Source organism: Erythrolamprus reginae, chromosome 2, assembly GCF_031021105.1.
Source record: "Erythrolamprus reginae isolate rEryReg1 chromosome 2, rEryReg1.hap1, whole genome shotgun sequence".
NCBI lineage: Eukaryota > Metazoa > Chordata > Lepidosauria > Squamata > Dipsadidae > Erythrolamprus > Erythrolamprus reginae.
The window spans coordinates 223688404-223760492 of record NC_091951.1 but is presented as its reverse complement, the minus strand read 5'-3'; the positions used below and the strand labels follow the sequence as shown (position 1 = coordinate 223760492).

Here is a 72089-nt window from a genome sequence, read left to right as displayed (position 1 = left end):
AGAAAGAGAAAAACCCGAAAGTATAAGGCATGGAACTCAGCCACTGTAACTAAATAATATTAACCCAGACATTACCTTTCACAATCTGTAAAGGAAATGGATGGGTAAAAAGCTTTGGAAACATCTGACAGTATTTTTCCATTACCTTATCTTCTGACTATTATATGAACTGTCTTGAAAGAGAGATCAAAAACTAAACTTGATGAAAGGTGACTAAGTAGAATAGTGAGGGAAGCTCTGTTTAAAGTGCTGGTTTTTATTAACTTTTGAAAGCCTAAATGACGTAGAACTAGATTATCTGAAAGGCCGTGTTAATATGAACCTACTTGAAACTGAAGAATGATAGGGCAGATTCTGCTTAATGGTCCAATATTTACACAAATCAAATTGGCAGACACCAGAAATGTGCCTTTTTGATAGTAACACCAGAATGTGAAATTGTTATCTCCTTTGGGAAATTACGCAGGAGCTTATCTTGCCCACATTGATATGTGTAACGATTTTTTAAAAAAAATTCTGGAAGGCATTTGATGATTGAGTTATTGTTATTTGAATTAAATGATTTTTCTGGTGGCATTGCTGAGGCTCTACCTCTTATTTGTATTCTGTTTTAGACTTCTGTTTTAATTTTTAAGCTATTTTGCTTTTTGCAGTTGAATAAAAAGGAATGAAAAAACCCTCCTAAAAGCTGAAAATTATTTAAGCCCATTCATTCTTAAATAAGATAGAATCCACATTAAAAAATGTATGTCTGCCAATATTTAAGCTCATTAAATTCAGTTTAAATACCACACACTACAGCAGTGATGGCGAACCTTTTTTCCCCCCGGGTGCTGAAAGAGTGTGCAACAATGCCATTGCACATGTGCGAGTGCCCCCACCCAAAATTCAATGCCCGGGAAGGGTGAAAACAGCTTCCATTGCCCTCCCGGAGGCCCTCTGGAGGCCAGAAACAGCCTGTTTCCCAACTTCTGGTGGGCCCAGTAGGCTCGTGTTTTGTCCTCCCCAGGCACCAAAGGCTTCCCTGGAGCCGTGGGAGGGTAAAAACACTCTCCCCATCCTCTTCGGAGGCTCCCTGGAAGCCAAGAACACCCTCCCAGAGCCTCTGTGTGAGCCAAAAATCACCTGACCGGCATACACATGCACGTTGGAGCTAAGCTAGGGCAATGGAGGCACCCGTGCCATAGGTTCACCATCACTGCACTATAGTGTCCTTTCCCAACATGGCACTCAACATACATGGTGAACTACAAATCTTGTCAATTCTGCGTAGAACTAGCAAAGCCCATGTAGGCTTGGTGATTGGAATAGTCCAGCACTCATACAAACTATTAAGATGTGACGGAGAAGCCAATCCAAAAATGAAACATCAAGCCAAAAGGCCCAAACTGATGTGAGACTCTGCTTTTGAAATTTAAAAAAGCTATGTAGGGAAAGTTTCTTTGCTCTGGCCTGTTTTTCTCCATTTAAATTAGGGATTGGTCAAGGAGTGCCCAGAGGGACCAATATGTTTCTAAATAACTTATTGATTTTCTTAGACTTCATGTCTCATCTGATTTTTCAAGTTATTTTAATTAAATAAATTAAACAGGACATTGACATATAGTAAAGCAAAGTAAAGAACTAATTTCTAGCATTTGCAGCAATACCTTTAAGAACTACCACCTCTTAGGTGATACACAATGACCCAAGACCAGTTTGACTTCTGATAAATGAATTCTGGCCAGACCAATAAAAGAAATGAGTTTAAAGATAAGCTCCCTGGTAGCCATTGTATGAGCATTTCCTGCTTTCAAAGTTCCAACTATGCATCTCAGCTCAAAACAGTAACTTGCCTCTAATTTAAATGGTTTCTCTTGGATTCTTATTTGACCCTTATTCAGAATAAATAGGCAGTTTGGCAATGATATTCTCAGAAAACGATAGAAGAAAAGTTAAAGACCTTTCTGCCTCTTGTACTGATCTCCCCCTCAATTGTCTCTCTAAATGATTTGCCTTAAGCATGCGTGTGCACATATTCACAAACATCCACACCCCTCTTGCATGGCATTTTGCTACTCAGTTGGTTAGAAGAGTTAATAATGTTAAATGGCAAAAGTTTAATTCATTACATTTCCATAATTACAGATTAGTGGACTAATGCATTTTAGTCATTCTATGATTTTTGCCCATATTGGACAAAAGGTCAGAAGGCTGGAAGATTTATGGAATAATCACCAGAATGCTATCTAAACTTTTACTTTCTATAAGGTTTATAGATATTCTTTGACTTAAAAGAAAATAACGTAAGACACCAATTCGTTCCCAATGGTTCCATCAACATGGCCTTGCAACAGGGGTGGGTTCTACTTACCTTCCCTACCAGTTCGGGGCCGTGCCAGAAGTGCACGTTTTGCTGCTACCAGTTCTATAGAACCAGTCCAAACTGGCAGGAACCCACCTCTGCCTTGATATATGTACTGTATTTTTCAGAGCATAAGATGCACCTTTTTCTTCCCTAAAAGAGGCTAATAATTTGGGTGTGTCTTATATTCTGAATGTAGCTTTTTTCCCAGCCCTAACTAGCTGGTAACGATCTTCGCAGCTCTTACCTTGCAGGCTCTTTCATAGTTTCTCTCAGCAAAAAATGTTTTCCAAGCCCTAAGTCTTTGCAGGTTTTTTTTTCATTGCTCTACTTGATCTGAATAAGTTTCTTTCTAGCTCTAACCAGGTGCTAATGATGCTCCCAGCTTTTAGCAGCTTGCAAGCTCTTTCAGTGTTACTCTCTGCAAAGAATGCTTTCCAAGCCCTAAATCTGTGCAGGTTTCTTTTCATTGCTTTACTTACTCAGAATGGTTTTTTCCAGCCCTAACCAGGTGCTAATGATGTTCCCAGCTCTTAGCAGCTTGCAAGCTCTTTCACTGTTACTCTCTCCGAATAAGGGTTTTTTTAAAAGCTCTAACCAGGGGATAAAATAATGTGCTGAATTTGACCAGACTAAGGATGCTAGCCAGATGAATATTTGGTAGGCAGATTTTTCCCCAATATTTTCCTCCCCAGAAACTAAGGTGCATCTTATAATCCGGTGTAGCTGTCATATAATGTTAGGATAGGATTTGATATCTGGACTTCTGACATAAATGCCTCATACACTCTGACTTCATTAGCCAGAATAGGACCGAACATAACAACCATTTAAAGTAAGTCTGCATTTCTGGTGAACTCTGCTTGAGGAAGTGACTGGCCATAAAGCGATTCATGGCAGCTCCCCTTGAATAACAAGAATGTGTCAGCAGGATGAGAACTGTGTGATAAAAGGGTGCATATTTACATTTCCTGGGATAAACAGGATGAAGGCAGCAATAAAAGACCTTGCCTTGAGGTAAACAAGAGATAGCCATTCTAACAACAAAGGTCCCAGGAAATTGGCCATGAGAGACATTTGTTCAGTAGAAACTAGTTACGTGCCATATGTAGATAGGAAGGACTCAGAAGTTGTGTCATATCTTAGAGTTATGTTATTGGATGTTTGTATACCACTTGACATATACGTATAACCTTACCTAATTTGCATATTCCCCCAATAAAGGGCATGCACAGCTCAATACTGTGTCATTTCACCCAGAGAGAAATGTGTCCAAGTTTTCTTTCTAGGATTCGCGTTCGTGAGTGACTCTATGGATCTGGGTCGCCCTGAGTCCCTCTGAAGTCCCTCAGGGACTTTGCGGCATCACAATCTGGTGTGTCTTATACAGTACTTGTAGTAAATTTCAGGAGCAGGTAAATCTCTGTGCTCTTTGCAGAATCTGCACTAGCAGGGGAAAAAATGACCATTCGCTTTTTATACCTAGATTCCGAGGACCAGAAAGTCCCCCATTCAAAGTTTAACTTTGTGCCCCACTGTTCAACTATGTACAGATAATTCTCGACTTACAACAGTTCATTTAGTAATTCAAAGTTGCAATAGCACTAAAAAGTGACTAATAACCATTTCCCCACACTTACAACCTTTGTAGCATCCCCAAGGTCATGTGATCAAAATCCACACACCTGGCAATTGTCTCATATTTATGATGGCTGCGGTGTCCCAGGGTCATGTGATCACCTTTTGCGATCCTCCGATAAGCAAAGTCAGTGGGAAAGCCAGATTCATTTAACAACCATGTTACTAACTTAAAAACTGCAGCGATTCACTGAACAACTTGGCAAGAAAAGTTGTAAAATGGGAGAAAACTCACTTAACAAACGCCATATTGGCAAATATGTAAACATTAATACAACTGTAAATAAATAATGCAATCAATTGACATGAATATACAAAGATTATTATTATTTATTATTATTATTATTACTTAGATTTGTATGCCGCCCCTCTCCGAAGACTCGGGGCGGCTCACAACATGTAAAAAACAAATCATAAGCAATCAGACAAATTTAAAATATTTAAATATTTAAAAAACCCCATATGCTAACAGTCACACACACAGACATACCATGCATAAATTAAACGTGCCCGGGGGAGATGTTTCAGTTCCCCCATGCCTGCCGACAAAGGTGGGTTTTAAGGAGTTTACGGAAGGCAGGAAGGGTAGGGGCATACTGATGACACAGAAATATAAAATGTAAATATGTTAATGTGTTTTATCTTTGTTTTTGTATTTCTCTTTATTATTTTAAAAATTGAATAAAATTTATATTAAAGGGTCTCAGAAAAAAAACAAAGCAACAGAAATTTTGGGCTCAGTTGTGGTTGTAAATCGAGGACTACTTGATATTTCCTGCCCCTACTCCCATTCTTGACAGAAAAAAAAATGGGATGAGACTATACGAACTAAGTTACATTCTTGTCATCTCTTTTTTTCATTCCATGCTATACTTCTTGAAAGTCTTCTGTTTCCTCTGGAGATTCTTTCACTATGTACTAAATTTCTCTTATACTCCAGCAGCAGATCTACATGAATGTAAAAGTGAAGGTGTTTGTTCTTTTGGTTGAAATATATTTTAAGTGGATGTTCTCCTCTTACAATATTTCAAAAGAAATTATCATGAGCAGCTATAGGATGAAGAAAAGAGAAAGCCTGACACATCATCTCAGAAATCATATATTTGCAGCAAGAACCAACCAATTTCATGCCTTACATTCATAGCTTCCATCATCTTCCCTCACAAAAGAAACTCAATAATACAGAAAGAATTGGGATTGAGCAAATTAAACATTCCTTTGGTAAATAGGAAACTGATCCCGTAGAGTTTCCTACCAGTAACATTGCCCATGTGTAGAAGAGAGATTCAAGAAGTAATTTCCCTCTCTGAAATTAATTAAGTCCAACCATCATGTATCAGCAAATTGCGAGGTTAGCAGCACATCTCATTTATAATGCAAGCTTTTCTGACCTCGACCAAGTTCCAGCCAAGTATATTTTATGGTCAGATCTGAGCAATCAGACTACAGTTTGATGGAGCACAGCTTGACATGTTCCACTTGCAACTCAGGAACCAGCAGGTCCTCAAACATTTGCCAAAGAGCCCCAGAGAGAGAATGGTCTGTTGGAAGAGGAGGCTGTAGATCTGGAGCTATGAGATATATGAGTTCTTCGTTCCTCTTCTCACAACAAAATACCTTACTCCGCCAGACTTGAAATTCTTGGTTTAGACAACTTACAACTCCATCGTGTCCGTTCCGACTTAATTATAGTTCATAAAATCATATACCAAAATGTCCTAACTAAATGTCAACCGCTCCAAACTTGACTGCAAAAAATACAACTTCAGCAACAGAGTAATCAACGCCTGGAATGCACTACCTGACTCTGTGGTTTCTACTCCTAACCCTAAAACCTTTAACCTTAGACTATCTACAATTGACCTCTCCCCCTTTCTGAGAGGTCTGTAAGGGGCGTGCATAAGCGCACCACTGTGCCTACCGTCCCTGTCCGTTGTCTTCTTTTGTTACTTTTTATCATTACTTATCTAATGTTGTATTTGTACAAATTATCACCCTATAATTGTTTGACTAAATAAATAAGCAAATAAATAAATAAACAAACAAACAAACAAATAAATAAATATAATCCCTTGATCTGGAGAGGATCCTCAGCACTTGCTTACTCAGAAAAATCAAGTGAGTAGAACAATCAGTGATGAGGCTTCTTGGAAAAACAACAACAACAACGAAGTTTTGAATCATATAAAAGTATGTCTTGTGGGAATCAAATTTCTTTTGAAAAGCAACTTTCCTATATCGGACCTGACTCCCTAAAATTGTGCTCCTTGTGTTCCGATTCTTGAATCTTGGATTTGTCTCTCCATCTGAAATCCCAAACTGTTGTATTCCTGCACTAGGGCAAGATTTATAGCAGCCATAAAGAATTCTGATCTGTGTTTGATCACTTGCACTTTTAATGGTTGGCATAGGAGAATAATTGTACTGAGAAAAATATAGTCATTTTCAGATCAGCGGATGAATTATGATTTATGAAGAGAGTTGTGATGCTTAGAATATGCTTTTATACTTAGCCTGTACTCCTGAACAGTAGACATATAAACATAGTAAAAGCAAAATCTTTGAGCAGAGCTGAGCTGAGCTTGGACATACAGTATCTGTAGAGTGGCAGGTTTGGAAGCCATTATTTCTGTTTGCTTCAACTGCCACATATTTTAGTCTGGGAAATTGGAAGGATTTTTTTTTGTTGTTGTTGGAGTGGTACAAACTTAGTTATAACAAAATTCCTTACTCAAGGATGAATGGGCCTGCACCTGCATGGAGACAGAATCCAGTTGTTTGTTTGTTTGATTGATTGATTGATTGATTGATTTTTATGCTGCCCAACTCCCTAGGGACGCTGGGTGGCTTACAACCAAAAATATAACATCCATATAATACTAAAAACCTATAAAACAGTTTAAGAACAATTAAAATAAGCATTAGTATTGGGTTTAGTATATTAGGAAACTATAATTTTAAATTAAACTATAATTTTAAATTAAAATATAATTTTAAATTAAAATATAATTTTTAATATCAAAGTTGGAAAATGATTTTATTTTTTCAAATATTTTTTTCTCGGTTAAGTGGAACTGAATTTTTTTCTGCATTTTCTGCATTGAAGCATGTGGCAAGAAATAAATTTGATCTTTTTTTTAATACATTAGCAGAATTCACAGTAAAAAAACAATCCCTGATTTTCAGTTGAGTGTGAAAATTTGATTGGACCATGTGATCAGCTTGCAGATGTAGGGCAGATAGTGGCTAATTACCTACTAATATTACTTTTAAAAAATACCTTTTATTATTTTTATTTATTTATTATTATAGTTGAAAAGGACCTTGCAGGTCATCAAGTCCAAACCCCTGCCCAAGCAGCAAACCCTACACCACCCCAACCAGATGGCGGTCCAATTTCCTTTCAAATGTGTCAAGTGAAGGGGCATTCACAACCTCTGCTCGCAGGCTGTTCCACTGGTTGATCGCTCGCACTGTCAGAAAGTTCTTCCTTATTTCGAAGTTTAATCTCTCCTTGGTAAGTTTCCATCCATTGCTCCTGGGAAAATAGTGTGAACCCCTCCTTGCTGTGGCAACCTCTCAAATATCTGTATACTGCTATCATGTCCCATCTGGCCCTCCTTTTTGCTAGACCATCCATGCCCAGTTCTAGCAATCTCTCTTCATACGTTGTGGTTTCCAACTTTCCAGTCACCTTATCATTCTGGTTTCTCTTTTCTGTACTTTCTCTAGAGTTTCAATGTCCTTTTTGTAGTGGGGTGACCAAAATTGAATGCAATACTCTACATGTGGTCTGACTAGGGCATTATAGAGTGGTATTACTATCTCCTTAGTCTTGGAGTGTTTTCCCTTATTGATGCAGTTTAAGATTGTGTTGGCTTTTGTTTAGCCACAGCTGCACATTTTCTGGCTTATATTTAGTTGGTTATCCATCAAGACTCCAAGATTCTCTCTCTCTCTCTCTCCCAGGCCTCCCGCCCTCCCTCTAATTCAATTCAACAAATATAATACTCCTGCTTTCTCTTTCCCCCACAATAACTGCCCTATGAGATAGGTTAGGCTGAGACAAAATGGTTGGCCCAAAGCTGGCTTTCATGGCTAAGAGAAGCCTATGGTAAAACTGACAGGGTCATGCTATCTAGGCCTTCACCACTGCACCAAAATGGGTACTTTTCTTCCAAACTGGAAAAAGGTTGACATTGCCTTATTCCAAAATACTCTTTTAATGCCCTGCTCTTAGCTGCAACAAAGGGATTTCCTTGTGGTCTCCCATCCTATTATTAACCATTAACACTATATTAACCATCTATGTGTTAATTATTAACATTGCTTATGGTTTTTAAGAGTAGTGATGAACAGCCACCAGCAAGCATGCTCAGCTGCTGCAAGGAAAAATGTCCTTTTATTAAGAGCTTTGACGGTTAGAAACTGTTCCAACCTGGGCCATTGATACTTTATTGCCCAACTATCATTTCTTGCCAGGTTTATGTATTACTTTCTCGCTCATACTTCCAGGTGATATATTTCTTGTCAGGCCGAATGTGATGTTGAGCCTTCCAGACTTGGAAATTCATTGAATTAATATTTTTAAAGGGTAGTATTGAACAGGGTTACATTAACTTGTTGCCTTTAAAATTTTTGTTTGTTCTCTTCTTCTTGCCAGGAGAAACAGGCCAAAATGAGGAGCTGACAGAGGCATTCTTAGACAAGAATTGTGGGCTTCCACGCTCTCAAGGGTACACTTACCTTGCAGTTTTTCTTGCCTCTGCTTAGTTAGGTGTTAGGTGTTAGCTGTTTTTTTATAAGGCATTTGTAAGCTATGGCTGCTCATAAATCTTACCCAAACCTCAAAGGCCCCAGAGTTATTTTGCAGTTCCAGAGAAAGATATCTACAAGCCTGCTGCCATTTTAACAACTATCTCAGTGCCACATCACGGAAGGAGTGTGCAATTATTCTTCATTGTCCTTCTAAAATAACCCGTTTATGAAAAACTTAATAACTGATGTGCATATTCTGCTAACGACGATAAACAACTCTTCCTTCCCTGAGGAAAGAAAAGGCATCCTGCTTTCCATTTGTTGTAGTTAGCTCTGGTCCAGCTCCTGCCCCAAGGACTGTGGATGTGGGGGAGACATCTACATGCCGCAGGCCTGTTTTGCTCCTGGTGGAATCTGCTGATGAAGGCTCTTCTGACCAAGAAGACATGAGTGACAGGGAGGAGGAGAGTGTGGCAGACAGCTCAGAAGGAGATCAATTATCTAGCTTCTCCTTGGATTCAGAAACAAGAGTTAATGATACAGCCACGCATGCGAAGAGCGATGCATAGGCAGCAACAACTGAGAGATTATTATCAAAGAAAATAAGGCCACCTGTGGTTGGGTGGGGCTGTGGTAATTAGTGAGGCTGCTATAAAGAGCAGCCTGTGGGTTTGGCCATTGTGGAGGATTATCTGATCGTTGTGTTTCGTGCCTGCTTTGCTGACTTCGACCTTGGTGTGTTGCTTTTTCCCCGCTTTGAAACTAAACCAGGGCAAAGTGTGTTTCACTTTGTGAAAGAAGAAGGACTGTGAATTGCCTCACAGCTGCAAGCTAAGTATCTCAGAACTGATAAGGGACTTGTACCAATTACCAGTTTGTTTGGAGACGAGTGCTCTTTGCTATACCAAAAGAGGGCTTAGTTTAAGTGAATTTTCGTTATAAAGAACATTGTTTTGAATTTTCAAACGTGTGTGTGTCTGAAATTTGTTTCTGACTTTTTGGGAGAATTCTACCAGAGAGCTCGACAGAACACCATCATGGATAAGTCCAAAGCCAAAAGCAGTCACGAGGTACAAAAGTTAGGCCTCAGCATGTCTACAGTTGAAATAACAAAAAAATGGTCAAGCTAAATTCTTGTATTTGCCTGAATCCTATTTTAAGAGATGTTGAGCAAGAAGCTGCAGAAGGAAATCAGTTCTTCATTAAGAGTTTTGTTCAGCCATCTGTCTGATATTAGATATTCCCAAAGGCATTGCTTTCAGGTATATTTTTCACACCTCGGAAAAAATGTCCATCTGGGTTCAGTTCCAAGTGGGGAGAAACAGTGGTGGGCTGCTGCCGGAATGGCTAATTGTGTGTAGTTTTGCGGCTCTGGAGTATGAGTGTGGGATCGAGTGCTATAGCCCACACTATTCATACTATACATAAACAATATTTGCGATTGCATCACTAGCAATTGCGTTCTCTTTGCAGATGATGTCAAAATATTTAATACCACCGACAATGCTGCTACCCTTCAAAAAGACCTTGACCATGTAGCAGAATGGTCTAAAACCTGGCAACTTCAAATCTCCACCACTAAATGCTCTGTCTTACACATTGGTAAAAAGAATCAGAATACTAAATATAAACTTGGAGGAATTGAACTTATTGATAACCCTCAATCTGTCAAAGGCCTTGGAGTACTCATATCCAATGACCTAAGTCCTAGAGCCCACTGCAACAACATTGCCAAAAAGGCTTTAAGAGTTGTTAACCTAATCCTTCACAGCTTCTTCTCTGGTAATTTTGAACTGCTAACAAGAGCTTACAAAACATTTGTCAGACCAATCCTAGAATACAGCTCGCCTGTATGGAACCCACATTGCATATCTGACATCAACACAATTGAGAGAGTCCAGAAATATTTCACAAGAAGAGTCCTTCACTCCTCTTCTCGCAACAAAATACCTTACTCCGCCAGACTTGAAATTCTTGGTTTACACAACTTACAACTCCGTCATCTCCGTTCTGACTTAATTATAGTTTATAAAATCATATACCAAAATGTCCTACCTGTTAACGACTATTTCACCTTCAACCGCAACAACACACGAGCACGAAATCGATTTACAGTGATCCCCCGATCATTGTGAGGGTTCCGTTCCAGGACCCCTAGCAATGATCGGGTTTTTGCGAAGTAGCGCTGCGGAAGTAAAAACACCATCTGCGCATGCGCAGATGGTGTTTTTACTCCCGCAGCGCTAGCGAGGAGCCGAAGATTGGGGTTCCTGTTTTAAAACGTCGCCGCCGGCATGGGCGGCTTGCCAGCACCCCCCCCCGGGCCCCCAACCCAGGTTTGGGGGGCTGCTAGGAAGCCGCCCATGCCGGCGGCGACGTTTTAAAACAGCCGCGCGGCTTTCCAATGAGTCCCGAAGACAAACGTCAAACTTCCACGTTTGTCTTCGGGACTCATTGGAAAGCCGCGCGGCTGTTTTAAAACGTCGCCGGCGGCATGGGTGGCTTGCCAGCACCCCCCCGAACCCGGGTGGCCGGGCGAGCAGTGAGCGAACGGCGGGTGGCCGGGCGAAGGGCGGGCGAGCAGCGAAGGGCGGGCGAGCGGGTGCTGGGGAGGGCTTCTCGCCCTCCCGCCAGCAAGAGGGGGAGTGAACGGCGTGGGCAGGCTGCGGACAAGCCGTTTGCTCGGGCCGCTTCCCAGCTGAGTACTCAGCTGGGAAGCGGCCCAAGCGAACGGCGTGGGCGGGAGAAGGGCGCGCGAGCCGCGGGCGCGCGGGCAGGCAGACTGCGGACAAGCCGTTCGCTCGGGCCGCTTCCCAGCTGAGTACTCAGCTGGGAAGCGGCCCGAGCGAAGCGGCAGCAGCGAGGAGTTTGCGTGGGCATCCTCGCTGATGCCCGCCAAGAGGGGGAAGACCTAGGGAAGCCGCCCAGCAGCTGATCTGCCCGGCGCCATCTACGCATGCGTGCCCATAGAAAAAAAGGGCCCGCATGCGCAGATGGTGTTTTTACTTCCGGGTTAAAAAATCGCAAATTAGCCGTTTCGCAATCATCGGGAGCGCAATACCCGGGGGATCACTGTAAACTAAATGTCAACCAATCCAAAGTTGACTGCAAAAAATACGACTTCAGCAACAGAGTAATCAACACCTGGAATGCACTACCTGATTCTGTGGTTTCTACTCCTAACCCCAAAACCTTTAATCTTAGACTATCTACAATTGACCTCTCCCCCTTCCTAAGAGGTCTGTAAGGGGCGTGCATAAGCGCACCACTGTGCCTACCATCCCTGACCTATTGTCTTCTTTTGTTACTTTTTATCATTACTTATCAAATGTTTTTTTGTACAAATCATCACCCTATAATTGTTTGACAAAATAAATAAAATAAATTTTGCTTCCCTCACCTATTCAGGTAGAAAAATCTTGCACAGGGACGCATGTGCGGGCACATTTCGGCAAGGTTCTTTGCTTCCCTGCATGCAAAGTGGGGAGAAAGACACTGGAAACATGGAGACTGCTTGAAAAGATGGCTTAACAGTGGACAAGACCACATGGTTTTGAGGTGCTGGGCCAAAAAGAGGGAGAGAGAGATTTATATGCTCTGTTGGGCTTTGAATTTGAGCTTGTATTCTGCTTGGTTGTGTCACACTCCCATGGGGCCATGTAGGTTGTCTTTTGAGTCCCAGGCTTGGTTGACTCTTGCTGGATGAGGATTTAATGAAAGGGCTTTGTGAAATTCCTAGTATAGATCTGCCTGAAGGAGGCAGATCTTTGTTATGTACAATAGACTGAGCCAGGCCATTGACAAAGGTGGAGAGCTAAGTTTCTGCCTCCCATTTAGGGGAATATTCTGCCCTTTTAATATTTCCTTAAATATCTCATTTTTCTAGGAGAGGGGTAGGTGCTAACATCCTACACACAGTTAATGCTCAGAACTGACATGTGTGTGTGAGAGAGAGAGGGAGGAAGGGAGAGAGAAGGAAGAGAGGATTTCTAGGAAGTTAAAATCGTAGTGTAGTAAAATAAAATAAAAATAATAACATTGTACTCAAGATTCCTGAGCTTAGGCAAGCTGTGAGTCAGCATTTCATCTGTGTTTTTACACATTTTCTGTCTCTGGACTCGTCTCTTCCAGGGTTAATAATTTCTCTATGAAAATTTATAATTTCCTCAGGAAGCACTTTTATTTTTCTGTTTTAAAATAATAGAAATCAGTGGTGAGCTTGCATTGATTTTTTGTGTAGTGATATTTTGATTGATATTATAACTCATTTGTTCCTGGAACAACGAACAGAAACAGTGAAGGAAAAGAGAAATCTTGTTCTAGCCCAAAATAATTAGTAACAACAACCAGTTTGCAAAACATCATCAAAACTGGTTTTCTCACAACCAAGATATTTGGAATATAATCAGGGATGGATTATCTTCGCCGCTGGTTCGCATTGCTCCACCCATGCCCGTGCGCACATTCCCTTGTGCAATTCTGCTTCTGTGCCTGCTCAGTAGCTATAATCAGCCCAAAACACAGCTGAGAAGCTTTTAATACTATGTACATAACTATTTAGGTTTGGCAATACAGTGTTCCCTAGATTTTCGCAGGTTCGAACTTCGCGAATAGTCTATACCATGGTTTTTCAAAAAATATTAATTAAAGAATACTTCGTGGTTTTTTTCTATACCCCGTTTTTCCCCACCCGATGATGTCATACGTCATAGCCAAACTAATAATTTTTGCAAATAAATAACAAATAATAATTATTGTTAATAAATAATTATGTTTATAAATATCAGGATCACTAAGTGTCTTATTCAATGGTGAGTACCAGTAATAATGGTGAGTAAATGGTTGTTAAGGGAATGGGAAATGGTAATTTAGGGGTTTAAAGTCTTAAGGGATGGCTTGTAATACTATTCATAGCCAAAAATGGTGTATTTACTTCCGCATCTCTTCTTCGCGGAAATTCGACTTTCTCGGGTGGTCTCGGAACGCATCCCCCACGAAAATCGAGGGAACACTGTATATAATGGCATGGGGGAACTGAGATACTCTTTCCTCCTAGGCCTTTACAATTTATGCATGGTATGTTTGCTTGTAGGTATGATTGGTTTTAAAATAAGAGTTTTTTAGTTGTTGTAGTATTGGATTTACATGCTGTTTTTATTATTGTTGTTAGCCGCCCCGAGTCTATGGAGAAGGGTGGCATACAAATCCAATAAATAAATAAAATAAATAAATAAAATAAACCAACAATGTTACACTATTGCCTTAAGAGCTAGTGATAGGGATACCCATAAGAGGGAGCCAGAAGCGTGGTTCACTCTCTGCTGTTCCTATTATGCGTTATGTGACTATACTGTAGAAAGAACTGTGTGTTTAAATGTTGGTTTATGTATTTGTAAGCTGAACAAGTAATGCTTATAGTATTGCATATGTATTTAGTTTTATCGACTGATTTAACTGTATATGATTAGGATTGTTCTTGACCAGTTCTGGGCAAGGGGCGGCCCGTGGGCCGCATGTGGCCCGCCTGCTGTCTGTGTCCGGCCCACCTGCTATCTGTGACCGGTTTCCTGGAGCAGGAAGCCATGGAGTGGAGGGGAACAAGCATCTCGAATGAACAGGACAAAAATGCACCCACCAACAAGGCTCTCTTAGAGCCCCACCATCGCGGGACAAATCGGGACCACCCTTTTTAGTCCCATTTTGCCGCAGGAAAGCAACAAACCCTCCTTCTTCATGGCTCTCTCCTCTCTGCAGTGCTGAATAGAAGGCAGTGGGTTGGGAGGGGGGGCAGTTGCTGAGGCAAATAAATAAATAAGGAACAGGGGGGAGGTTTGCGCTCTTTGTGTGTGTGTGTGTGTGTGTGTGTGTGTGTGTGTGTTGGGGAGGTAATTTGGGAGAAAGAAAACAAGGAAGAGGGTAGAACTGAGTTAATTATATTAGTCTGGCCCTCTAAAACCATCCCAATTTTTCATGCGACCCCGTGGCAAAATTAATTGCCCACCCCTGTTCTTGACTAAGATATTTGCCAAAGTAAATAATATTTTATACACTTAATGTATCTGAATTGCATTACTGAACTATGACTCATATCTCTGGGCTATCAGCTGGGTATCTGTTAGACCTCCAGGTATCTTTGACCACTCAGCGATCACTCTGTACACTCCTTAACAAAGCTGATCAGTTGTGCTTCGGCCAAAGGAATAAAGGTAAACATAAACCCGTCGGTCTGCGCATGTGCAGTGCCAAAAAATCTGAAAAAAATAATTAGAAAGAGCTAAAAACAAGATGGTGGCACATGCGCAGTGCCGGAAACTCGGCTTCTGCACATGTTCAGAAGAAATTTAAAAAGTTAAAAATTAAAAATATGGCGGGGCCCATGGACTGGCATCGCCTGCATTGGTTCTATGATGACAGTGTGACATCACCAGCAGATTGCTACCGGTTCGGGTGAACCAGTCCAAACTGAGAGGAACCCACCTCTGATTAGGCCTTCTTGCCTTGTTTTTCTTATCATCTCTTCCAGCTCATTATGGCCTGCACTAGGCTGCTGGTGCTTCCCTTTCCAGAATTTCCAATAAAATCATTCAGGCGACTGTGTTTGGATTGAACCTGGGGCCCCTTTTCTATTTAAAAAAATCTATATGTTCTGTCACAGCATTATATATACCTCTGCTTACTATGCTGAAGGTTCTGGAATAACCCATTAAGCTGCTTTGCTTTTAAGACATTGTAGAAATTGCCCTGAGTATAAGGTGACCAGACGTCCCGTTTTTTAAAAATCAAGACATTTATTTTATTTGTTTGTTTGTTTGTTTGTTTGTTTGTTTGTTTGTTTGTTTGTTTGTTTGTTTGTTTGTTTGTTTGTTTGTTTGTTTATTTATTTATTTATTTATTTATTTATTTATTTATTTATTTATTTATTTATTTATTTATTTATTTATTTATTTATTTATTTATTTATTTATTTATTTATTTATTTATTTATTTATTTATTGGATTTGTATGCCGCCCCTCTCCGAAGACTCGGGCGGCTAACATCAATAATAAAACAGCATATAATAATAATCCAATACTAAAAACAATTAAAAACCCATTATAATAAAAACCAAACATACATACAGACATACCATGCATAAAATTGTAACGGCCTAGGGGGAAAGAGTATCTCAGTTCCCCCATGCCTGACGACAGAGGTGGGTTTTAAGTAGCTTACGAAAGGCAAGGAGGGTGGGGGCAATTCTAATCTCTGGGGGGGGAGTTCGTTCCAGAAGGCTGGGGCCACCACAGAGAAGGCTCTTCCCCTGGGTCCCGCCAAGCGGCGTTGTTTAGTTGACGGGACCCGGAGAAGTGGGACCTAACTGGTCGCTGGGATTCGTGCAGAAGGTGGTCCCGGAGGTAATCTGATCCGGTGCCATGAAGGGCTTTATAGGTCATAACCAACACTTTGAATTGAATTTTAAAAAACAACGCCGGATGCAGGACAAATTGCCCAAAAGCAGGACTGTCCTGCCAAAAGCGAGACGTCTGGTCACCTTACCTAAGTACCAAAATCTAAGGGGGGGATGGGTTGGAACCCCTCAAGGAGCATATCCTGCCATCTCCCTGTGAAGGTTCATGAATCCATCGATAGTTTTGAAACTTGGTGATGGTGATGTTCTGGGATAGTTTTAATGGGCTGTGAAAACAATTTTGAAAACAAGAGCTGCCGCCTAGGCAACGGTGTTCTTGTCAGAATATGATTGATTAGCCTTTGACAAGCCTTCAATATCTTTAGAGTGAAGGTGTTTGGTAACAGTCCCCATAATTACATTTCTGAGTTGGCTGCTGCAACAATTAGATATATCCTGCCTTTGAGTGGGGCCATTAGAAGTCATTAAGGAAGCCCTGTGAACTTGCCGGGGATGGGAAAAACAGCTGCGGGTGGGGTATAAATGTACATCTGAGGGGAGGGAGTCATCAGCTCAGAAACATCTGCTTAAAAAAAACATGGCAGGGTGGCTCCTTTATAATTGGAGTGCTTTCCATTTATAAACATCAAAGTCTCAATTAGCATTCTTGAAAGTGCACATTATGGTATCTTTTGTGTTGCATTCTCTAGACCTAGAATGACTTTTTTTCTTTCAAACAGTATCATTTTTCAGCCTATTTTCTACCAAAAAGAAGAAAAAAGCGAGGGGGAGGAAGACATCAGAGTTGATTAGAAACCAGCTCCCAAAAGTTTGGGAATGCTTATCAATATTGATGGGCTGAAGATTTTGTGTCCTGTTGAATCATATGGAAAAATAACATAATAAAATGAGCATCCTTAACTATGTACTCCAGCTCAATCATGGCTCCTCCTCCCCCCCTCCCCCCCGCAGCTATAGAATGTTCTGGCAAATAAGTAATCACCACAGCGAGCATCAGCTCTAATCAGCTTTGGCATGCCAGCTTCAGCCTCTTAGCTGTTTCCTCCACTGCTTGCTAGTCCATTTCAGGCTTGTCAACTCCAGCCTTATTTGCCCCATTATTCAAACATTGCAGACATGTCAGTTTTGTATGTGCCTGTTCCCAGTCAGCCATTTCATTACTGCACGCTTGCTAAGTTCTCCTCTTATCTTGCCGTGCATTCTGAAGCTATGCAGTCTGAGTTGTCAATATAAACAAATTTCAGCTAGGGGACTACCGTAAGAGCAATAGAAATACCCAAAAATGGGGGGGGGGAACCTAGTTTATGGGATGGGGATACATTTGGTCTGATGCTATGGCCAAAAACCCCCAGGCATGAATCAGAAAGGCTCTGGATTAAATCTTAGCGTACTAGGCCAGGCAACACTGAAGGGTTTGGACAAGATGGCTGCCTCTACAGCAGTGTTTCCCAACCTTGGCAACTTGGAGATATTTGGACTTCAACTCCCAGAATACCCCAGCCAGCGAATGCTGGCTGGGGTATTCTGGGAGTTGAAGTCCAAATATCTCCAAGTTGCCAAGGTTGGGAAACACTGCTCTACAGGAATCCAGTCAATCTTTTCCACATTAGACACAGCAGGGTTCATTTAGCAGCAGAGACTCCAAATCTCTAAGGAAAAATAATATATTCGAGATTGCCTTCTACTGCATAGCTTCCAGCAGCCAATAAGGGCCCACAAGGTTGGTCTTCTCCAGGCCCCTTCAGCTAAACAATGCCGGCTGGGGGGCCTGCAGGGAAGGGCCTTCTCTGTGGCTCCTCCGACTCTTTGGAACCAGCTACCTCACGAGATCCGGACTGCCCCACCCTATTGACCTTCCAAAAAGCCATAAAGACTTGGCTCTTCTGGCAGACATAGAGTCGTTGATCAGATGGTATGTGTTGAATCCTATGTAAATAGTTGGTTCCATGAAAAAACGCTGTCTGTGCTAAAACCGGAAGTCGCGCCTGATTGGCTCAGACGCTGACTGCTCTCGTTTGGCGGGAGCCGCAAATGTATAAAAGAGCGGCTGCTCTCCAGGTTAAGCCAGACGTGTTCCCGCTGATTGTCACTTCCCTTTTAAGAGCTGAATAAAGGAACCGTCTTTGCTTAAGCCTTTGTCTCTGGACTCTTCACTGGCAACGACGGACGGAAGAACCACGCGTGCAAGATGAACAACCTTCAAATCGGCCGGGCTCCTGAGTTCTTCGATCCGGAGAAATCCTCCTGGGACGCCTACATGGCCAAGTTCGAGATCTTCCTCGAAGCTGCCGGAATAAGGGACGCCGACGCCGAACGGAAGCGGGCAATTTTCCTGAATTACTGCGGCTCAGAGATATTCGATCTCGCCCAGACTCTCACCGATCCGCTTCCAGCCAAATCCGTCACTTGGGACGTCCTGCAAACCAAGCTCGCGAGCCATTTCAAGCCTACGAAACCAGCCGTCGTTTTCCGGCACCAGTTTTCAAGAATGGCCCAGCTCGAATCCGAATCCATTAACCAGTTCGCTACGCGTCTTCGAACGGTGCTTTCAAAATGTAAGTTTGATAGCCCGGAAGCTCGCCTCACTGATGCCCTAATCTTCGGCATGAGAAATGCCATGGTCCGAAACAAGCTCCTCACCGAAGACGAGCCGTCTCTCCAGGCAGTAATCAAGCTGGCACAAACCGCAGAGGTCGCCGACGCTGCTGCCAAAGAGCTGAAGGAGCATGACAAGCGGGAAGTCATCGCCAAGATCGACTCCACGGTTTCCCGCACAGAGGCCCCAGACGACCTCAGCCCACCAGCCCTCAACGAGGACAGCTGTTTTCTGCTGCAACAGGACCAGCCGAGACAACCCAGATACCCTCGCCCCGTCGCCCCCTGCTCCTGCTGCCCTTTCCGGGACGCCATTTGCCGCCGCTGCAACCGACGCGGCCATATCGCCGAAGCCTGCAGAGCACCCTTGCCTGAGGAATTTTTTTCCACTCCTTGTCCTCCTCGGTTCCAGACCCAAACACCTCAACCGCGCGAAAACCGGTTTCCTCGGTTTTCTGGCCGCAAGAACTACTCAACCGCTAACCGCGACTACTCAAGAGGTAACAATCAATTTTCTGTAAATAGCACGGCAACAAAAAATGGGGGCAAGATTGTAATCTCACTGCTCCTAAACAACAAGCCATGCACTATGGAACTTGACACGGGGTCTAAATACACCATTATGCCATGGGAAAAGCTTATAATGTACATGCCTAGCCTCTCAAAGTCTGACCTTTTACAAACTTCATTGGTAAGTAGAGATTTTCAAGGGGGGATAATACCTGTTCTAGGCCAAGTGAATGTACCTATTATGTTTAAAACTGTTAAATGTACCCTTCCTATGGTTGTTGTTGCAGGGGCTAGACACTCTCTCCTGGGTTTGGCTTGGATGGAACCATTGGGAATTGAAATTTCTGGTATTTGTACTGTTAACTCTGATAGCATTCCAAATTTCTTACAGGAATTCCCAGAGGTGTTTAGCCCCACCTTGGGATCGTATAAAGGGCCCCCTATCTCCTTTTCTATTGACCCCAAGGTTCCTCCTGTCCGGCTCAAACCACGCAGGGTACCCCTCCCGCTCCTTCCCAAGCTTGACCTACAGCTAGATAAGCTCATAAGCCAGGGCATTTTAGTTCCTGTAGAGCAGGGGCCTTGGGAAACACCCATAGTCACGCCTCTTAAACCGGATGGCTCTTTGAGGGTTTGCACTGACTATAAGTCAACGCTCAACAAAGCCCTCCAACATCACCCTTACCCCATTCCAGTGGTACAACAGCTCCTTCACTCCCTGGGGGAAGGGAAAGTGTTCGCAAAAATCGATTTAGCCCAAGCTTACCAGTAACTCCCTGTCGATGAACCGACAGCACTCGCACAAACAATTGTCACCCACAGGGGTGCGTTTAAATGTACCAGATTACAATTTGGAGTAAGCATAGCCCCTGGGATTTTTCAAAGCATAATGGAACGTTTGTTGTCAGGAATTAAAGGGACCATTCCCTATTTTGATGACATTTTAATTTCAGGAGAAAACCAATCTCAACTCAACAAAAGAATAAGAGAAGTATTACATAGACTACAAGATAAAGGGCTAAGGATCAAATCTGACAAATGTGTGTGGGGAACCAGCAGTGTGGAATTCTTAGGATATAGAATCGATGGGGAAGGCATCCACCCCACTACTGAAAAATTAAAAGCCATCAGGGAAGCCCCAGAGCCACAGAATAAAACAGAATTGCAGGCATTCCTAGGCCTTCTAAACTTTTACTCTGTTTTTTTAAAACAGAAGGCAACAGCAGCAGAGCCTCTACACCGGCTGCTTCAGAAAGGAACCCTTTGGACATGGGGGAGAACTGAGCACGAAGCCTTTTTACAAATAAAGCAGTTGTTAACTTCCACAAGTGTAGTAGTCCAGTATAGCACTTTGCTACCCGTCAGGCTTACGTGCGATGCGTCCCCATATGGCGTAGGAGGGGTCTTGGCACATGTCTTGCCGAATAATACAGAGGCCCCAATTGCTTTCTTTTCCAGAACAATGACCAATACTGAGAAATTACAGCCAACTAGATAAGGAGGCTCTAGCGTTAGTGGCTGGGGTGAAGAAGTTTCATAACTATCTTTTTGGCAGGAGTTTTGAATTGGTTACCGACCACAAGCCTTACTAGGCCTCCTAGCCCCTAACAAACCAACTCCCCCATTTATGTCTCCAAGACTAATTAGGTGGGCCTTGTTTCTCTCAGGGTACCAGTACGAGCTCATTCACAAAGGGGGTAAAACCATCAACCACGCAGATGGTCTTAGTAGGTGTCCAATGGCAGAGTTAGTAGAGGACCCTGCCCCATCTGCTGATGTTTTAATGATAGAACTCGAAGATAACCCACTAACAACAGCAAGGGAGGCGGCTGTGCACACGCAGCAAGACCCAATTTTGAAAAAGGTGGTAAACTGTGTACTCAAGGGGTGGCAAAATGACTCTGTAGAAACAAACTTAAGTGATTTTAAAACCAAAAGATTGGAATTGTCATATGTTAAAGGTTGCCGGTTGTGGGGTGATAGAGTAATCATTCCTGAAAGTCTAAAGACCAAAGTACTCACCATGCTACATGTGGGCCACCCTAGTATTGTCAGGATGAAGGGTCTAGCTAGGGGGCACTTATGGTGGCCAGGTCTGGATACTGATATTGAAAAGTGGGTAGCCAAGTGTGATCCATGCCAAGAGTCTTGGCCAAATCCTCCCAAAACAACTCCAGCTGAGTGGGAGCAACCTGCAGGACCTTGGTCCAGGGTCCATATTGATTTTGCAGGGCCAGTGGGGTCACAATATTTCTTAATAGTGGTAGATGCATTTTCCAAGTGGGTTGAAATCATTGCAATGAATAATATAACCACTAGTGCTACAATTAAGGTTCTGCGCCATTTGTTTGCCACCCATGGCTGTCCTAGCATCTTAGTGTCAGACAATGGGCCCCAATTGACAGCCAGACAATTTGAATTGTTTTTAGATAATTTGGGGGTCAGACATGCTCTCATCTCACCTTACTCGCCCTGGGCTAACGGGTTGGCAGAACGGTACGTTCGGGTTGCAAAAGAAGCATTGCGCAGGTCAGGCCCTGGAGATGTACAACAGCATCTGGACCAATTTTTGTTAACACAACATATTACACCAAATTCCCACACACACATAAGCCCTGCTGAAATACTAATGGGAAGGAAACTTAGATACCCACTGGATAGATTACACCCAAGGTATTGTACTCATAATTCTATGTATGTAAATCCTGAAAGACAATTGTACTTGGGTCAAAGTATTTTTGCAAAGAATTTTGATGGGGGTTTGAATTGGATGAAGGGAACAATTGTACAACAAACTGCTCCTAAAACATATATTGTAAAATTGAAAGATGGTCGAATGTGGAAGCGGCACATTGACCATTTACGAAGGCGCATTGAAACCTCCCCTGTACAAACCGCTAATACAGACTCTTCCCCTCTAATAGACTTTAACGCGCAACCCGCTTTAATGGACATTCAAATGGACTTACCGAGCCAGGATAGGTCCTCCAGCGACGCCGAGCCATCTTCGTCCTCAGAGGCTGGTGTTGTGCCTGCCCACTCGACTCAGCGGGCCGGAGCCCAAACTCGGCCCCAGCCGCACTGGGGAAGTACAGGCGAACCGACCTCCACCGTTGGAAGCGAGGACTCAAATGATCTGCGCAGGTCGGAGAGAACCCTGCGTAGACCGAGCAGATTGGAGGATTTCGTCACATGGCTTACTTGATTGATGTACTCTTGACTAAGGAGGGAGGGGTGTTGAATCCTATGTAAATAGTTGGTTCCATGAAAAAACGCTGTCTGTGCTAAAACCGGAAGTCGCGCCTGATTGGCTCAGACGCTGACTGCTCTCGTTTGGCGGGAGCCGCAAATGTATAAAAGAGCTGCTGCTCTCCAGGTTAAGCCAGACGTATTCCCGCTGATTGTCACTTCCCTTTTAAGAGCTGAATAAAGGAACCGTCTTTGCTTAAGCCTTTGTCTCTGGACTCTTCAGTATGCCATCAAGATCTGACGAAGAAAGATATGCATGGGTTTTAAGCTGTTTTGGTTGTTCATTGTGAGTTTTAAATTGTTTTGTACTATTTTTTATGGGATTATATTGTATTTTACTATTTGGCTATTTTTTATTTTATTTTATTTTATTTTATTTTATTGGATTTGTATGCCGCCCCTCTCCGTAGACTCGGGGCGGCTAACAACAGTAGTAAACAGCATATGACAATGCAATATAAATAGTTAAAAACCCCTATTGTAAAACCAAACATACATACAGACATACCATGCATAAAATTGTAAAGGCCTAGGGGGAAAGTGTATCTCAATTCCCCCATGCCTGGCAGCAGAGGTGGGTTTTAAGAAGCTTACGAAAGGCAAGGAGGGTGGGAGCAATTCTAATCTCTGGGGGGAGTTGGTTCCAGAGGGTCGGGGCCGCCACAGAGAAGGCTCTTCCCCTGGGTCCTGCCAAGCGACATTGTTTAGTTGACGGGACCCGGAGAAGACCCACTCTGTGGGAATTAACTGGTCGCTGGGATTCGTGCAGCATAAGGCGGTCCCTGAGATAGTCTTATGTCTAGACAGACAGACAGACAGTTTTGACCTTTTTTAAAGGGCTATCCTGGAATATGGAGTGAAGAAGTAGCATTCAAAGAAACAGAGCTGTGCCTGGTTTCCTCTAGCTGTGTCCAGTACTTTTCTTTCATATCAAAGAGACTGGTTGGTGGAAGAAGGGCTGAGAACAGTTTTGGTATTGAAATTAAATTCCCAGCCTGCCTATGCTACTTATCCATTATCTCCTGGGCCATCCTTTTGTATGTAGACATGATCCTCATTAAAGGAAGATTAAGTATGCTAATTTTGGGCATTCGTCTCTATATTCAGATACTGCTATCAGTCACATTCTAATTAATTATTTCATCAAATGCTATAGAAAGCAGAATCTCTGGCTCCATTTCCACAGCTGTCATTCTGGCTTTTTTCTTTTTCTTTTTTGGCTTTTTAAAAATCCTATAAAGCTATGGTGCCCGCAAGAATTTTTCATAACCAGCAGTCAAAACTGTTCTTGCAGCTCAGCATTGTATATATCAGATAGGAAGGGAAAAGCAAGCATTCTCCTGAAGATTAATTATTTTCATCATTTGTATGTTGTTTCATAATACATATTCCAAGAACATTGTGATGAGTAAAAATAAAAACAATCATATAATATTATAATGTGTGATCCTAGATATTTCCATCAGATAGAAAAACAAATCATTTTTTTTAATGCAAAGAGAAATCGTTCCCAGAATTTGCTTTCTTGCTAGAGGCAAATATACACTGATTAAATTAAACCAGGATTTATCAGAGAAAGAAGAGTAGTCCCTGTTTGATGTTGGTGGGCCTTTAGTTGGACCATAACTCCAACTAAATTTCCAGTCAATGTGCTATGGGTTAAGAATTCCAGGAGTTGTAGTCCTATCACAAGACTGGAGAAATCTATTTTTAAGACCTACAGATCTCAGGTTTCATAGAAGCCAAATATTATTTTAGCAAAGGTAAGTATCACCAGGCATTGCAGCGGATGGTTAAAAAACAAAAAAAAACTGCCTTCACAGGTTTCTAAGCTTGCATCTAATTTATAGGAACTCCATTGACAAAGATTCATTAACTGGATACTTTATCCTGCAGCCCAAATATCCTCAGGTGCAGCTTTTATAAAGCCTCTTAAAACAGGCATGCCTACAAATTGCAAATTGCAAAATCTTGCCCAAAAAGCCAACCACAGTTCTGGGCTGCACCAACAGAGGAATAACATCAAGATTACAAGAAATGATAAGCCGCCCCGAGTCTTCGGAGAGGGGCGGCATACAAATCCAAATAATAAATAAATAAATAAATAATACCATGTGAGAAATGATCATATAGATTGTGAGGCTATGCTGGAAATACAGTTCTGTTCACCACGATATAAAAAAATAGCCTGGACAACCATTTGACCAAAATGGTATAAGGCAGTGATGGGCTACCAAAATTTTTACTACCACACTGTGGGTGTGGCTTATGCATTTTGTTTCAACATCTTTCAGTGCAAATTGGGTGCTCTGGGGGGAGCTCCAAATTTTGCAACCGGAACTGCGTTCCTGACCATTCCCGTAGGAGCCCATCACTAGTATAAGGTCACCTTCCTCAAGCAGTGGGTTGAATTAGAAGACTTCAGAGGCCTTTTCAAACTCTCTGATTCAATGTTCTGTGTTTCCAAGATGGATATAGTCTAAAGTCTAAACCAGTATAATTGAGAGAGCACATTCCATAGATTATAGGAATAAAGCAGAGACCAATATGAAACTGTGGACTGCAAGAATATGCCACTGCTTCTATAAACCAGTTCTTACCATCATTACCATTGACTGAATTATTTCATCCCAAACAACATCATCAGTTGAACTGCAGTAGTGATCAAACATTTCTCCCTAGAAAATATCTGGAATATCTAACTAGGACTTTGGCAAAGCCATAAAAATTGGAGAGGAAAAAGGAGAGATTAGTTAGCAGAGCTTTTACACAGGAGATAATGGGCTTTATAGTGAACTCCCAATCAGGAAGGGCCGTATGTGTCCCGGATTTGTATAACAGTCGCTGATTAGCTAATCAAGCGGCAGGAGAAATAAACTGCTGTGAGTGGCTGGCTTGGGTACAGGCAAGTCCTTAAAAGCGGATTCCCTGTAGCCATCCGGCGGTTCGTATTGCAATCCAGCTAAAAACAATAAAGGTGCTGAACTCTTCCTATGTCTTGTCTCATCATTCCCGCACAATCTAACACAAAGCAATTTTCTCTTTATACTTTAGCTTAGAGTGGGAGTACTTCGCAATTTTATTCCTAGAGCTTTTTTTTTAGTCTTTTTTTTTTTGTAGATAAAAAGCAGCAATAGCTATTGTTGGTCCATAAAACGATGACATTACTGAAATAGTTACATAGATCCAAAATGGCTCAAAAGATTTCAATTTTAACGTGAAATGCTTACATTTCTACACAGAGTCCACAACTGTCATTTTGAGAATGGTGTTAAATTATTTTTCTTTAATTCCTGGTTTGTAACATCTGACCTGATGAACAAGACAAGTCTTGGCAAGCGCCTGAAAGTCTGCACCCTTCTGTGCTATTTTGGAGAATTCTAATAACATTATTTCCACCATTGGTAGAATTCTTTTGACTCTCTTGCTTAATGCACAGCTTATCCGGCTTTTTAATACACATGCATTTTGGTGTATCAACCACTAGCTGAAAAGTAGAACAGTGATTTTCAACCTTTTTTGAGCCGCGGCACAGTTTTTACATTTACAAAATCCGGGGGCCCACCACCAACCAAAATGACACAAAATGACAGTCTAAGACACTCTCCTCTCTTTTTCCATCCCTGTCTCCTCCCCCCCTTGTGTGTGTGTGTGTGTGTATACACACTCTTGAACCATTTCCAAAAACAGGTGAGGGGTGGGTTTTTCTCTCTCTTATTCTTTGGGTGATTTTTATATATGCTTTAAATTAAGTCACTTCTCTCTCTCTTTTGTTTCTCTCGCTTTCCTCTCATTCTCTGTCTCAATCATTTGCTCATTTCTCTTTTTTTCCTCCCCTTTTTGCTCATCTCTCTCTCTCTCTCTTGCTTTATTTCTCTCTTTTTCTTTCTCTCTCTTGCTTTCCCTCTCTCTCTCTTGCTTTCCTTCTTTCGCTCTCTCTTGATTTATTTCTCTCTCTTTTTCTTTCTCTCTCTTGCTTTCTCTCTCTCTCTTGCTTTCCTTCTTTCGCTCTCTCTTGATTTATTTCTCTCACACACTCTCTTTCTCTCTCTCTTTCACCCTCTCTCTCTCTCTTGCTCTCAGCAAAAAGTTGAGAGACCGAAACCTGAGCTTCCTTCTTCGCGGCACACCTGACTATGTCTTGCGGCACACTAGTGTGCCGCAGCACACTGGTTGAAAAACACTGAAGTAGAAAATAGACATCAAAAAGACATTGCTGTCCTTGCAGATAATAGCTGACTTCATCACAAAGACAGGCATCAGAAGCAATCTCTTTCCAAATATCTTAATGAGAATGTCAGTAAGATGGTGTGTCCAGTTGAAAGGTCTCCAAATTTGAGACTTTTCTCATCCCTCCAAAATATAATAGGAAGGCAGGTACTGGATGCCATAGAATAGAATAGAATAGATTTTTTTTAATTGGCCAAGTGTGATTGGACACACAAGGAACTTGTCTTGGTGCATATGTCATATATCTTTATTATTTCATGTTCTCTTTTATGAATTCTTGCATTAAAAATAGATTTGATGATCATGCTCCAGCAGAAACCAAGAAAGGTATATCCCCTTTCATAAATACAAATTTAAGAAGTATTTGAGAGGGTAATTGAACTAATTTTGTCTATAATTTTTTTAACCTTAGCTATACAAACTCCAAGTTTCATTCTTTCCTGATACTATTCATGCTCTTTTTTGGCAGTCCATCCAGCCATTGATTGAGAGTCCCATATTAGGGCAAGTGTAAAAAAGCTGAAGAAGCCATCAGTCCCAGAACAAGAGGTGAATGCAGTTGTTCACAGGAAGAACAGTTTACTCCTGAAGTCAAAATGTGTTATTTCTTTGATTCAGAGAAGTTCTGCTGTTCCCAATAGCAGCATTACAATATTTGGGAATGGAATGGAATAGTACTAGTGCTACCATAGAACCATCATTAGCACTAGCACTAGCACTTAGACTTCATTTATTCATTCATTCGATTTTTATGCCGCCCTTCTCCTTAGACTCAGGGCAGCTTACAACATGTTAGCAATAGCACTTTTTAACAGAGCCAGCATATTGCCCCCACAATCTGGGTCCTCATTTTACCCACCTCGGAAGGATGGAAGACTGAGTCAACCTTGAGCCGGTGATGAGATTTGACCTACAGATCTACAGTCAGCTTCAGTGGCCTACAGTATAGCACTCTATCTGCTGCACCACCCCGGCTATTTAGACTTATATACCACTTTAGAGTGCTTTATGACCCTCTCTATGTAGTTTACAGAGTCAGTATATTACCCCCCAAAAATAGGGTCCCCATTTTACCCATCTCAGAAGGAGGGAAGACCGAGTCAACCTTGAGTCTGATGACATCTGAACTGCCAAATTGAAGGCAGCTGGCAGGTAGCAGAAGTATCCTGCAGCACTCTAACCACTGCACCACTGGGGCTCATAAGAATTGACCTCACCTACAAAAAGATATTGACAAAATTGAACGGGTCCAAAGACGGGCTACAAGAATGGTGGAAGGTCTTAAGCATAAAACTTATCAGGAAAGACTTAATGAACTCAAGCTGTATAGTCTGGAGGACAGAAGGAAAAGGGGGGACATGATCGAAACATTTAAATATATTAAAAGGTTAAATAAGGTCCAGGAGGGAAGTGTTTTTAATAGGAAAGTGAACACAAGAACAAGGGGACACAATCTGAAGTTAGTTGGGGGAAAGATCAAAAGCAACATGAGAAAATATTATTTTACTGAAAGAGTAGTAGATCCTTGGAACAAACTTCCAGCAGACGTGGTAGATAAATCCACAGTAACTGAGTTTAAACATGTCTGGGATAAACATATATCCATCCTAAGATAAAATACAGAAAATAGTATAAGGGCAGACTAGATGGACCATGAGGTCTTTTTCTGCCATCAGACTTCTATGTTTCTATGTTTCTAATAGAATAGATAGAATGGGATGGGATGGAATGGGAATAGGAATAATAGGAATAGAATAGGGAGAAGGATATGGATAAGAATAGGGATGTTTGTTTGACTTCTATGCCACCCAATCCCATAGGGATAGGATAGAATGGGAATGGGAATAATAGGACTAGAATAGGGATAGGAGTTGGGATAGAAGTAAGGTAGGGTAGAGTAGAGTAGACTAGAATGGAGTGGAATGGGAATAGGCATAATAGGAATAGAATAGGAATAGAATAGAATAGGAATAGAATAGGAATAGAATAATAGGGATAAGGATAGAATGGAATGGAAATGGGAATAGCAATAATAGGAATAGGGATAGAATAATAGGAACGGGATAGAGACGGGGGAGGGGAGGGGGAGGGGGAAGTTAGAATAGAATAGAATAGAATTTGAAAGGTATCTTAGAGGTCTTCTAGTCCAGCCCACTCTCAAGCAGGAGAACTATACCATATCAGACAAGTGACTGTCTAGTCTCTTCTTAAAAATCTCCAGTGAAGGAGTGCCCAAAACTTCCGAAGACAAGCTGTTCCACTGGATAATTGTCCTCACTATTCTCCTTAATTCCAGGTTACTTCTCTCTGATCAGTTTTCAACCATTATTTCTTGTCCTGCCCTCTGGTGCTTTGGAGAATAATTTGATCCTCTCTTCTTTGTGGCAACCTCTCAAATACTGAAATACTGCTATCGTGTCATCCCTAGTTTTCTTCTATAGGCTGGCCAGACCCAGATTTGAATTGCTTCTATAATTATCTAAGGAATCAAAAATTTAAATCATTGATTTGAATAATGCATGTGTTGCTATTGCCCCACAGAGCTAAAGGTTTAATTAGTGACTTTCTACTCTCTATGCTTTTACAGTGTATGTCTAATGTTTTAAATGAACCTCCTAATTTCGTATCAGCTTCTGGTACTATAAAAATATTAGTGCCGTTATCAGTGGTGAGATTCAATTTTTTTTACTACCAGTTCTGTGGGCATGGCTTGATGGGCATTTTGTGGCTTGGTGTGCATGGCTTAGTAGGCATGGCAGGGGAAGGATACTGTAAAATCTCCATTCCCTCCTGATCAGCTGGAACTCGGGGGTCAAAGTATAGATGGGGAAGGGGCCAGTCAGACGTGGTATTTACTGGTTCTCCGAACTAATCAACATTTCCACAACCAGTTCTTCAGAATGGGTCAGAACCTGCTGAAACCCACCTCTGGTGTCAGAGTAAAAACAATGAAAGCACAGACTAACCCTCTCTAAAAAATATCAGGGATATCATATTATCTCCTAACATTCTTGTAATTGAAACGGGGGGGGGGGATTATGTTTTCCCATGTTTCTACTTTATTTCTCTTGCTTTTCATAATAAAAAAAAGTTAAATAAAATTATGAAGAAAAACATAGATTTGCATAAGTGCAATATTGCAGAATTTATTGCCAGGTTCATTAAAATACTGTATGCATTTTCAGCAACTACTATTCTGAAATAAGAAAGGCCTGCATAATTGGCATTAATCTCACTTCCACGAGGGGTCCTGCCAAAAACAGGAAGGAATCCCATCAAGTGAAAGTAGTTTTGTACCTACACTGACTTTGGAAGATCAATATGAACTTTAAACCGTAAGAGGCCTCCTACTATTAGCAAATAAAATAGTACTTTGCAAAACTTTTCTGTCTTTTCTTCCTTAACTGATTTTTGCACTGAAAGTTGGAAACTATGGGAAAACTTGGGCTATTGAAGATCCTGATCTAAGGGAATCTGGATATTAAAATAGTATGATTGTACAATAAAATCTTTGCCAACTTTATCTGAATAGATATACAAATACTTCAAATTGTCCAGAATGAGGCCGCGTGAGTGATTATGGGCTTTCCAAGGCATACTCATATTTCTCCAGCACTCCGCCGACTCCATTGGCTGCGGATTGGTTTCCGGATGCAATTCAAAGTGTTGGTTATGACCTATAAAGCCCTACATGGCATCGGACCAGATTACCTTCAAGTCCATCTTCTGCTGCATGAGTCCCAGCGACCAGTTAGGTCCCGCAGTCGGCCTTCTCCAGGTCCTGTCAACTAGACAATGTTGTTTGGTGGGACCTAGGGGAAGAGCCTTCTCTGTGGGGGTCCCGGCCCTCTGGAATCGGCTCCCACCCAGAGATTCGCAATGCCCCCACCCTCCTCACCTTCCATAAAAGTTTAAAGACCTATATGTGCCGCCAGGTTTGGGGCCATTAGACCCTAGCCCCCTGGCCGATGAGTGTAGAGTGTAGTGTGTAGTAGGTGTGAATGGGAATGAATGATTTTAAATGTTATTACAGTTTTTAAAGTTTCTTATATTAATTGGATTTTAAAAATATGTATATTGTATATTATTTTGATATGTCGTGAGCCGCCACGAGTCCTCGGAGAGGGGCGACATACAAATCCAATTAATAAATAATAAATATTAATTTTTTAAAAGAAAAAAATCAATACCATACTAGAGCATTGTCAAATTTGGACAAAACAAAATTTTGGAAATGATTGATAAGACAACTGCTGCAGCTCAAGAATGCAACAGCTATTTTCCCTGTATTCTTTCTCTTATGGCACAAAGCCAAAGTAGCCCATAGAAAACATGCTACGTGCTAGCATTCGGAACATTGCTTATTTACAACCTCAGAAAGGCTGTCTTGGCTGACCTTGCTTGCTCCTACAGGTGCTGTTGGGAACATCTCCCCGAGACAATTTAAGATTTTACTGCTGGTTTACTTCCACTGCACCAATACTTCCTAAACTCAGTGAGCTCCTGTTAAAATCAAGATTACAAGCTTCAGATTCTGCAACACTTTTAAAACAGATTGCACAATTCACACCTTCTACTGTATCAGCTTCTTTCCAATGATGGTGCCCTGTCAAGCCAAATTCATTTCTCTTACCTGTCTTCCATTCTAAGGGCTTCTCCTTGTGCCTCCTCCTCCTCAGTTTATTTCCGTAGGTGCAGATGTGCCTCCTAATGCCGTCAAGGCTTATTTTCTTTCAAGATTTACATATTTTTATCTATGAATCCTGATAATATTCTCCTTCAGCTTATTTTTATATATGTCTTGGATAGTGCTTTGAAACATGGACCAATTAGCTGCAACAATTTAAAGCATACTGTATGAACAGTATGTAGCCCCATCTTTCTGTATAGGGAAGTGTAACAGTCCAATAAACTGGAAACTGGAAACAAAATCTGTTCTTCGCTTGGAAAGTGTCTTTAATTAATGGCCTATTTAATATTGTCCCATTGGTATATGGCATTAATACATTCACTATACATTCAATAGCAAAACTATTTCCCCATTTTATAAGCATGCTATGAGTGTATGTGATATATGTATTATTTAGTATTTTGAATAATATCTTTAAGCAATGGCTTAAAAAACGTTAGCCCGCTATCCAGCAATGTCTAAGCAAAAACAATAGAACTAGACCTCAAAGCTTATCTGTAAAGAGAATGGTAAAAAACCTATGTCCATTGTAATCAAAGTTGGAATAGTAGGTCCACAGAATATCCTTGCTCCATTAAGAATTTCCTAACTCTTTCACATACAATATGGGCTTTTTAAAATAAACAAACAAAACAAATAAATAGTACAAGTGCACTAGAGTGCCTTCCGTCCCCTGTCCTATTGCTCTCCTATATCTCCTATACCTTTCTTCTATTTCTATATCTCTTCTTCTATTATTTCATTGATATGTTCTATTACTATTATCTTATTTTTTATTATTTCTTAGATATATTTTACTGTGAGTATCTCCTCTATGACCTTCATCATGTATTTTACTATGTGTATATATATACCCACTAAAACCCTCATTGTGTATTGGACAAAATAAATAAATAAAAATATGCTGATTTAGTAAAGTAGAATACAAACTATAAAGTCAAGAGTTTTGCAGTATCAAACACATCCAACAAGTCTTCCTTTGTTTTTAAAGAACTTAGACACAAATATTGAAATAGAGGCTATTTTGTTTACTTTACAGGTTCCATTTCTTTATTCAACTCAATAAACATTTAGTTACAAGTTTCACAAAATCAAATTTCATAAGATTGGGAGCTGACAACCGGAGAATAGAGGCTGGACCTGCTTGGTTTGTCCGCACTTTACGTGATCTCTTGCACTTCATACATACCCCAAGGTTCCAGGGAAGGCAGGCCGATCAAGAGCAGAGGCAACTAAAGGTTGTTTTCCAACTACTTGACACTAATAGCAGATCAATCGTTATGTGGCTGCTCTTTGAGATGGGTAAGTAGAAATGAGGTATGGGGATGAACAAAAACTCCTGAAACTCCCCAAAGCATCCAAATAGAAAATTGGGGCGCTTGTGTAGGAGACAGAAAGGAGTTAGAGGAAAACAGTAATTTATATGTTACTCATTTATAGACAAAAGTCCCTCACATTCTCCTTGGCCAACTGTTCTATGCAAGAAATATAACTATGCAGAGTTAGTCAATTTAAATCTTAGGAGGGCAGGAAGCTAGAATTCATCTTGCAGAAGATCCAAGTGTTGTTTTGTAGGGGCTTCACCATCAGAGTTTCACTGTCTACCTAAGTAAAAGGATGGGAAGAAAGAAAACAACAGAAGTCAGAAAGAACACAGAAGGCACAGGCTGTGAGCAATGAGAAACACACGCGCCCTGATTGGAATTCAAATACATTTAATCTTTAAAATAAATATATTGCACTTAGAAAACTGAGACGAAGGTTTCTGTGTACAGAAAGAAAACTAATACTTTACTTCTTCCCACTGACTTCCCTTGTGGAGAGATTTTTTTAAAAAAACGGAACAAGTAATATTTTAGACACAGCCTGAAGTATAATTCAGACTTACCACCTTAATGAGAAATATATCTTATTCTTTATTGAACATAGTTTTGAGTAAAAGTTATAATTTTCTGCCACCAATTGAATTGTTTTTATCCAATTCAATCTGAGTAAACAATATTTGCACCTGAGATACCTAGCTACTTATTCAGAATATAAATTATTTTGGTAACAATTTACAACATTTTTATATTCCATTATAAGAATAAAAATCATGGTACATAAAGTATAGAATCAGTTCACAGAAAAGCCTCATCAGTTATATGGCTATTTAAGAGAAAGAAGCCATTCCAAATCACTCCAAGGCAGCATTTCTTAAAGTGTGACCTGAGAACACCTGGGGATCCCCAAAACCTTGTCAAGGACCTGAAAATCAAAATTATTTGCTAAATACTGAAGCTATTTGCAAACATTTAAAGCAACTGTTCTCTTTTTATTTGTTAAAAATAGGGGTGTTTTTTAAAAATAAGAAATAATTTTATTTTATTAATATCTGGGTTTAATATTATCTTCGCATAATTCAATGAATATTCCTCAAATACAGTGATCCCTCGAGTTTCGCGATCTCGAGTTTCGCGAAACGCTATATCGCGAGTTTTCTACCCGGAAGTAACACCACCATCTGCACGCATGCGTAGATGGTGGAGTTTGCATTACCGCCGGGCAGATCAGCTGCTAGGCGGCCAAAGGAACCTTCCCTGGGTCTTCCCGCCGGCATGGGGGGCTTCCTAGCACCCCCCGAACCCCCAACCCGGGTTTGGGGGGGTGCTAGGAAGCCCCCCATGCCGGGGGAGACCTTTTAAAACACCCGTGCCGCTTCCCAGCTGAGTCCTGAAGCCAAGCGCAGAAGTTCGCCTTTGGCGCTTGGCTTCAGGACTCAGCTGGGAAGGGCGCGGCTGTTTGAAAAGGTGGCAGTCGGCCTGGGGGGCTTCCCAGTACCCCCCCCCAACCCTGTCTCCTGCCGCCGGTTTAGCCAGGAGAGGAGCGGCAAAGTGACTTGGAGGAATGGGAAACTCAAACCGCCCAGTTTCAGCTTTCCATTCCTCCACGTCACTTCGCCGCTCCTTCTGGCTGGTGGGGGGGGGGAGTTAGGAAGGTTCTACTTCTCCCCCCCAGCCAAAAACTCAAAGCCTGTCTCCTGCCACACAGTTTAGCCAGGAGAGCAGCGGCGAAGTGACTTGAAGGAATGGGAAACTCAAACCGCCCGGTTTCAGCTTTCCATTCCTCCACGTCACTTTGCCGGGGGAATCTGGGAGGGAAGATGACGCGCCGGCAGCACAGGGGCGAGGGGTGGGAGGCAAAGCTCTGCGGGTACAGCCCCTTTCGGCCAAGCCTCCCCCCCCCCGCCAAGCAGCCAGGGAAGCCGAGCCGGGCGTGGAACATCGGCGCGGGAGGCAGGAGACGATCGGGCGACCGGAGCAGCAGCGCCGCCGCCGCCACGCCCGGCTCGGCTTCCCTGGCTGCGTGGCCGGGGAGGCTTGGCTGAAAGTGGCTGGAGCCGCAGAGCTTTGCCTCCCCCCCCCCTGTGCCGCCCGCGCGTCATCTTCCCTCCCAGACAAAAAGGCCACCCTTCGGCTCTGCAGTTTCAGTGGGGTTTCCCCGTTGCCCAGGGATTCCTGAACACACCACAGCCACCTCCGTTCGGGCGAAGGAATCCCTGGGCAACGGGGAAACCCCACTGAAACCGGGCGGGTTAAGCCTCCTTCGGCGACTGCGGAACTGCTTGCTGTCAACTTTGCACTGGGCAAAGAACTCTTCACCTCCCGCCAGGCACGGACGAAAGGCGTGGAAGTCTATTGTAGCAGCTGCTACAGCGGAGACATTTTGGGGGGGAGGCAGGAGGCAGGAGATCTGGCCCTTCACTTGCCCTCCCAGCAAAAGGCAAAGCCGCGCAGCTCCCCAGCCGCCAAAGGAGGCTTAACCCCACCCCTCTGTCCCACCCATCGCCCGTGGCCGGCAGAAAAGCGGGGATAGGCAGGAGGAGGTTATGCCGACCACGGGCGATGAGTGGGACAGAGGGGTGGGGTAAAGCCTCCTTTGGCGGCTGGGGAGCTGCGCGGCTTTGCCTTTTGCTGGGAGGGCAAGTGAAGGGCCAGATCTCCTGCCTCCTGCCTCCCCCCCCCAATGTCTCCGCTGTAGCAGCTGCTACAATAGACTTCCACGCCTTTCGTCCGTGCCTGGCGGGAGGTGAAGAGTTCTTTGCCCAGTGCAAAGTTGACAGCAAGCAGTTCCGCAGTCGCCGAAGGAGGCTTAACCCGCCCGGTTTCAGTGGGGTTTCCCCGTTGCCCAGGGATTCCTGAACACACCACAGCCACCTCCGTTCGGGCGAAAGAATCCCTGGGCAACGGGGAAACCCCACTGAAACCGGGCGGGTTAAGCCTCCTTCGGCGACTGCGGAACTGCTTGCTGTCAACTTTGCACTGGGCAAAGAACTCTTCACCTCCCGCCAGGCACGGACGAAAGGCGTGGAAGTCTATTGTAGCAGCTGCTACAGCGGAGACATTTTGGGGGGGAGGCAGGAGGCAGGAGATCTGGCCCTTCACTTGCCCTCCCAGCAAAAGGCAAAGCCGCGCAGCTCCCCAGCCGCCAAAGGAGGCTTAACCCCACCCCTCTGTCCCACCCATCGCCCGTGGCCGGCAGAAAAGCGGGGATAGGCAGGAGGAGGTTATGCCGACCACGGGCGATGAGTGGGACAGAGGGGTGGGGTTAAGCCTCCTTTGGCGGCTGGGGAGCTGCGCGGCTTTGCCTTTTGCTGGGAGGGCAAGTGAAGGGCCGGATCTCCTGCCTCCTGCCTCCCCCCCCCCCCCCAAATGTCTCCGCTGTAGCAGCTGCTACAATAGACTTCCACGCCTTTCGTCCGTGCCTGGCGGGAGGTGAAGAGTTCTTTGCCCAGTGCAAAGTTGACAGCAAGCAGTTCCGCAGTCGCCGAAGGAGGCTTAACCCGCCCGGTTTCAGTGGGGTTTCCCCGTTGCCCAGGGATTCCTGAACACACCACAGCCACCTCCGTTCGGGCGAAGGAATCCCTGGGCAACGGGGAAACCCCACTGAAACCGGGCGGTTTGGACTTTCCATTCCTCCAAGTCACTTCGCCGCTCGTGTCCTGGGTAAACCGGGCGGCAGGATACAGGCTTTGAGTTTTTGGCTGCAGGGGGAGGGAGTTAGGAAAATCCTACTTCTCCCCCCGCAGCCAAAAACTCGCAAGGTAAGGTTCGGGGCGGGGCGGGCGGGGCCCTTTTGTGCCAGTCGGGGAGGCGGCGGCGGCTGCAGCAGAGGCGGGCGGGGGAGGCCGGCCCGCCGGAGGGGCGATGCTGGCGGCGGAGACAGGCGAAGTCCCGCCCGCCCCCCGCCCGCTTGGCCCCGGGGGGCTGAAGGGAGCCAGGCGGGGGAGGGCGGGGGCTACTCGGTTCTTCCTCAGCCGGGGGTAGCCGGAGCGCCGGCCAGGCGGGGGCGGGCGAGGCGAGGGCTGCGGGGCGTGCCGGGCTCCAAGTTGCCGCGCTGCCTTTGTAAACCTGCCCGAGGGAGGCGAGGGAGCCCCTTTGTTGGCCGGCGGCCTGGCCGGCCCTTGGCGCGCGGTGCCCGCGGGGACTGCTGCGGCGGGGACTGCCCACTGCCTTCGCCCAGACCAGAGGCATCGCTCGGCTGGGTTTGCAGATCCGCGGAGGCATCGCCGAGGGCGGGCTGAGCGGCGCTGTGTTGGGAGCCCGTGCCGTGGGAGCGGGCGGCTTGGCCTCGCTGCGGCGGCGGCGGCTTTGCGGGTCCTCGCTGGCGGCCTCGCCGGGCGGAGGAGGCTGCGGGGCTTTCTAAAGGGAGGAAGAACTTGCTATCGAGCCTGCTAATGAAATCCAACCGGCGGAGGGTCTGAAATTCCACCCGAGGGGAAATGGGGGAAAAAAGCCCAGCCGGGAGCGCGGCGCCAGGCATTGTTCTCCGGACCCCTCCCGCAGCCTGGAGAGGGAAAGGGCCGCTGCGGGTTGGATTTCATTAGCAGGCTCGATAGCAAGTTCGATAGCGGCGGGCGAACGAGGCGAGCGGCGGGCGAACGAGGGGAGTGGGGGGCGAACGAGGGGAGCGGCGGGCGAACGAGGGGAATGGGGGGAGAACGAGGGGAGCGGCGGGCGAACGGGGCGAGCGGCGGGCGAACGGGGCGAGCGGCGGGCGAACGGGATGTGCGGCCGCCGAACGGGGCGAGCGGCAAACGGCGGGCGGGCATCAGCGAGGATCCGAGGCGGCGGGGAAGACCCAGGGAACGTTCCTTCGGCCGCCCAACAGCTGATCTGCTCGGTAGCGCGGCAGCAGCGAGGAGCCGAAGATGAGGTTTCCCCGTTGCCCAGGCAAAGGGGAAACCCCATCTTCGGCTCCTCGCTGCTGCCGCGCTACCGAGCAGATCAGCTGTTGGGCGGCTGAAGTAACCTTCCCTTGGTCTTCCCCACCGCCCACACGCAAACTTCACCATCTGCGCATGTGCGGCCATGAAAAAATGGCCGCACATGCGCAGATGGTGTTTTTACTTCCGCACCGCTATATCGCGAAAAATCGAGTTTCGCGAGGGGTCTTGGAACGGAACCCTCGCGAAACTCGAGGGATCACTGTACATCAATTTTAGTTTTTAATGTGGTAAATATCAATAAATATAAGCTCATTCGTGCTTTTTTGGAAGTCCACCAGATCTTAATATTTCCTCATGCTCTGCAAGCAGCAACCTCGACTTCCAGTTTACCAATGTGCATGTTGCTGTACCACCTTTTATTTGTGTGCCAGAAAGATTAAAAAGAAAGCAAACTCTGCTGGGCTGTAAAATAAAAGACTGACTCAACTCATGCTGAAAAAGGTGGTTTGGCTCACAATAAGGTCCCATACTGTCCTATCTCAGAAGCTCGAATGTACGGCCAGTGCAAGCGAGGAACAACAATTAAGACTTACAAGAGCATGAATGTAGTTTTGGGGGTGACTGCAATGCACCCCCCCCTTAAATCTGCTACGGATTCACCAGTCGTACCGACGCGACTGTCTGCTTGGAGAATCCTCAGGTCCCTGAATAGCGAGACGACCCCCTTCAATTCTTCGGCCACTACTTCCATCATGACGTCGATAATCCAGCCCCCTCTGTGTCCGGAAGCGGGAAGTCTCTCGCCTCCATTCATCATCAAAGGCAGCCGCATCATCTGAAAATTAAAGTAGCACAGGCAGCAGCTGAGTGTGGTCGTGCTGTGCCGTCTGCCGCAGGGAAAGAAAGCGATGGCAAGCAACACTCACTCTCATCCAGATTGATGTAGTCTTGCCTCTCCTCCTGGTCCCCTGTGCGATGGTTGCGCGAGCGCTGCATAATGTGTGCACGGTCTCTGATGTGGTGGCCAATTGACATCTGCTCCAGTCCACTGTTGGAATCTCGTACCGTCCGCCGCGTCTCCCGGATCTGAGGGTAGCAGAACAAGTCATTAGGACAATGTAATATTCCTGGTAGCCTCCTTGAAGTCCCCCTTGAAATTCTTCCAATTTTACCTCAGCAGGCACCAAAATTATTTCAAATGATCAAATAGGCAACCCTTGGTTATCACTGATAATTGTCACACAAAAGGGTTCGCCCTATACAGTGGTACCTCTACTTACGAACTTAATTCGTTCTATGACCAGGTTCTTAAGTAGAAAAATTCGTAAGAAGCCATTTTTCCCATAGGAATCAATGTAAAAGCAAATAATGTGTGTGATTGGGGAAACCACAGGGAGGGTGAAGGCTCTGTTTCCTCCCAGGAGATTCCTAGAGAGGCCCCATGGAGGCTTCTCCCCGCCTTTTCTGGCCTTGATTCCTCCCAGGAGGTTCTTAGAGAGGCCCCACGGAGGCTTCTCCTCGCCTTTTCTGGCCCTGTTTTCTCCCAGGAGATTCCTAGAGAGGTCCCACAGAGGCTTCTCCCTGCCTTTTCTGGCCCTGATTCCTCCCAGGATATTCCTAGAGAGGCCTCATGGAGGCTTCTCCCTGCCTTTTCTGGTTACAGTTTCGGAGGCTCAGGTTTGTAAGTGGAAAATGGTTCTTGAGAAGAGGCAAAAAAATCTTGAACACCCGGTTCGTATCTAGAAAAGTTCGTAAGTCGAGGCGTTCTTAGGTAGAGGTACCACTGTACTTGAAAACAAGTCTTACCTCTTGTTTTCTCTTGAGTTTGTACTCATGCAGATGAATACCCAAGAAATTAACCCATTGCAGTGCTTCTTTAAACATTTTGTTAAAGCGAAAACAGCCAAATTTCTTACCCCACCGGGTGCAGAACGTGTCTCTGAGGTCTCCTGATACACTTTAGGGCCCTCGCCCAGATTTGAGTAGGATATGACAGTGGAAGAAGTAAATGTCTGGCAATTGCTACCACTTGTCATGTGCTCCTAAAGCAAAACAAAAAATAAAGTAAGAAAAATTGTTCTGAATTTTTCCACTGTATAAAATATGAATAAACCTTCTGAAGAGGAGCGGCATTAGGTTTCAATGGCCCTCCTGAAGCACACTTCAAAAAATTGTCTGATCAAACATAATTTGGAGGAAAGCTATTTAATTCATCTGATTTCATGTTTATTCAGAATTCAGTACAATTTTGCAGCAGTTTTGAAAAAGGCTCTTGTGCAGCTCTGATTCTGTACCAAAAATCTAACGCCTGCAAGCTTTGTTATTCAGTTCCCTTCCTGATGATTTCTTGATAATTCTCAAGCAAGATTTGTGTCTCTGTTTCTGCAGTATTTTTCAAGAGAAAATGGGGAAAATAACCAAATATGGAGATGGGAAAAAGAGATTCTGTTTCTGCCCACACGAAGAGTATATAAATTAGTAAGGCTACATACCTCCTGCACTATAAGCGGTGAAGAATTTTTATTAATTTTAAACCCTCTGTATCTTCATTCAAATTTTGTACTAAGAAAACTCCCTCATTTTAACTGAGGTGTGCAGCTATTTTTCAAATCTTATTTTGAAATACTGATAGCGTTGGATAGTTGGATTTGGCCTCTTTCTTTGAACTGGGTGCTTTCCTTTCCATACTAGAAATAGTTTGGAAAGAAGCACAAATTCTGTGACAGTAGCACTATAGTCATTGCTACTCTATTCCCTACATATTGTGATACTTTGAATACTTGTAATTAAACGAAACAATAACTGAAACTCAGTTGATTAAAAACTGTGCTTTTGCAATGTTATCATAATGTCGATAACACAATCATGATATAATATACCCGTGAAGACAGAGTTTTTCCAGTTTTTCTGTCCATTTAAAAGTGATTTTTACACTGCCTGTATTATCAACTCGAACAAAATTGGAGAAGAGATGCAGACAAAATGAGCTCACCATGTTCCCAATCATGTCATTCATCATTCCAAACATGTCCATAAAGCCACCTGCCTGAAAGAGAGAAAAAATGCTTTGTGGAGAGTGACCAGACAAGGAAGCCACACCGTGAAATTAGGAGCTGTTGCCGTTTCTAGGAATTGTTCACGAATACATTCTATACACTTAATGATCTGAATACTCCAAACTGAATGGGGCAGAGATTCCGAAAACACTTCTTAGCTTACTAAAGATATCTACAGCAATAATTTTTTAAGAATTCAAGGAGACCCCTATGCCATGCATTGTTATGGCTTCTATCACATGATACTTAGCAGATTGCAGATAGGGAGGAAAAAATAATTCAGAATTCTAGAGCAATTTAGATACATATTCACCAGAAAGTTATCTGATTATGATAAACATAGTTTACAATGTATTCCATTTTCAAATAGCATATAATATACTCCAAGGGGGGGGGGGGGAAACAGATATAACGTGTTGCCTCTATGAATATTTGTATGAATATCAAGGAGACTACTTCGCCATACATTGTTGTGACCACTATAGTCAAACCACCAGGAAGATCAATGAGCTTGGAAAAAGACAGCCCATGATGGCAGCAGCAGCGAAGAGCTCTTTTATAGAGTGGAATTGGAAATGGCAACTGGAGAAGAGAGACTACTGAAATCGATGGGAGTTCTACAAAAGCATCTCCTGAGCACTTCATGAATTGAAGTGGGTCTTAAGTCGCACAAACCTTGCAAATGACGATAGGAATGTAGCCTGAACATTTGACCACCTGAATTTCAGACAGCACTCATAATAACCATCTCTACAAAAGATTAGGCAACAAATTTTCAAGAGACCTTGGCACTGAGTATATATGCATTGTCAGGCCTGGAGGCCATCTTTTACCTTTTTGTATTCGGGCCTGCCACATTTTCTACTGTGAGAAAATGGGAGTGGAGATTATATGGAGTAGGTGATACATAGTAGTCTAAATCAGTGTTTCCCAACCTTGGCAACTTGAAGATATTTGGACTTCAACTCCCAGAATTCACGAGCCAGCGAATGCTGGGTGGGGAATTCTGGGAGTTGAAGTCCAGATATCTTCAAGTTGCCAAGGTTGGGAAACACTGGTCTAAATAACATTCTTCCCAGAAAGTCAAGACTGCTGTGCCTGGAAGCTGCGAGGAAGTGACTGGGAGGCATCTTCAGTTTTGGATGGTGCCTGATTGGATCATGTGATGGACATGTGGGTGCTGGGCAGGGACTTGAATTTTGTTTGGGTGGAGAAAACAGGGAAGCTTTTAGATTTGGGTTTTCCCAGATGTTGCCAACATGACCTCTCTAATAAACTGGAACTTTGAGGAACTTCTAGCCTCGGAGTTTTATTTCGTTGGGGGTGTTTATTGGAACCCTGACATCCATAGGCTACCAGATATGAATGCCAAAAAGTAATGTTTGGGTTGATGTTATGATTATCTTGTTTCTAACAGTAGGCATGCACATGGTTTCCAGAACTCTATCTAGTGCTGGAGTATCCTGGACTTTAGTGTTGGGGAAATTTAATACCCAAACTCTGGACATGTGTCAGGATATATTTAGGTGATCTTAGTTCTGATGCACAGGGGCAACACTTTAGATCTGTTTATTTACTTGGAATAGAGTACATGTGATTTGAAAATGGTTTTTATCATAATCAGTTAACTTTCTGGTGAATTTGTATCTAAATTTCTCTAAAACAGTGTTTCCCAACCTTTTTTGAGCCACGGCACATTATTCATATTTTCAAAATCCTGGGGAACACTGAAATGGGGGGGAGGGGCGGGGGGGGAGGGCTAAAGAAAAGTTTGGACAAAAAAACCCACTCTCTTCCTCCCTTTCGCTCTATTTCTCCCTCTTTCTCTCTTTTCCTTCCTTCCCTTCTTTCTCTCTCTCCATCCCTCTTTCTTTCTTTCCTCCTCTCTTTTTTGCTCTCTTTCTCTCTCCCTCCTTCCCTTCCTCTATGTCTTTCTCTCTCCCTTGCTCTCTCTCTGTCTCTCTTGCTATCTCTTTCTTGCTTTTTTCTCTCTCTCTTGCTCTCTCTCTCTCTTTCACTGTCTTGCTATATGTCTCTTTCTTTCTTTGCCTCTCTTGCTATCTCTCTTTCTTTCTCTCTCTTTCTCTCTCTCTGTCTCTCTTGCTATGTCTCTTTCTTTCTCTCTCTCTCTGTGCCTCTCTTGCTAAGTCTCTCTTTTTCTCTTGCTATGTCTCTCTTTCTTTTTCTCTCTCTGCCTCTCTTGCTATGTCTCTCTTTCTCTCTTTCTCTATCTCTTTCTCTGTCTCTCTTTCTCTGCCTCTCTTGCTATGTCTCTCTTTCTCTCTCTCTCTGCCTCTCTTATATGTCTCTCTTTCTTTCTCTCTCTCTCTCTCAGCTGACTGCAAGCGGGAGCCCTGACGGCGGCAGCTGGACGTGCTGCTGGACACCGTATATGCCAGGCCCGCAGCGCCAGCATGTATGACGTCCAGCAGCACGTCCAACCGCCACCGTCAAGGCTCCCGCTTGCAGTCAGCTGAGAGAGAGAGAGCGCTCCCTCTCGCCGCCGCCATCTCCCCGCGACTGCCTGCGGCCACTGCGCCCCCCCCGCTCCCATTGCCAGTGCCCTCCTGCCGGGCCACAAAGGACACTTGCCGTCGACGCCAGAGAAGCTCCAGCTGGGCAGGGCGCTGCCGGTACTTCCGTCCTGGGGCTCCCGCTCGCAGCTGTCAACCGGCTCCTGCTCGATGCCGTGGTTTTCGGCGCTCTCCTGCTGGGCCCCAAAGAAGGCGGGGAAAAGGCGCGAAGAATGGAGCTCTCCTTCTTCCTGCCTTCCTTCTTTGGGGCCCAGCAGGAGAGCGCCGAAAACCGCAGCATCGAGCAGGAGCCGGGAGACAGCTGCGAGCGGGAGCCCCAGGACGGAAGTACCGGCAGCGCCCCGCCCAGCTGGAGCTTGGCAGTACACCTGGCCATGTCTCGCGGCACACTAATGTGCCGCGGCATATCGGTTGGGAAACGCTGCTCTAAAACTCTGAATACCGTAATCCTTTTCTCCCTATCAGCTAAGTACCGTACACATGATGCACTTAGAATAAATATTCATTTAAGAACATATAAATTACAATATGATTTTAGGGCATATTAGACAACTTGTGTTTTTTTTAATTTAAAAATATTTTTATTTGAATTTACAAAAATAACTTTCAATATATAAATCATACAAGTAGTAGCAGTAACAAGCAAGCAAGTCAACAAAAAACAAAGCAAAGACAAAAACAACACCATTTAAGAGGAGAGAAAAATCTTATTTCTCTCTTGGCTATCCCAATCTTAAGTGTTTCTTATCAAATTTATGCAGTTATTCATATCGCTTAACACATTTACTTTTCATAGTTAGGTCTTATATAATTCTTTTATAATCCCACTTCAATTTATTGTTATTAAATACTTCATTTTAAAATTAACTCATTACACCCTTGTCTGTTAGCGTGTTCTTCTATACTAGGTCACTCTTTTCTCATTCATTATTGTCTAGGTACACTCTACTATCTTTGCGGATTCTCAAAGTTAAGTGTCTCTATACTATTATTAAATTTTCTTGTGACTTGTTATGACAACTTGTTATGTCATCATTTCAAAGGCATTGCCTTACCTAAACAGAAAAGCAGAATAACCAAGAATGGGCAAAGAACCGAGGAAGGAGGAGTAGGATTCCTGCCAGCTTCCCCACTGAATTTCCTTGTGGAAATCTGGCAGGGAACACTGAAAATATCCCTTTCCTTCCCTTCTCAGCAGGCAGGTAAGTGGCCGCTCTTGGGTGTGTGGGAAGGAGCGAGAGGCTGGCTGAGAAACTGTCAATGAAAATGAAGACCATGTGACTGTAGCAGCACAGCAGCAGCCAATAGCCCTGAAGCAACCACCACTTTCCCAAATTTCATTCCGTTGGGATTCATGAGTTCCAAATTTGGACCCATGTAAGTCAGCCCATCTGAGTTACCTTGGTTCAAAGACGATTGCCCTATGATGCACGGTTTGGCCTAGTTAAAAGCTACTGACAACTAGAGTTTTAGTAGTATATATATATATTTATTTACTGTTCTTATAAGGTACCAAGCTCTTATCCTAATCTCAAATCCTAAAAGGTAATTGAGAAAAGCTTAATTCAAATTCAGTAAATTTATTGGTATTTTTTTTTACCAGAAATTCTTGCTTTTTAATCTAATTGTTTTGAAAAAGACTTTCCTTCTGCAGAAAGCACAGCTGAGCATTTTGCATCTGGTGGAAGGAATACCCCCGTAATGACTTCCGCTGAGAAAAATGATTTAGAAGCAAAACATGTTTTCAGTTTTCAAAACATGTTTCAGGAAAACAAAAACACAAAACCAGTCATGTAAAAGCCAAGTATAAAAAACAAGTTTAACGAATTCCTCCTAATTACCTCTACAGATCTTTACATTTGGATGGGATTGTTGGTCCGTCATCTGGATGCCACAATAGTGTGTGAGAAATCCAAACGCAAATTCTCAGTCACCAAAGGTGGAGCCAATCAGAAAGTCTATACAGTGGTACCTCATCATACGAACTTAATTGGTTCCAGGAGGAGGTTCGTAAGGTGAAAAGTTTGTAAGACGAAACAATGTTTCCCATAGGAATCAATGTAAAAGCAAATAATGCGTGCAAATCCTTCAGGAAAATCCCAAACTTTAGAAGGGAGGCGAACAGAGGGCAGGGAGGAGCAGCTAAAGGGGGCGGGTGGAAGAAGCAAGGCTAGGCTAAAGGGTGAGTGGGAAGGAAGGAAGGCAAGGGGGGCGCCCCTCCCTTTTCTTTCTTCAAAAGACACCCTTTCAGTGCCTCTGCAAGCACATTGTTCTCTGAAAAATCTTTCCTCCTCCAAGCTGCCCCTCCCTTTTCTTTCTTCAAAAAAGGGGGGGAAAAGAAACCCTTTCATCCCAGCAGCAGCTGCTTGGGTTCATAAGGTGAAAATAGTTCGGAAGAAGAGGCAAAAAAATCTTAAACACCGGGTTCGTATCTTGAAAAGTTCGTTAGAAGAGGCGTTCGTAAGATGAGGTACCACTGTACTTGTATCCTGTTTCTCCCAAAGTAAGACATCCCCCGATAATGAGCCCAATCAGGCTTTTGAATGCATGGCAATAAGGCCAAGCACTTATTTCAGGGTTCAAAAAAATATAAGACAGGGTCTTATTTGGGGGGAAACATGGTGGCAGTGTGCCAGATTGATCAGTATGAGTTAAAACAGTGTCTGTAAGTGCAGAGCAACAGGATGCTGCCTCTTCCAAGTCAAAATTGTCTGCCTTGGAAGCTAGTTGCATTGGCCCAGGTTCTCACCTTGCAGAGGTCTGTTAGCAGCATCCTCACTTCTAGGTCTCCTGAGGCTGCTTAAATAGGCTGTGAGGTCAGTCAGGATTTGCTTGACTAGGTCAGAATAATAAAGTCACGGGTCCATCTGTATCATTTCATCTCTCGAAGAGGAGGAAGAAGCTATCAGTCTTCTGCTCCCTAGAATGGACTTAAGGCTTAAGATTCTTTATATGTCTAATATTTTATTCAGAGTTGGGAAGTAATACTGGCAGCAGTATCTCGTATCCCCTGAGAAAATTAGAATTTAATCTTTGGCATAAAACTCTAAGTAAAGTCTCAAAACTAGAGAGCCTTCTTTGAGACTCTCTCCTTTCTCAAATCTCAAAGAAAAGTTTATTTCTGTGCAAGAGTGCTCATGGGGTTCACTCTAAGGTGTTAAAGGGGACAGGGCTAATTAGTCCCAGGATTAATATCAGGTCCCATAAAAGAAAACAGTGTGCAACTAAGGGAAATAGTTGATTGGTCCCCCTGTGAAAATACTGAACTTAGGAATGTTGCAAAATTGTTTTTTTTTAATCTGTCCTCTAGCTTGAGCTCCAGATGAGTGACCTGATTTTGGAAGGTAATGGTTTTCAAAAGTATTACCCAGACCTATCTCTAGAAACCTTTACTCTTCATCTCTTATTTTCAGCACCACTGTTCAAAGGCATGGCAAGTTTCTGAGGGTGTTTAGACAACCTGGATGTCAAGATGGTGTCACTGCTGAAGTCTGGCATGCTGGCACTCGGAAGTTGTCCCTTTTAAGTTTCAGGCATAGAAATGAAGTCATTCCAAGATCTAGGCTCAGTATGTCTGGCCGTACTGACAGATATCTGGGAAGCTTCCTATTTATCTCCATACTGTTCAACACCGAGGTCTGCAGGGCAAGAAGGGGGAATTAAGATTATACGTGCCCTGAATATCCTCATGTTGTGTATCAGCTTAGACAGGATTAGTGTTTATATATTAGTCTCTTTGGCCAGGAGGGCATCAGTTCCTTTTGCCCTGCCATTTGAAATCAGATGAATCTTCTTGCCTTCCTGTTGTCCCGTTACAAACAGGGAAATGTGGAAGGATCCACCTACCCATCCAAGACAGGCTCTTGGTTCCCTTGGTCCACAATTCTACTCTATGCATCTTATACATGCTCTACTGACAAGATATTCTCACCCAACTATGTGACTCTTCCATCTATCATCTCATTTCACTCTTGTTGATGTACAGATAGTCCTTGACTTACTATCGTTCATTTACCAATTGTCTGAAGTAACATATGGCACTAAAAAAGGGGACTTAAGAGTCCTTGCACTTACAACTGTCGCATCAACTGTCGGTCATGCGAATTGTGATCCAGGCACTCTGCAACCAATTCTAGCTGCAGTCACGCGATCACTACTTGTGATTTTCCCAATCCGCTTCCAATAAGCAAAGTCAATAGGAAAGGTTGCTAGAAGGTTACAAGTTGTGATTATGTGATATTTCACTTAATGACCGCATCATTTAATGATGAATTTTCCTATGCTTATAACTGTGTGATTGTTTTAGAATTGCTAGTTTTTAATAATAATGGTTTTTTAAAATATATTTTATATTGGATTTGTATTCTACTGTATTTATTGTTGTTGTGAGCTGCTCTCAGTCCTCGGAGAGGAGAGGCATACAAATCTAATAAATAATAATAATAATAATAATAATAATAATAATAATAATTATTATTATTATTATTATTATTATTATTATTATTATTATTACCTGATCTTATAGTTTTGTTGTGACATTTACTGGATGAGTCAATGCCAAGCACAATGCTCTCGTCGGGCTGCAAATCCTATTCTTTTTTGGTCCTGCCATGGAATGGAAAATACACAAGGATCTTCTTTGCCTAAGGACTCAACCTATTGCCTCAATGTCTAGAAATTAGGCCATGACTTTAATATCCTGTGATGTTCTCTAAATTTCTGGAAATCTTTGACAGTACAGGCAGGCCGCAACTAACAAGGGCAATTGGGACTGGAATTTTCTTCACTAAGTGATGCAGTCATAAAGCACAACCGCATCACTTAGTGATGGCAATCCCAGGAGTCCTGGTTGCCACTGCTAATCAAATCCTCCAGTCATTTGTTGAGGCAACGTCCTGCCAATTTCCCATAACCAAAGTCAGTGGGGAAGTTAGTAGGAAGTTGCAAGTCCCAGGCTGGCAGGCAGGGAAGTGGCTACTGCTGGATGGTACACAGAGATGCGTGAGTGGCTGCCATAGAAGGGCTGGAGGCAGGGGTAAAATGTGACAATTTCTCCTACTAGTTCTGTGGGCGTAGCTTATTTTGTGGGCGTCACTTCAGATGGACATGGGCAGGTTGTCATATGACTGGGTGGGTGCAGCCAATTTAGCAGTCCATTTTGCTAGGGAGCAGGGGGCTGGACTAGGTGACCCCTGAGATTCCTTCCTGAGCTGTTTCAAAGCATCCTCTGAAGCTGTGTCTAGTGACAGCCAGGTTTGTGGTCCTCCCTCCCTCCCTCTTTCCTTTCTTTCTTTTGTGGGAATCAACCCCCCTCCCCAAAATAAAATGTTACTCATAATAAAAGGCTCACAGAAAAACAAGGAAAAATCAAGCTGCTAAGGAAGTACATACCTGAAGCTCATTCTACATTCCTGCCCGATAGAAATAATGAGGTAAGGAGAGTATAGAAAGTGGAATTATGACGTCTGGCTCTATTCACACAAGCAGGCAAACAGATCTCTAAAAAAGGATATTTTAAAATGTTCCCATGGCAAGATTTGGCAGCTAAAAAAACAGTTTTAGAATCAGAACAAGCAGACCTGACATGGGACGAAAATCATTTAGCCACAACGGGGATCACGCAAGCCCTTTTAGAAACACAAAGCCCATATTGCACAAACCCCAAAACTTCAAGAACCATATAAGAATCCTTCCTTTTATCCACTGCTGAATGTCACTTCGCATCTGCAATTAAAAATATGCTTCTGAATTTAAAGCAGGATTCTCCAAACTTAGCAACATTAAGACTTCAACTCCCAGAATTCCTCAGCCAGCCATGTGGCTAAGTTTGGAGACTCCTGATTTAAAGCGACAGCATTTGTTTTTCTTCTTTGCCAAGCTATATCCCTGCTGGAAAGTGAGTCTTGATTTTTTCCTTCTAATACTTCTTTCTTTCTCTTTCTCCCATCCCTTCCCTCTCCTCCTCCCTCACCCCTTTCTTTCCTTCCTTCCTTCCTTCCTTCCTTCCTTCCTTCCTTCCTTCCTTCCTTCCTTCCTTCTTGAGAACCAGGAGGGAAAAAGGCTTTAAAAAGTTTTTTTAAAACCAGGAAGTGATGATGTTGGGTCGGTCAGGCAGAGTCTTGTGCTGGCATCCCAGTTCTCCGAACCAGCCACCGCAAGCGCTACCTACTCACCCGAACTGGGCCAAACCCCTGGCTGGAGGAGAGTGCGCTGGTGGGGAAGACTTACCCTAGTGAATTACAATCTTCCCTGCTAGCTTCCCCACTAATTTTCTGGAGAAGCTAGCAAGGAAGATTGCAAAAGGCAATCGCGTAATTACAAGAGTACTACAACCAATCATAAGCACAAACTGGTTGCCTGGTTGCAGATTATGATCGTGTAACCATGGATACTGAGATGGCCAGAATTTCGAGGACCAGCCATAATCGCTCCCCAAAAATAAGACCCTGTCTTTTTTCTTTTTTTTGAACCCTGAAATAAGCACTTGGCCTTATTGCCATGCACTCAAAAGCCCAATTGGGGTTCTTATCAGAGGCCGTTGTATTTTGGTGGAAACAGGGTATTCATTCAGTGCCATCATAAGTGGTCACTGAATTAAAAGTCATAGATCAAAGATTACCTATCCCTTGGTATTGCTTTGACATGTGTTCTCTTTTAAATTCTCTTATACCAAATTTGTCTCTGTAAGTCTGTTCCCAATATGCCAAAATCTTGGCAGCAAAACCATTCACGTAGGAGGTGGTGCTTTTAATTTCAGATTCATTTTATCTGGGATTTTCCTTTTGTACCCCATCTATTGCTATGATATTTCTCTTGATATCTCTGCTGCCCATTTTGGACATTAAAACAACTTGCATGGCTTGTAGAGTATTTTATATTTTCCTACTTTGCATCAAGGACAGATTTTTGTTCCTACATCAACCAATGGGTCAATGATTTCTTCAAACATTTTGGCTGTAAGACTGACTCTTGCATAGTGCTCTACACTATACAGGGTTCCAATATGCCAATATTTCAGGGGAAATGGCTGCAAACTCTAACCCAATGATGGCGAACTTTTTTCCCTCAGGTGCCGAAAGAGCGTGGGCATGTGCCATCGTGCATATGCAAGTGCCCACAGCCATAATTCAATGCTTGGGGAGGGCAAAAGCAACTTCCCCTGCCCCCCCGGAGGCCCTCTGGAGGCTGGGAACAGCCTGTTTCCCAACTTCTGGTGGGCCCAGTAAGCTTGTGTTTTGCCCTCCTCAGGCTCCAAAGGCTTCCCTGGAGCCAAGGGAGGGTAAAAATGCCCTTCCCCACCCCCTGGAGACTCTCTGGAAGCCATAAATGCCCTCCCAGAGCCTCTGTGCAAGCCAAAACTCAGCTGGCCGGCACACACACGCACGTTGGAGCTGAGCTAGGGCAACGGCTCGTGTGCCAGATGTGGCTCCACGTGCCATATTATTATTATTATTATTATTATTATTATTATTAATAATAATTACATTTGTATGCCGCCCCTCTCCGTAGACTCGGGGCGGCTCACAACAATAACAAAGACAATGTAAGAACAAATCTAATAATTTAAAAAACACTAAAAACCCCATTATTAAAAGCAAACATACACATAAACATACCATGTATAAACTGTATAGGCCCGGGGAAGATGTCTCAGTCCCCCCATGCCTGATGGTAGAGATGGGTCTTAAGAACTTTACGAAAGGCAAGGAGGGTGGGGGCAGTTCTAATCTCCGGAGAAGGCCAACTCTGTGGGACCTAACCGGTCGCTGGGATTTGTGTGGCAGAAGGCGGTCCCGGAGATATTCTGGTCCGATGCCTGGGGCACCCATGCCATAGGTTCGCCATCACTGCTCTAACCCATCCAAGATTATATCTGCAGTCTGAAAAACTTTTGACTGTTTTAAAAACAGTCTGAATTACTTGCTGATTGCTTCCCTGAAATTTTTAAATTATGGCCTTGAACAATTCTTACCACTGTAAGCTATCATTCCTCTGGTAGGTATAGAAGACATAGCCAGTCACCAAAATGCCCAATGCATTATTTATGTTTCAGCATTCCATCTGCTCTATATTTTATAGATCCATGAGCATTTCATCTCTTTTTCTTTGTACAGTACTGAAGACAAGACAGCTGTTTGTCAATCAAAGGCAATCCCTTGTCATTTCATGGCCTTCTGCAAAAGATAAATTCGGGGGCTATGTGTGCTTAGTCAGCTTCGCCCATTCCCATTTTTATATAAGTTCTGCGAAAAGAACTGGAAGCAGGGCCTTTAAATCTAAATTTATGTTTGTTGCTATGGTTGTTTGTTAGATTTTTGAGGGGGAGGAGTTATAATTTGGGTTTGTTACGGTTTTGGGATTTCATTTATTTATTTATTCCACTTCTATGAAATGTTTGTTGCTATGGATGTTTGTTAAATTGTTTTGGGGCAGGGGTTATAATTTGGGTTTGTTACAGTTTTGGGGTTTTAATTAATTTATTTATTTATTCCACTTCTATGCCGCCCAATCCCGAAGGACTCAAGGTGGCTAATTATTCTTGTTGTTCGACTTCTTTTTATCACTGTATCATTGCATTGCTTTTTATTGTTGTAAGACGCCTTGAGTCCTACGGGATCGGGCGGCATAGAAGTCAAATAAATTAAATTAAACTTCCAGAGGGTGAGAGCCTTTGGTCACATGTTGTGTTCTATAGCTTTATAGTTTGTGCTGGTGCTAATAATTACTTTCAGTTAAATAGTTTTGCCTACTTCCTCATCAGCATGAAATATTTCCTGGAAGTCATTCTTTAGCCTCAACTTCTCATTATCTGTGGGACCGTCTCTTGCGGGTCCCATCCCCAAGGGAGATACAGCTGGTAGGACCCAGAAGGGCCTTCTTCTCTCTCTGGAATATCACTCCCCCAGAGATTAGAATGACCCCCACTCTAATACTTTTCCTTTTATGATTTTGAATGTGACTTCATCGTTCCCACTTAATGCAATGAAAACCAAGAATGTAGGTGTCTCCCACAGTATCTTCATTTGATGCCTGCTAGGCTTCTTCTGAGGATTCTGAGAAGATGCAGCAGGAAAGTAGGAGTAGAAATTCTAAGGCCTTTGCCTCTTGAAGCCTCCCATCCTGCCATCATCTGGCAAAGTAAAACTCATCCCTTCTACTCCCGGGGGGACATGTTCCAGTGCTATGCCCCTCTGCTGGAGAAACTATAGCAGATCTGATTTCTCTAGAACCTGTGCTCCTTTACTAAGGCGATGGAAGCTTCTCCTGACCTATTCCGGTTCATTCCCATTTCCTCTTACAAAACATCCATTTTGTTGTTCCTCAAAGTTCAGAGGAGTATTTTTTTTGATTCCCAGGAACCTCTTTTCCCAAAGGTTTATGGTTTGGTCCAGCCCCCTTTGATGCCAGGTGAAGAGAAGCTGCTGGGATGGTGCCTCCCTTAGCCTTCAGTGCCTCCTCTACTGTGTTTGTTGCTAATGAGGAAAAGAACGTCTGGTCTCTTTGTTTGGCTTGTTCTTTTCTTGGAGGAATAACAGCAGGAGAAAAGATGGGAAAGGAAGAATTGTGCTCCTTTCATGTGATGTCAGTCTAGATCAGTGATGGCAAACCTTTTCTTCCTCAGATGCCGAAAGAGCGTTTGTGCATGCCCGAGTGCCCCCACCTATAAATTCAATGCTTGAGGAGGGCAAAAACAGCTCCCCCCCCCCCCCCGGAGGCCCTCCAAAGGCCAGAAACAGCCTGTTTCTCAAATTCTGGTGGGCCCAGTAGCTCGTAATTTGCCATCCTCGGGCTCCAAAGGCTTCCCTGGAGGCGAGGGAGAGTAAAAATGCCCTTCCCCATCCTCCCAGAGGCTCTCTGGAAGCCAAAAACACCCTCCCAGAGCCTCTGTGTGAGCCAAAAATCAGCTGGCCAGCATACACATGCACAGTGGAGCTGAGCTAGAGCAATGGCTCGTGTGCCAGCAGATATGGCTCCGCGTGCCGCCTGTGGCACCCATGCCATAGCTTTGCCATCACTGGCCTAGATCATGGTTTGTGGATTATGCTTCCCTAGGTGACCATGGAACCTGACTGCATCTAGACTATGCAAACTAGGTCTTCCTGTGGAGCCTCTTTCAATGCCATCATCCATTCCTGGCAGCTTCATCATCATTATCTTCTCAAGAAGTATCTTGGATAGATTGCAAGATTCCCCAAATATTGCATCATTCTCCTTCCCATTCTTTCTCTGGATGCATCAGATAATAGTAATAATGATGATGATGATGATGTATGTAATTATGTTACAGAACAACAGCTATTCTCGGCATAAAATGGAGGCAAAAGGAAAAGCTGTTCTTCTTTAGAAGGCAGAGCTAAGGCAGGCAGGGCAAGCTGTTCCACCCACCAGATGCAAAAGTGAAACCTCAGCTTTCAGTCTAAAAAGAGGGGAATTTAACTCCTTTCCAGCCAGCATTATTTTTAATAACTGAGAGCTATATAAAAATCATACTCATTGTTGATATTTGAGAAATGTTACAATCCTCATTATTTTCCGTTATTTATTTAAACTACCACTAGCTGAAGAAAAATGAAGTATTTCTCAGAAAAGATCATCACAAAAACCAGGCTAGAACAAGTAATTGTCGAAAGAAGAAAATTATGGCTTACCATTCCTAGCATCCCAAAGGGCGAAACAGTTCCAGGCTATAAAAACAAGAAAGGGACACAGAGTAATTAGACTTCACCTCTCTAGAGTAATCTTGTTTTATCTAGCATAGAGAAGAACAAAGGAACTCAGTACCTTAATTTAAATTTGCACTCAATTTAAAGTTTAAGGAAATATATTCTAGAACTTTATCGATTCTCAAACAGATTATTAGCCAAATTTGTGTTAAAGAGCTAAAATCTATAGAGTTTACCGCATGCTTGTCAGTGCTGATGCATTTATGTTGATATAAACAGAACATATAGAATATATTCTCAATCAAGTCAATATAAGATGCTGTCTTGGCCATGAAACTACGAAATAAGAGACATGCCTAAATGACTCTTTATTTGGGTTCTAGGAATTGAAATAAGATGGATGTTGATAAATGTTATCTATTTTGGGGGGAAATTTAGCCAGAAGACTTTAAAGTTCAACAAACACACAAGTAGAAATTGCTAAGCAAATCAATCAGTCTATTACAAAATAAGAACTCCTTAAACACCGAATTACTATTTGTAATGTCACATTTCTTGCAGAAGCTATTTTAAAGTTATTTAAAATTATGTAAGAGAAATTAGAAAGGTCATAAATAAATACAAAAAAGATGACAATACTTGACAAGAAATCTCCCAAAGGCAAGATGACAGATGAAGCTAAAATATACACACAAAACCTCCAATCTAGCAAAGTTGTGATACCTTAAATAGGCTGAATATTATACAGATAAAGAAGAGGCAACTAAAGTAAAATAATAGAAATCCAAGATTAAGATTACAACTATAGAAATATTAATAAGTGAAATTTTGTATTCTGCTTTGCAATTGGATAAAGAAGGAAGCAAAAAGTATATATCTAAGTGGGGGGAGGGGGAGGGAAGACAGAGAGAGAGAGATGTTCCCACATTGTAAATGCTGTGTTCTGTGATCGATATTGTTTAATTTCTCCAGCAGTTTATCATTGATAACAGAAGTGAGTTTTGGATAAAACCAATCCTGAGGATAATTTCCAATCTGTGAATTACTGAGATTGATCTTCCTAAATTAGAATGGGTAGGAGTAGCATATATAAGCAAGAGTATCATATGTAAACAAACACAATGTATTACGAAGTAGACCAAGTAGATAATGATGAACCTTCCAAGTATCATAGTGGGAAGCCAATTAAACAGCAACTCCTTGGTTTTGCTCAAGGAAGAGGTAGCCATGCGTTTTGCTAATGGAATGGTTAAAAGGTAGGAATTTGGGGGGAAACCTTGGTAAATCACTGATATTTAAATTAGTCATTTCCATGGCACTTCATATTTGTACAGGCCTGTTCTCAGACACACTGAAATATTCACAAAGTTACAGGCTCTAAATTAAAATTGTGTTGTTGGAATTTAACTACAGCTATTTTCAACTGCTCTTTTTCCATTTCATTTTGGTGTAATTATGTACTTACATTAATCATTTACATGTCTGGAGTCCCACCAAGTGACAGAATATAAGTCAAAAACTAATTACACCACCTTGTTTTGATGCTGGGGAGTGCAGCATCTTTTCTCTGGTTATAGATACATAACCAAGACAGAATCCAGGTTCTTTTCATCAAGCCAAAGCACTAAGTTAAAAATTAAGTTTGACAGAAAAATAAACAGATCTAGTCGCAATCCACTAACTTTTGAATTACCTGCATTCTTCGACTAACTTGGCGTGATCCGGGTACTGTCCCATTGCCAATGCTGAGGAAAGGGCTATATCCAAATCCACCTGAAAGCACACGATTCACATGCTGTTGATGGATGGCAAGAGGATCCCTGTGGAAAAGAAAGTTTTGCAAGGGAGTTAAGTTGCTAAATAATCCATATCAATCCCACAGTCCTGTTTCCTTCTCCTAGACCAGTGGTTTACAAGCTTTTACTTCATATGTCATCAGGCAAAAGCTTCTGAAGAAAATCACCAATGACTTAAGACATCATACAAACAAAAAGAGCATTCCAGGTAGTGTCTGAGAAACCATAATTCTTATTTTTTTAAAATTAAAATAAAAAAGCCTTTCAAGACTTTCAGAATCTCAAGATATTTCAGGCAAAGTATAAAAATCTTGTGTCATTACACATTTCCTGAGTTTTGAAAAAAAAATAATTGTTTTTTAAAAAATTCCAACAGTGATATTTGCAAAATCCTTGTGGATAACCATTAGGAAAATTATTCTGATCCTTTTCTCCTATATAGAAAGGCTAGGATGCTTGACTCACATCATAAACATTGGATCCTCTGGCTCTCCATCTCTCATGAACCGGAACATAATTCCCTCAAATGCAGGACGGGCTATGCAAAAGGTAAATGGGAAACAAATATGAATTTTGTTAACTTTTTAAATCTCTAGTTTCAAACAGTTTTACTCTACTCATTCTTTTCCAGACTAAATCACATCTTTTACATACAACAGCAACACATTAGTTATAAATACTAGTCCCTACACAATATTAAACACTTCATAAACTCCAATAACTACAACACCTGGAACCCAGCTGCTACTTGCTTTCCAAGCAAACTAAGAAATAGACTGCAAAAACAGTTGAAACTGTTGCCAAGAACCACTCATGTTGGGCTATCCAACACAAATAATCTTCATGCTGAGTAAGCCATCCAGTCCTCTCTCCCACATTCATGCAAATGTTAAGGCCATCAAATGTGAAGGGGAAAATCCTTGCACCGTTAATAGCTATGACAATGATGTAAATTCTTTTTCTCACTGCTGCATAACAAATTATTTCCAAAAAAATTCTTTCTCCACTGCTAAAAATGATAACACTTTTGTTCTCTTAATCTGACTGCTTTAATATGGTGCTTGGGGAAGTCATCATTCAATTTATGTAACAGAATCCTTTCAACCAAAGACACAATAGCAATGTATCAGGAATTCTGCAGGATTTTATCATCACAGTGACAACACACACACGCACACACACCACACACACACACCAAGCAATGCATCAACCCATCCTCTCTTTCCTGGAGCATTGCCCAAACGCGGTCCTTGAATCCCAATCTCCCACATGTATTCAAATCATCTGGCTCTTTCCTCTGCACAGAGGATGCTCGGCGTTCCTCCACATTCCTCTTCCCAAATTAGAAAGCCGCCTTCCTCTCCACGCGCCCCCCCCTCCCATCACTCCCAAAGTTGACACCGGCTCACCTAACGCCAGCTCTAGCAAATACGATGATTAAGACAGGACATTAATATTAGAGATTACTGGTGACAGGTAAAAAAAAATAAATAAATAAAAAGCCGCTGGTGGAACACAATAATCCCAGCAGCCATTTATTGCAATGTCCCGCACCAAGCACCCTGGCTTGCCCTGTATGCTTTCTACAGGCCGGCCTACCGCATCTTCCGACTTCCTTCTCTCTGCCCCAAACCTTCCTTCCCAAATTCCGGTGTAAGCGCCCGCCTCCAGGAAGGAGGACCTGGGAGCAGGCAGGGAGATGCTTGGGCCTTTGTGAGCGCATCCCCGGCTGCTGCTTCTGTACTTAAGCAACATCCCCCGCCTCTTGCAAAAGCCACACCACGCAACTACTCACCTCTCTGGCCAAATCCTTTCTGGCGGCCGCCTCCTTTTCTCTTGTTCCCACGGAATTTCTTCCAGCCACGAGCCCTGAAGGGGACGCCTAGTGCTGCATCCCTTCCTGCCCCCTTCCCCACCCCACAGTATGCTCTTTGTTGTAACTATGCTGCGTGCGGGAGGGGAGGGTGGCGGTGGAGGAGAGAGGAGACGGTCCCTTGGCCACAGTCTGGGCTGCCACAGCGCAGCCTCCTCACGGCACCCAGGGGGAAGAAGAAGAAGGAGAAAACAGGGCAGGTGGTTCCACTTTGCCTCCCCTTCCTTTACGAAAATATCAATACTGTTGCAAACCCCGTTTGCAGTAAAAGGGTATTTTTCCTTTTCAAAGAAACCCACAAGGCCTAAACAGGATGTGAGGTCAGAAACGCCGCCCTCGCTTGTAAGCCCCGCCTTCCATAAATAGAGTTACTCGCCAAATTGCTTGTGGAAAAGCAACGCAGTAATAATTTTTACCACGTCGAGTGGTGGCATCTCTCCGTTGCTCTCTGTATGTGTATACAAACACACACACACAAACACACAGGTGTATGTGGGGGGGGACGACAGATTTTGCATGAGTCTTATAAATATTGGATGGAAGACAAACAGGGTTATAATATTTAGTAAACAATTGAATAATAATAATTAATAATAATGATTTAATAATAATTTATTAGATTTGTATGTCGCCCCTCTCTGAAGACTGAATGGGAAAACAATTATCTTACAGCTCCAAATAAGGCTTCTAAGCCAGTGTTTCCCAAACTTGGCAACTTGAAGATATTTGGACTTCCAACTCCCAGAATTCCCCAGGCAGCGAATGCTGGCTGGGGAATTATGGGAGTTGAAGTCCAGATACTTTCAAGTCCCCAAGATTGTTCTAAGCACACAAAATAACTACCCGAGTCTGGAGGAGCCCGGTAGCTACTACCTATGAAGCTTTGCTTGATAATATGCGGTTTTTTGAAAGCCGGGCTTGTAGCTTTGCCCTTTTCTACTCTATTGCACTGAAAAATTCAGAGTCCTTACTTAGTGGCTGCCTTGTTTAGTGACCGTTTTCAGTTAGAACAGTGATGAAAACCTAACCATTTACAACCTTTGCAAAGCTGTATAGAAAAGGAAATCTAAAGTAATACAAGCACAGGCATGGTTTCACTTGGCAACTGCTTCACTTAATGAGCAAGTTGCTGGTCCCAATTGTGATTGCTCAACAAGAAGTATCTGCATGAGAGGGAACCACAGGCCCAGGATGGATTTCTTCAAGGTGCGCCTACTCTTCTGAAATTATGGTTCCTTTGGAATTGCCTACCTGTTCTTTGCTGATGCTGCTTTCCTGGCTCCAGAGCAGCTCATTCGTTTCCAAAGGGGAAAGGCAAAAGAGGAAGAAGCACCTCTAGGAAAAGAATTCCCACTGCCAGAAGTCCCAGTTTATGTTGGATAGGCAAACATTGAATAGAGCCGGTCCTGTGTAGTACTTATTATGGTCTTGGACTAGATTAGATGCAGCTGTGGAAAGTTACTGAATGACTCAGCCAGGCACTCACTTTCAGACCAACCTCTTTTGATTCATTTTTAAGGAAAAAGTGGGAAAATAACTGGTGATCTTGAGCTCTTGTAGGAAAGGCTTGACAGATATTTTATAAATCAAAAAAGAGATGTCATTTGTAGGACAAAGGATTCCCATTCCAGCAATATGAGCAGTAGCAACAGAGCTGAGGTCATTTTGTCAGGACTAACATGACCCCAATTTTCAGCCACTGTTGTTAACACAAAGCATTGCCAAGGAAATGTGTGTATATGTTAGAAGTGTTACAAATTCCTTGGATATTGTTTAAATTTTACTGTAAAGATGGGGGGAAGGTTGATCAAAATAAACTCAGGCATTTATTTTCAAGATTAGTGTATATACCAATATACTAATATACACAGGTAAAGATTGCTCCACACATGTGTGCTAGTCATTTCCAGCTCTATATGTATATATACTGCTCAAAAAAAATAAAGGGAACACTCAAATAACACATCCTAGATCTGAATGAATAAAATATTCTCATTGAATGCTTTGTTCTGTACAATGTTGAATGTGCTGACAACAAAATTAAATTTATTGTCAATCAGTGTTGCTTCCTAAGTGGACAGTTTGATTTCACAGAAGTTTGATTTACTTGGACTTATATTGTGTTGTTTAAATATTCCCTTTATTTTTTTGAGCAGTGTATATATTTATACAGTGATACCTTGTCTTACAAACTTAATTGGTTCCGGGACAAGGTTCTTAAGGTGAAAAGTTTGTAAGACGAAACAATGTTTCCCATAGGAATCAATGGAAAAGCAATTAATGTGTGCAAGCCCAAAATTCACCCCTTTTGCCAGCTGAAGCGCTCGTTTTTGCGCTGCTGGGATCCCCTGAGGCTCCCCTCCATGGGAAACCCCACCTCTGGACTTCTGTGTTTTTGCAATGCTGCAGAAATGAGCGCTTCGCTGGCAATGGAAATCCGGAGGTGGGGTTTCCCAGCGAAGGGAGCATCAGTGAAATCGCAGCATCGCAAAAACACATAAGTCCTCAAAATCCCACCTACGGACTTCTGTGTTTTTGCAATTTCACTGAGGCCCCCCTTGCTGGGAAACCCCCCCTCGAGACATCAGTTGCCAACGAAGCACCCGTTTTTGCGCTGCTGGGATTCCCCTGCTGGAATTCCCCTGCAGCATCACAAAAACACGGAAGTCCGGAGGTGGGGTTTCCCATGGAGGGGAGCCTCAGGGGAATCCCAGCAGCGCACAAATGGGTGCTTCACTGGCAACGGAAGTCCAGAGGCAGGGCATCCCAGCAGCGGCGGTGGGTTTGTAAGGTGAAAATAGTTTGTAAGAAGAGGCAAAAAAATCTTAAACCCCGGGTTTGTATCTCGAAAAGTTTGTAAGACGAGGAGTTTGTAAGACGAGGTATCACTGTATATGTACACACATACACACATGCATATACATAAACACATACATACATTACATACACACAGACATAAAATATTGTAGGTTGCTCAAAATATTACTATGGTTAGCGCGATAGACCCACTTAACTTCATTATTTAAATACCCTGGAAGATATTGCTAGGTTCTTCCCTCACAAAATGACTAGAAAATTTCTATCACTTTAGAACATAAAACACAACATAGGCAATGTGGCAATGTTGTGTTTTATGTTCTAAGAGTGATAGAAATTGTGTGATATTAAATTCCCTTCCATTTGAAAGCTGAAAATTGGGTCTAGCCTAGCCTAATAGAAATCCTGAGATTGAAGACTGGGGATTTCCACCCCTTTAGGCTGACCATATTGCAAGATAGAATAAAAGAACATAAGATTTGTTCCAAGGAAATGGTTGCCAGCAGTCCAGCTTCAGCCTCATTCTCACAAATGGGCAAAAAATGCCCTGTTCCTGATTATAGTAGGATACTTGCCAGTACTCACTGAACCTGCAAAACACTTATATGAACAGCAGAGGTCTCTGCATGCTTATGAAATGGTAGCAGCGCATACTATGATCACAGAATATAAGGGAATGCCTAACTTTTCAGCCAGTTAGCTGAAAGCTCTCGCAAGCCTTGGAAGGGAACAGGCAGGGGTAGGCTACTGCCCGGACAGGGGACAGGGAGGGGGGGGGGGGGACGGGGGGGGGCAGCAGTGGGGTAGCAAAAATGGAGCTCCACTCCAGAGCACCCAATTTGCACTGAAAGTTGTTGAAAGAAAATGCATAAGCCACGCCAACCATGTGATAGTAAAATTTTTGGTAGCCCTTCACTGGGAACAGGTATCTCTGAATGTTGAGAAAACTGATTACCAAATGGAAGACATGGATTTTTAAATAAGATGTACCTCTTAGTTAATGTAAAGTTCACATAATAATAATAATAATAATAATAATAATAATAATAATAATAATAATAATTTATTAGATTTGTATGCCGCCCCTTTCCGAAGACATAATTGTAACATCAGTTATCTCAAATAGCCAAGTAAAAATATTTATTATTCATTTATTAATGTTTATAGGCTTCATTTCAGTTAATATTTGCTTCTTGGTTGCAACTCAGAACTTTCCTGTGAAATATTCTTATCTTGCCACAAAAAGGACCATCTTGAGATTCTAGATGGGTGACAGAGTAATCTGACTTGGTAGGGAGGAAGTGTGAAGAAGCTATTTTGCTTCTGCTACATATTTAGGGGTGACCTGCATGGTTTTGCATAGATTTTATGTTTATCTCAAGCATAGATACATAGGGTATCTGAATGTTTTGTCTGTGATAGAATTATGTCTTTTTCCCCCTCCCCATTTTTTAAAGAAAATTACTTTTCTTTCAGTCACACTAATGTATATTTTGGAAAATGGCTAGCTATATTGCCCGCTAATCATTTTGCAAATGGGCAGGATTATGGAATAGTTTCTATAACTTGCTCTCACAATATCAAATGTGCTTATTAGAACACAAAAAGGAGATTATAGTGATAGGCTCAAAGCCTATATATATGGTGCATTGAAAACATTTGGGATAATTATATTTTTTCTCAGTTTTAAATAATACAATATAAGTTACTGTTATTTAAAATAAACTGAAGTGATTCCCTATCAACTATTTAAACACTAAGCTGAATTTGATTCTATAGCTGCTTTGTAACTAAATATATACTGCTTAAAAATAAAGGGAACACTTAAACAACAGAATATAACTCCAAGTAAATCAAACTTATATGAAATCAAATGTCCACTTAGGAAGCAACACTGATTGACGATCACTTTCATTTTTTGTCAGCACATTCAACTTGGTACAGAACAAAGTATTCATTGAGAATATTTCATTCATTCAGACCTAAGATGTGTTGAGTATTATTTTTTTGAGCAGTGTATTATGAAAGTGCTTCTCAAACATTCAATGTAGCATATCTAATCACAAAAGCTATGCAGGGCTTCAGCTAATTAAAAGATTGTGCTCAATCAATTAAGTGAATTTTAAACAAATCAACATATTTGCACAAAGCCTACAATTACTTCTGGAAAGCCTATTTTGGAGGCTCTCTGCCTGTGTACACTGAAAGAAATTCTCCCACCCATCATTTTTGCCACAAGTAAATCATAACAGGTTTATTAAGACAAGCCAGATGTCTGATAAAATAGGAGCATTACTTGTTTGAAAGCCAAAATATATATTTTTTTCAATAAGAGTGTTCATAATTTTGGGGCCTTTGCTGACAAGGCACTCAGAGATGCCTCAATAAAATAAATGAAATTAATTGTTTCAAATTATGAACAGAGAGTGAATATATGAGATAGGTGATTCATTAGATTTTAAAGATAAATACACAATTGAAACCAGAGGTTTTTCTTTTGGGATTTATGGACAGTTAGAAGAAGAATGATGGAACTTTGACTGTATACATGATAATTGCAATGAGAGCATTGTATGCACAAAGATACAAAGGTTTAGCATTACACACAATGGAGGAATGGTTGGTGAAATTGATGGAAATTGCGAGCCCTTCACTGGTTTTCAAGCATCCAAATCTAAATCCTGTGGTCATAAATGTGAAATATAGTTATAAGTCACTTTTTTTCAGTACCGTTGTAACTTCAAACTGTCACTAAATGAACTGTTGTAAGTTTATGACTCTCTGTATGTTTAATATTTAGCAGGAGGAAACACCCTCAAATTCAACATTACTTCTGTTTACAGGGTTTTTTAAAAATCCTAGCTGAACAATATCAGTTAGTGCATTTAATGCATTGTGCACTGTTTATTAGCTGCACCAGTATATGTACTGCATTATCCATCTTAACTCAGGAGTAAATGTCACTAAATTTAAGGAAGTTTACTCTCTCCCAAATAGAATGGAATGCACCTAAAATACCTGAGATTCTTACTTCTGAGATGGAATTTAAAGTGACAAAATAAAAAGAAAAGTAATAAGAACAAAAGGAGCTTACTGGTATTTAGAGTGACCAGATATAAAAATCAGCATTTTAGTAGGTATAACTTGTATGATATGGTTATTAGAAGTATAAGTTTCATATTATCTTTTACATAAGACCATCTCATTTGGAATGAGGTAAGGTAAGATGACAAGGTTGACTACATTATCCCTTTAAGTTATGAATCCAAACTGTTATTTCATAAATACTAGGTCTCAAACATTCAGGGCTTAGAAAACAGAAATGTAGAATACAACTCCCTAGTATATTTTAAAAGCTCACTGAATTGAGTTTTCATGTAGTTTTCTTTCTCCTTTTAGAAAATAATACTATGACTATTTTTCAGGTATAGAACAGAATTTGTCTATTTTATTTTTGTCAATGTTTTGGCTAATATTGGGGTGAGCAGCTGGGTGCAAAAATAATTTAATAGGAAGATATTTTAAACTCTCATGTGTTTGCAGTGCTCTTTTTAAAAACATTGTGTTTGACCATATTGATTACAGAATGTATTTTTCCAGATTACATTCATCATAATTTCAGTATTCTGCATATACTGTATAGAAAAAGTATTATTATTGGATTTTAATGACAAAGAGATACATTGTGCTGTCTGTATCCTTTTACTTGCCATACAAGTTTCCCCCCTAATTGACAACTCCATGGAGTAGGCAGACATGAGTGTTAACTGTGTGGAGTTGAGCTCGACTCTAGGGCAACTTTATCCTTTTTTGAGATACAGATTTGAAACTCTGTACTTTAACAGTTTATTATTCCGTCTGAAATTTGATAAATTTCTATTGCTACAAAAACTTTTCAATGCAATATATGTTCTGATATTAGAAGCTGCCTCTTCTATCTAGTTTCATGACTGACTCTAACTGGAATTTGAACTGTTTGATTGGGATAATGCTAATCTAGGTCTACTGGATTTCCTTCAAAAGTATTTTAGAAATAGATACCATCTACTGTAGTAGAACATTTAACATATGGTTGCCAGATTATTTGGGACATATTGGAAGAATTCAGTATTACTGGCGTACTGCTATTTTAAAAGAAGAAAAGGAGTACACTGTACTTTATTTCTTTCCTGTCAGCTCAGCCTTCAGACTTTGTTCAATTTTGGGGCCCTTCAACAAAACCTATACCAGTGATGGCAAACCTTTTTTCCCTCGGGTTGCCAAAAGCGTGTGTGCCCACCCTTTCATGTGTGCGTGAGTGCCTACACCCATAATTCAATGCCTGGGGAGGGCAAAAATTGCCTCCCCTGCCCCCCACAAAGGCCCTCTGGAGGCCAGAAATAGCCCATTTCCCAACTTCTGGTAGGCCTGCTTTTCACCCTCTCCAGGCTCCAGAAGCTTCCCTGGAGCCTGGGGAGGGCAAAACGCTCTCCCCCATTCCCCCAGAGGTCCTCTGGGAGCCGAAATGCCCTCCCAGAGCCTCTGTGTGAGCCAAAAATCAACTGGCCAGAGCGCACATGCATGCTGGAGCTGAGTTAGAGCAACAGCTCGCGTGCCAGCAGATATGGCTCCGCGTGCCACCTGTGGCACCCATGCCATAGGTTTGCCATCATTGACCTATACTCTCTCCAAACGAGTTCCCTATTTCACCAATCTTGCTAATGCCCTTCCAGGAGTGCCAGCAGGATTGAGTCTACTTTACCTATTCTTTATCTTGCCTCCTCATTCTCAGAAGATGAAATACAAGACATACGTAGTAAAACTGATCAACATAGGACCTGGGCTGGATCAGGCAAAAGGACCAGCATACAGTGTCACAAGTTTCTGACTAAAGCCATTAAGAAAGCTCATAAACCCTATCAGGAATACAATAGCCTACTCTTACCCACCATTTAGGAGTTAGTATTTAAGTGTGTTGCGTTCGATTCAGAAGATAGTCAATACCCGTCAAGATGCAAAACCATTCACAGTGCAATCATAATAAATTCTCCAATTGGAGATCATATTAAGCAACAGGTAGCTAGGCCACTTCCCTCAGTGCATATCTTAACAATTTTGGAAAGGAAATAACCAAACCAAATTGACTGGAGCTGTCTACTGCATTCCATCCTCAGGAATGACATCAAGGTCCTGACTGAGCTGGTTTCCTTTTTTCATATCTGCCATTCAAGATTATAAGCTTAGTGAAGGAGATTTCTGTATGGAAAAGATCCGGAGGAAAAATGTTTCTCTTGGCCCTCCTCCATGAAAAAAATGATTGTTCTGGGTTAAATAATATTACAGATTGATGTCAATGAAGGTCCTATGATGACATTTGCCGGACCAGTCAGTGGGAGGCCAACTTTGACCAATTCCAGTTCTTCAATCTTGATATAAAGCCATAAATTATTTGGATAAGAATTGGGCTTTACATAAAGCAAATCAGGGATACAAGTTTGGTAAAAGCACTTAATTGATGACATATTTTTTACTGCCGGAAGTGTAGAGGACCTCTAAGATCCCTTCTAACTGTTATAGTGTTACTGTTACATGTTTGAGATGTGTGGCTATAAAAATGGAAAATAAAAAAAAATACATCGTAACACGGCTCAGCTCTGGACTAGACCTGTTGCGTTGGCTTAATTTTTGTGTGAGCCCAGTCACTAAAACATTCAATAAACTCTGATTAATAAACCATGGATTGTTGTAAGGGTGGGCAAACTGTGGTTTTAAACCAAGACGTATGTATACCAAGGAGGCAACTTCATGCAGAAATAGCTTGGATGTCTATAGGTTATGACCTCTTCTGATTCAATTCACCAGCCATAGAAACTAGATTCACATACATTAAATCATAATGGGGCTTGTTTGTTCAGGCCTAACATGATGTGTAAACCCATTCCCTAGTACTGTATCTGTAAAGTCATGGATAAGGGTCAGCAAACTCTGGCCCTCAAGGCCATTTGTACCCTTTGATATAATTTTGAGGTGTCCAATGCAAATTGCTAGATTGAAGGAAGTGCTACAGTATCTTCAATCTTCTCTGATTTACTTGGAGGTACAGAGTTAACATTTACAAACAATCTGAGAACCTCTTTGTATAGGGCTAGGAACTCTTGCTAATCTACTTCTATTTCACAATGAAATTTCCTTGGAGTGGATATGGATGCCTAGTGCAATGCATACGTGATTTGCCATTGCTTTTTTCAAGAGATTTGGATTTCCTTGTTCAGCTTCCTGCCCAAATAGGAGCAAATTTTTGCCACTTTTTTTTTTTTTGCTTGTTTAAATGAAAAATAACATTTAGGTTTTAACAGGGTGACCTGCACAAAATTTGATGGTCAGCCTACTGTATTTTAAAATGCTGTGTTTCATAAAGAGAATAAATCTTGTATATACACAAAAAAGGGCTGTGAAAATATTTAGACACCTAACATCCTGGTCACAAACTCTTTCAACTCCTACCCTCAAAACGACACTATAGAGCACTGCACACCCAAAGACAAAAGAACAGTTTTTTCCCAAACGCCATCACTCTGCTAAACTAATAATTCCCTCATTGCTGTCTGCACTACTATTAATCTTATCATTCCCATCACCCATCTCCTCCCACAAATGATTGTATGACTGTAACTTTGTTGCTTGTATCCTTAACAATTTATATTGACTGGTTCCCAATGATTGGATGGTGTTGCACTTTATGATTCTTGACACACCTATCTTTTATGGACACTGAAAGCATGTGCACCAAGACAAATTTTGGGTGTCCAATCACATTGGCCAATAAATATTCTATTCAAAGAACATATCTAGGTGTTATGCTTTTTGAAGCATTATTTTTCCTATTGTGTGGACAAGTGGGTCAGCTAGTTTTAAACAGATATTCTGAAACAATTCCCCCACCCTAAATGACCGTCCTGAAATTCATCACCCCATCGTTTTTCGAGAGGGGAAACCCACTTTCCGGTTACCACGGAAACCGTCGCCCAATATTCCTTTCCCTCCCCTCCCCCATGGCCTCATTCCCATTCCCTCCATTTCTTCCACAGTGCAGCTTTTTCGCCGATAGCCAATAAAAAGCCTGTTGCTAAGCCTCCTGCTCATTTGAATAACCCAATCATATGTCTTCCCTGCTTTCTCCTTATAAGGGGAGTGAAACGCGGCGTGTCCTTCTAAAACCACGTGGATTCCCGTTAAGAGCGCGGGAAAAAAGTATTCCCCTCCCCCCACAACTTAATATTCTCGCGCGCCCAAGTGAATAAGCTCCGCCTCCTTGGCGGAGGGAAGGGCCTTAGGAAGGAGGTTCTACTAGCCCGGGAATTCGTTGAGCGAGAGCGGGCGGAACATGGAGGGAGGCGCGCTGCAACGCGGGGGGAGAGAGAGAGTGACAGACAGCTGGAGTGGAAAATTACAAGGATGAGAACGCGCAAGATGGAGGCTTTGTGTTCTCAGACTTGTAACCTTTTCTACGCAGCTCGTGTCGCCATGTTGTCCACAGGGTGTAGCTGGTTTACCTCGCGAACGAGCACTTGCGATTTCGACGGTGCATTCATTTCCTTGTTAGTCCGACAACCATCAAAACGTCCCAATATACATATTGTTATTTTCCTTCATGCAACTTAAACGGTTACCACAAAGCATGCAAGCTGTCTCCAAATTACTTTAGCAAACAAAGTGAGGGGCGGGGGATAACCCTAAGCAAATGCTGATCTGATTCTTTCATAGGTTAGCGATGAATAAGATTTTTCTTTCTTACGACATCTCAGTTTAAACATTTTGAGCATGGACACTGGGTCGACTCAAGGTCTGAATACGGTTGTAGAGAAGCCCTCCCCCCTTTCCAAAATCGTTATGAGATTTAGACTGCCAACTATTTTTTCCCCGGCAGGGCTTGCTTATTAAGAACATTTTAATAGTAGAAGGGGATGGAATTGGAGGGAAATCTGAGTCTCGGGAGTTTCTGTGTCGTTTGGCTAGTGCTTCATAAGATGTCTGAAGGTGCCTTTGGACTCGCAGAGACTTTTCCCATTCAATGACAAATTGCCCTGACTGCTAAGATTTTAAAATAACTTAGTATTAAAAGAGGGAGCCTAGCTTGCTGCAAAGCAAAGCAATATTATCTGGTACAATCTTTATTTTGAGGAATGGTTGTGGGCCCAATATACAAAGTTAGAAATTAAAAATGGAAGGTGCTGTAGCTCAGTACCTTATTTTAAGTATAAACATCTTTCCAAAAAGTTAAGACGGCGACTTTTTGGTAAATTAGTGCTTTCTGGTTGTTAGTTAGGGCATCATGACGAGAAGTAAACTGTTCCAGGAAACTATTGTAAGATCACTATCAAAATATTTTTTAAATTTCCAAAATAAACCCACCAATTGAATCCTTTGAGATCTTGTGTCAAATTGTGATGAAAAGACAATTGAAGACTTAATTTATAGGACTGTTAAATGACCAAAGTAAATTTTCATGAAAATTAACCATGGTAAAATAAGTTAGCTGGAGTGTAAGTGGTGGAAGATTCAAGTGAAAGACTTTCCCTCTAAGTATAGTATTCCCACAGTGCCATTCAAAAATTCAAATTCAGTAATTTGATCTCCGAATAAGGAACTCATCTGTTTAAATATGCTCATTTAAGTCTGTATTATACTTGTACTTACTGTAACTTCAAATAATCCAAAATTTAATATTGTCTGTTACTGAATGAATTTATTTTTTGGCAGCCTAAGTATAGCAAGATTTCTTGAAAGGTATAGTGAATCTTTGCTACCTTGAGCCCAATAGTAGGCCTCTTGGTAGCAGCACCCAATAGTAATCTCTGAAAGCAAGGATTGGGAATGGAATAGGCAAAACGAAATCCCTTCCATCCCTTAGCCTGCACTTTCTTTAAGTTACCTTACTTTAAAATTATACTGTCGGCCTCTTTACTAAGACATCAGATGTTAAGATGTGAGGGATTAGGGGGTAGTACTTTGATGCAACTTTTGTTATGGTCAGAGACCAGCTTGTATGATAAATGGCCTATGTTGAAACTGAATAGAATTTTTATTGGGCACACAAGGAATTTGTCTTAGTGCATATGCTGTCAGTGTACATAAAAGAAAATATACATTTGTCAAGAATCATGAAGTACAACACTTAATGATAGTCTGGGTACAAATATGCAATCAAATCATATTAGGATACAAGACAGCTGTTTTTCTTGAACTTTTTACTGAAGTTTATATCATCAACTTTGTTACTGTTCTGGTTGACTATTCAAGTTGGGAAATAAGCATCACATTGTATACTATCGGGATGTCCATTTCAAAAAGATGGTGCTGGAGAAACCATTAGCCTCATAAGACTTGCAATATTGAATCTACTATGTTTGTGATGGCGAACCTATGTCACACGTGTCAGAGGTGGCAGACAGAGCCCTCTGTGGGCACACACGCCGTCACCAGCTGTTCTTCTGGTTTCCGGTATGCACCTGTGTGCCGGCCAACTGATCTTCACATGTGCTGGAGCCCTAGAACCCAAAACCAGGTGGCCGGCGCGCACATGTACAATGGCCAGCTAATTTTTGAGTTTATGTGGTTCTGGCATGTGTGAAGACCAGTTGGCCGCATGCTGGAAACCTGAACTTTGAGATTCTGGGGCCTCAGTGCTAAAAAGATTTGCTATCACTGTCGTATGCTGTGTTTTGTTATTCATGCTTCTAATTGTTGAGTGAGGTTTCTAGTTATTTTTGAAATGGTGGAAAGCCCTAAACTGGTGCTTGAGCTCAGTAAACTAAAATGGAGTTTAGAAAAAACAAGAATCTGTTTGATGGCTTCTATATGCAGGTTTGTGTATTGATTTTTTGGGATGAGATTGTGTTCTATTCATTTTAATCTGCTTTTAGATCCAGTGGATTCCTGGAGATACCTATGTTTTCATGGCACCAAGTGCCCTAAGCAAGCTTTCCAAGTGACCGATCAACTACAGGTGAAACTTGAAAAATTAGAATATCATGCAAAAGTTCATTTATTTAGGTAACACAACTTAAAAGGTGAAACTAATTTATGAGAGAGACTCATTACATGCAAAGCAAGATAGTTCAAGCTGCGATTTGTCATAATTGTGATGATTATAGGGCACAGCTCATGAAAACCCAAAATCCACAATCTTAGAAAATTAGAATATTACATGCAATCAATAAAACAAGGATTGTACATAGAAAAATATCAGACCTCTGAAAAGTATAAGCATGCATATGTACTCAATACTTGGTTTGGGCCCATTTGAAGCAATTACTGCCTCAATGCGGTGTTGCATGGAAGCAATCAGCCTGTGGCACTGCTGAGGTGTTATGGAAGACTAGGTTGCTTCAATAGCGGCCTTCAGCTCCTCTGCATTGTTTGGTCTCCTGTCTCTCATCTTTCCCTTGTCAGTGCCCCATAGATTCTTTGTGGCGTTCAGGTAAGGAAAGTTTCCTGGCCAATCAAGCACTGTAATCCCACAGTCATTGAACCAGTGTTTGGTGCTTTTGGCAGTGTGGGCAGGTGCCAAATCCTGGAAAATGAAGCCAGCATCTCCATAAAGCTCCTGTGTGGAAGGAAGCTCCAAAATCTCCTGATAGACAGCTGCGTTCATCCTGGGCTTAATAAAGCACAGTGGACCAACACTAGCAGATGACATGGCTCCCCAAATCAACACAGACTGTGGAAACTTCACACTGGACATCGAGCATCTTGTCTCTCCATTCTTCCTCCATACTCTGGGTCCTTGTTTTCCAAATGAGATGCAAAAGATGTCATCAGAAAAGTGGACCTTGGACCACTGAGCAACAGACCAAGTCTGTTTTTCTTTAGCCCAGGTAAGATGCTTCTGTCGCTTGTTGTTCAGGAGCTGCTTGACAAGAGGAATAGGACTTTTGAAGCCCATGTCCAGGATCCTTCTTTGCTGTGGCTCTTGATGCACTGACTCCAACCTCAGTCCACCCCTTGTGAAAGTCCCCAACACTTTTGAATGGCCTTTTCCTGACAATCCTCTCCCTGCGCTCATCCTTGTGTACCTTTTTCTTCCACACTTTTCCCTTCCACATAACTTTCTATTAATGTGTTTGATACAGCATTTTGGGAACATTCAACTTCATTTGCAATTACCTTTTGGGGTTTTCCCTCCTTATGGAGGGTATCAGTGATGGTTTTCTGCACAACTGTCAGGTGAGCAGTCTTTCCCATGATTGATTCCTACTGAACCAGACTGAGACCATTTAAAGGCTCAGGAACCCTTTGCAGGTGTTTTGGCTTAATTAGCTGATTAGAATGGGACACTTTGAGCCTGAAATATTGCACCTTTTCGCAATATTCTAATTTTCTGATATTGTGGATTTTGGGTTTTCATGAGCTGTGCCCCATAATCATCCCAATTATGACAAATCATGGTTTGAAATATCTTGCTTTGCATGTAATGAGTCTCTCATAAATTAGTCTCACCTTTTAAGCTGCATTACTGAAATAAATGTACTTTTGCATAATATTCTAATTTTTTGAGTTTCATATATATATTCTGATCCAAGTTGTTCAGGCATTGATCTAGGCTGAAAATTCAGAAAATTTGTCATAACTAGGGAGCACTAAATTGAGGATATGGAGGTGCTGACCTTTTTTGTTAAAAAGTTAACTTGAGAAACAAGGATATGTATACAATGAAGATACATTAAGGTAATGGGGCAG

General features: G+C 42.3%; 1 protein-coding gene across 6 annotated transcripts; it reads right to left on the bottom strand.

Annotated features, from left to right (window-relative positions):
* Positions 1 to 32445: 32445 nt before the first annotated feature.
* On the bottom strand, positions 32446 to 58970 carry MLF2 (myeloid leukemia factor 2). 6 transcript variants are annotated; one of them, XM_070742057.1, is made up of 9 exons: positions 58806 to 58970; positions 56147 to 56219; positions 55579 to 55705; positions 53871 to 53906; positions 40624 to 40677; positions 39548 to 39673; positions 38558 to 38717; positions 38225 to 38466; positions 32446 to 33028 (listed from the first exon to the last, which is right to left on the bottom strand). In XM_070742057.1, exons 2-8 carry the CDS (start codon positions 56194 to 56196, stop codon positions 38288 to 38290), a joined length of 732 nt encoding a protein of 243 aa, XP_070598158.1. In that variant the 5' UTR covers positions 56197 to 56219; positions 58806 to 58970; the 3' UTR covers positions 32446 to 33028; positions 38225 to 38287. The 6 variants fall into 6 exon arrangements, with proteins under 6 accessions (XP_070598158.1, XP_070598155.1, XP_070598160.1 ...); XM_070742054.1 differs by lacking the exon at positions 58806 to 58970 and adding an exon at positions 57477 to 57909; XM_070742059.1 differs by lacking the exon at positions 58806 to 58970 and adding an exon at positions 57477 to 57880 and having other exon boundaries at positions 32446 to 33024.
* Between the last annotated feature and the right edge of the window lie 13119 nt (positions 58971 to 72089).

What these genes read in the sequence shown, in the direction of transcription:
- MLF2 (XM_070742057.1), bottom strand. Translation starts at nt 56,196, where the DNA reads ATGTTCCGGTTCATGAGAGATGGAGAGCCAGAGGATCCAATGTTTATG. An exon ending in CCTTTGGGATGCTAGGAATG is followed by an intron (nt 40,678 to 53,870) that starts GTAAGCCATAAT and finishes TCTCTCTTTCAG; the next exon opens with GCAGGTGGCTTTATGGACAT. An exon ending in CTACATCAATCTGGATGAGA is followed by an intron (nt 38,467 to 38,557) that starts GTGAGTGTTGCT and finishes TTTAATTTTCAG; the next exon opens with ATGATGCGGCTGCCTTTGAT.